The sequence below is a fragment of the Arvicanthis niloticus genome, chromosome 24 (genome assembly GCF_011762505.2).
Source record: "Arvicanthis niloticus isolate mArvNil1 chromosome 24, mArvNil1.pat.X, whole genome shotgun sequence".
NCBI lineage: Eukaryota > Metazoa > Chordata > Mammalia > Rodentia > Muridae > Arvicanthis > Arvicanthis niloticus.
Window position 1 is genome coordinate 36449520 of NC_133432.1, and position 72089 is coordinate 36521608.

A 72089-nucleotide genomic window follows, 5' to 3' on the forward strand; every position below is an offset into this window, starting at 1 on the left:
GGGCTGGTTGTGGAGGGACAACCAGGAAGGGGGATATCATTTGAAATGTAAATGAAGAAAATGATTAATTAAAAAAGAAAATCTCACATGGTCATCTCATTAGAAGGTAAATAAGCCTTCACAAAACCCAACATCCCTTCATGTTAAAAGTCTTGGAGAGGTCAGCAATTTAGGGGCATGCATAAAAACACTAAAGGTAATATACAGCAAACTAATAGCCAACATCAAACTAAATGGAGTGAAAATTAAAGCAATTCCACCAAAATCAAGGGCAGGGCAAGGCTGCCCACCATCTCCTTATCTATTCAATATAGTTCTTTGAATTCTGGTTAGAGCAATAAGACAAATAAAGAAGATCTAGGGGACATAAGGTGGAAAGGAAGAAGTCAAAGTATTGGTATTTGCAGAAGATTTGGTAATATACGTAAATGACTCCAAAAACTCTATCAGAGAACTCCTAGAGCTGATAATCACCTTCAACAATGTGGATGAAAACAAAATTAACTAAAAAAAATCAGTAGCCCTCTTTTATACAAACAATAAATGGGCTGAGTAAGAAATTAGGGAAACTCCACTCTTTATAATAGCCTCATAAAGCGTGTCTTGGTGTAATGCTAACAAAGCAAGTGAAAGATGTGTATGACAAAAACTTCAAGTCTCTGAAGAAGAATATAGAAAAACGGTCATGGATAGCTAGGATTAACATACTAAAAGTGACAATTTTAGCAAAATTAATCTACAGACTCAATGCAATTCTTATCAAAATTCCAACACAAGTCTTTACAGACCTTAAAACAGCAATTCTCAGCTTCAAATGAAAACAGTAAAAGGCCTGGATAGCTTAAACAATCCTGAAAAGTAAAGAATTTTGGTGTAATCACTATACCTGATTTCAAGCTGTAGTACACCTTAAAATACTTATTTTTGACAAAGAAGGCAAAAATCCTGTGATTGAAAAAAAGAAATCATCTTCAACGGATGGTGCTGGACTAACTGTGTTGCAGACCACACTCTCTACACTTGGTGGCCCCATGCTTTGGGAGCCAAAAATGTTGAGGCCTGAGCTGCCCCACTTTGGGTAGCCAAAAATGTTGCAGCCCTCTCCACTCCATGCTTGGTGGCCACTGTTTCCTGGCCCAAGCTGCTGCTCTGGTATGCAGGTCAGGGTTCTGCAAGAGAGAGAGTGAGGATGGACTCGAAGAATGGAGACAAGACATAGTGTGATTCAATCCCATTTATTCTTCAGTCTCTTTTCCTAGTCCAAGTCCCAAGTCTTGAGTTCCTATTTCCTAGTTCCTAGTTGTGCTCCTGTTGTTCTCTCCGAGTGTCCAATGTCTACTCCTGCTCCTCCTGTCTGAATCTCTGTTACTGCAAATTGTTCTCTCCTGTCTGCCTCTCGCCTTTTATATGTCTCACTTGTAAGCCATGTCTTTTGGTCACGCCTTTAATCATGCCCTTAGGTCTTGTCTCTAAATCTGATCTCTAAGTCACACCTTTAAGTCACACACCTTTAATCTCACACACCCAAAGAAAGTCCTGGGTATCTAAAGTAAGATGTTATCAGAGTGTGCTCAGCTGTTGTAGGCTACTGTAATCCAAGTCTCATGTCAGGGTATATGGTTCAAGATGGCTGCAAAGCTGATAGCTACTTTCTGCTAAAAGTCAGCTCCCAACATAACTGGATGTAGGCATATAGAAGAATGCAAAGAGAAACTTATCTTTCACCCTGCATAAAACTCAAGTCTAAGTGGATAAAAGACCTCAACAACAACAACAAAAAAAACCTTATGTACTAATCCTAATAGAAGAGAAATAGGGAAATAGCCTTGAACACATTGGTACAGGAGACAACTTCTTAAGAGAACAACAATGGCTAATGACACAGAGATCAAAAATTAATAAATGAAACTTCATAAAATGGAAAAGTTTCTGTAAGGCAAACGACACAGTCAATAAGACAAATGGCAGCCTATAGGTTGGGAAAGGATCTTCACCAGTCCTACATCGCACAAAAGGCTAATATGTAAAATACATAAAGAACTCAAGAAGTTAAACGCCAACAAACCAGATCTCCTAATCTATAAATGGTGTTGCAGAGCTAAACTCAGCAGAGAAATTTCGAATGGCTGAGAACCACTTAAAGAAATGTTCACCATCCTTAGTCATCTGGAAAACGCAAATCAAAACAACCCTGTGATTCAATCTTTTCTGCATAATAATGGCTAACTCAAGGGACATCCAGTAAGTACTGATAAGAATGTGGGGGAAAAGGGAACACTCCTCCATTGCTGGTGGGATTGCAAATTTGTACATCCACTGTGGAAACCAACTTTGCCTTTTCTCAGAACACTGGGAACAGTTTTACCTCAAAACCAAATGAAAGAATTCCTGGGCAAATATCCAAATGCTATCCCACAGGAATGCTTGATCAAGAATGTTCATCATGGTTTTATTTGTAATAGCTAGGAAATGGAAACAATGTAGATGTTCCTCAACTGAAGAATGGATACAGACAATGTGGTACGTTTGCACTATGGAATACTACTCAGCTATTCAAAGCAAAGGCATCATGAATTATGTAGGCAAATGGATGAAGTTGAGAATGTCATCCTGAGTGAGGTATCCCAGAGCCAGAAAAGACACATATGGTGTGTACTCACTTAAAATAGACATTAACCATAAAGTGCAGGATAAACATGCTATGATCCACAGACCCAAGAAACTAGGTAAGAAGGAGAACCTAAGGGAGGGTCTGTGAATATCACTCAGAAGAGAAAACAAAATTCAGCAAAAGGATAGAGAGGGAACTGGGTAAGAGAGGATGTGGGAAGGGGAATGGAAATGGTGATCAGGTCTAGGGAGAGTGGGTTGGGAGAGTGCTAAGAGAGAATATGGAAATTGTCATGGCAGGAGAGGACAGGTATCTAGAGACTATCTGGAAGCTTGGAATGGGAGAGGATATGGGGAGTCTATGGGTGTGACTCTAGCATAGATTCCTACCAGAAGGGGATATAGAGAATGAAATGGTCACCTCCTGTAGCCAGGCAGACTTCTAGAGGAGAAGGGCGACATCAATCCACCCACAAAACATTCAACTCAAAATCTGTCTTGCTTACAATATGTGCAGGGCTAAAGATTGAGCAGAGACTGAGGGAACAGCCAATCAATGACTGCCCCAACTTGAAAGCCATCTCATGTTACAGATCCAACCACTGACAGTATTAATGATACACTGCTATGTATGCATTCAGGAACTTAGCATAACTGTGTCCAGTGAGGCTTAATCCAGCAGCTGAAACCCACAGCCAAACATCAGGTGGAGCTCAGGGAGTCTTGGGGAAAAATGGGGGACAGTTGTGTTCAACCAGAGTGCTCAAAGACACTACAAGAAGACCCACAGAGTCAATTAACATGGGACCATGGAGTATCCTAGAGCCTGATCCACCAACAAGGGAGCATGATGTAGAAAATAAATGTGCAGCTTGGTCTCCTTGTGGATCACCTAACAAGTAGAGCCAGGGCTGTCTCAGTCTCTGTTGCCTGCCATTGGATGCCCTTCCCCCTACCTGGCTTCCTAATTGGGAATAAGTGGGACAGGATGTGCCTAGTCCTGCTGGTACTAGAAGTCCCAGGGTCTTCTAGTGGTACCCAAGGGGGGTTCTCCTTCCCATAAAAGAACTGGGGCTTAGTGGTGGAAGGGATTCATATGGGTGACTGGGAAGAGAGGAGAGAGGGTGGCTGGGATCAGGATGTAAACTGAATAAAAAATACATTTTTGGAAGAAAAAAAGTTAGCCTCATCTTAGTTTTATTGTAATCATTGAAATGTGCTGAGATTAAATTCAAATCCATGTCATAAACTGCTTGGACCTTTCAAATCTGCAGGAAACATCTTAAGGAAGAAGAAAAGAGGCTGGAGGAGGATGGTGAGGAGTCTGAGCCCTGCAATGCCTCAGTGTCCACTCACACAGCACTTGTCCTTGGCTGGCGATATCTTTCGCTCTTCCAGACTGTTGGACCAATCAGAATCCATGTGTTCTGTTTATGACCCTCTAAAGAGTACAGTTGCTGCTGGACCAATGTGGAGTTGCTAGGCCTCTCAGCAAGCTCATTGTTGACTTTTGAGGACCCTGGTGGATGAGCACACTGAGAAGGTACACAGCAGCCTCAAGTTGAGTCAGCCAGGCCCAGAGGGCTCCGAGGGCTCCCTCAAACTCTCAGAGCCCATCCTGAATTTGAACACTCTACACAGTGTAAGATGATTAGGGGCTTACCAGGAAATGTAGATGCTGAGGTGGCTGGCTCTGTTGGAGAGAAATAAATCAGAATGGGATGCATCAGGACAGTCAGGTGTCCTGAGCCCTCCACAGAGTCTAAGTCCAGCCTCACAAACCTTTATTCTATCCAGTTTCCCAACCCTAGGTTTTGTCTGACTTGCAGTGCAGACAGTTGTATTACACAGTGTTTCTTAGAGACAGGATAAATTTTCCAGGTAGGCATCTTCTGTGTCACACTAAAACTGTATGTTGGCACAACAGATGCTGATGGGAACTAGCCAAAATTGACACCCTATTAAATTAATTAATTAATTAATTAATCCATCTCACCCCCTACAATCTTCATTGTCACCACCAGAAAGCACTGCTGTGAATATCTTCTTACAAATAAATCTGACTTTCCTCATGATGATTAGATAGATAGATAGATAGATAGATAGATAGATAGATAGATAGACAGATAGGTAGATGGGTAGACAGATAGAGCCAGCAGTTACCTGATCTTCATTGGATGACCAGGCAGACATGAGATGAAAACTGCTTGTTTTCATCTCTACAAAGAAGTGACTTGCCTTTATCAGTTTCCTTCTGTTCTATTCTTGTGAACAAAGCACCTTTGAAATGGCTTGTCCAATTGCTTGTTCTACATTTCTGTTTTCTTTGGCTGTTCACTTAAGACAGCCCCTTTGGAATCTGCTCATCTCCATACAGGCCCATCTGTGGAATGTATACTTTCTCAGGAGCTATAGAGTTCTTTCAAGAAGCTCCCACCATCCCCTTTGGGGCAGTTGCCAGTGTTCTCTACTCATGAGAGCACTGCATGAAGCAAACACACAACTGGCTCATCATTCCAGCTTGGGTGCCTGCCTCGGTACCCCTCCCCCAGAGTCCTTGCCACTTACACCTACCCCAGGGTCTTTACCACAGGGTTCCTGCAACATTACTCTGCCCCATTGCACCAGCCCCAGGATCTCTGCCACACTGTACCTGTCCCTGGGTTCCTGCCCCTCTGCACCTGCCCCAGGGTCCCCACCCCTTTGTACCCACCCTGCTACACAATCCTGAGAGTACCTACTAACTGTGCTGAGGTGGCTTTTTAAAAATCTAACTTAAACATCAGGCCAGTCAGAATTTACAGTCTTTGGTGACACCAAGTAGATATTTGAAGGGTTTCATCTTCTTACCTCTCTCAATCCCTACTCCCAGTTGGCCATGTGGAAGCAAAGGACATTTACCTGGCAGCAGAAAATGGACTCTCCACCCATACTCCCCGAACCCTTAGAATTCTAATGAGATGTGCTTTTCTGAACCAGTTATATGATGCAGGGGTAGCAGATAGGCTTTGACATTGAAGAAGCCTGGGCTGGTTCATCTGCTAACATGTGTTCCCAATACCTTAGCATAACTCTAGATGGCCAACAAAATGAGAGGAAGAATGAGATCTTGTGGCCCCATGTACTTCCTACCCAGAGGAAGTAAACAGTCAAGGTAGAACATGACTCTAAGGACTACTGTCTGAACTCACAGGTCTACGATGAGTAGGCTTTGAATAGATTTCAGAACTCAGAATAGGTCTGCATAAGCAAGTGCAGGTAATCCTCAGGAACAACCAGTTCTTGAGGAGGTTCTGAGAGATGTTGGATCCACTCTTGGAGAAGACAGCCTTGTGTTCATGGGCTAACACAGCAGGTGCCTGCTGGTGCTATTCATACTATTGAAATAGAGGGGCAACCATTCCTTTAGTGACATGATGTCCTAGCACTCTGGAAACAGAATCTCTCAGATGAAGCAGACAGCCTAGAGGCTCCTGGCCCCATAGTCTCAATAGATTGCCCTCATGTGTGATGATTCTACAGTCTGGAAGCTGGGAAAGGGAATATGGATACTGTCTTAGTAAGGGTTTTGCTGCTGAGAAGAGACACATCATGAACAATGCAGCTCATCTAAGGACAACATTAGTTGAGGCTGCCTTAAGGTCTCATAAGTTCAGTCCATGATCACCAAGGTGGCAGCATAGAAGCATCCAGGCAGTCATGGTGCTGGAGGAGCTGGGAGTTCTACATCTTCATCTGAGGGCTTGTGTGAGGCTCCCTAAGCCATCCCTGGGCAGGTCCATGCCAGGATTCCCATAGGACCCTTTGTTTCTGTCCCCTATACTGTCCAAGAAGCAATTAACTGTCCTTGTGAACTCTGTTTATAAACCACCCTTTGCCTAAGCTCATTCTTACCTGGGAGCACAAGGGCCCTGGTGCATCAGCCACTATAAATTCATCAATAACCCTCATGTGATTGCAACTAGTCCCATCCATGAGTATCTCCGGGGGAGTGTGTCCTATGGATTTAGATCTTTAAAATCCAAGAAAATCCAGGAAATTATGAGAGAGGTATATTCCTATCATCCTCACAGGTGGTAATAAGCTGCTTTATTATATTCCATGAGCAGTGTTGGGGTCCAGGAATCACTCCACAAACCACTCAGACAGCCATCTCAGTCAAAGAAGGGTAGTTTATTGAACATATAACCTGGGACTGATTGATCAAGGATGCAGGTCAGACTCAGGAGTTGAGAAGGCAACGCTGTTTCCCAGGGGTGGCTTATAAAAAGCAAAAACCACATAGCAATAATGAAAGCTCACACACAGGTGCAGGAAGTCTTGCTAGGCAGTTGGATGGTTGGTTCAGGTCTGGGCTTATTGCTGCTAACTGTACAAAGCAATTCGACCTGACCTTAATTATGATTGGCCTTAAAGGAGGGCAAGGGTCAGGAGAATGTCCAAGACTACCAGAGCATAGAATTTAATGGGATTTGTGGTTAATGGTTAGCTGGGCATGAGAAGGGTATCTGTTATTAATGTAAGACAGCAGGCTACAGGTATAAAACAAATGGCTACAGTAATGTCAGAAAGACAGCAGCCACCCAGGTTTTAACAAGAACTTTTTTTTAAAAGTTAAGCTGTAGCATCATCTTGGACCCATCAGTTGGAATGCAAAAGTGACGTGCTGAGTGTAGACATGAGGGCTTTAAAGCAGGAGGCACAGCAAACATTCAAACCAGAGACCTGAGGATATCAACACATCCTACAGGTTTTGATTTCTGAAAGCCTAATGTCAGTCAGTCTCCATAGCCCACCTAGCCAGAGCCTTGGAGTCCCTCCCAGCCCTGGCAGGACAGGTCCTGCTATGACCTCATGAGGAACAACTGTGACATGGTCCAGCCAGCAGATGTTAAGCTGTGGTCACACCTGGATTTCTTTGAGTGCGTTGAGAGGAGTGGTGGTGTGGTGCCCTCTGCGATTTTGTTGTATCTAGTGAGCTGTTTGTGAATTTTGCTTTTGATTGGTTTGTGTTTGAGCTTGTGTGTGTCTAGATCAGTGTGTGTTTGGGGGAGGATTGCTTGTGTGTGTGTGTGTGTGTGTGTGTGTGTGTGTCTGTGTGTGTGTGTGTGTGTGTGTGTGTAGTATATGTGTTGTGTTTTCAGTTTACTTGCATGTGAGTACCTGATTGTGTGCATTGTGTTTTAAGATTACTTGTGTGTGAGTACCTGTTTGTGTGTGAGTGTGTGTGAGTGTGTGTGTTGTGTTTTAAGTTTCCTTGTGTGTGAGTACCTGTTGGTGTGTGTGTGTGTGTAGATATACCTGTGGGTGACTGTGTGTGAATCTGTGTGTTTGTGTCCTGTAAGTACACGTGTGGTAGGTGTGAGAACACCCGTGTGAGGGAAAGTTTTGAGGCCTTCAGTCAACTTGGCCATTGTTTCTAAGGTAAGCAATCTACTTTAAGTTTTTTAAAGAATTTTAAAAATTTATTCATGTTACATCCCAATCAGATCCCCTCACTCCCTCCACTCCTCCTAGGCCCACCTCATATGCCCTTCCTCCTATAACTCCATCCTGTTCTCAGAGAAGGGGAGGCCAACCCCTTGTGTACCAACCTGTTCTGGGACATCTACTTCTAGCAGAACTAAGCTTGTCCTCTCCCACAGAGAACAGAGAAGGCATCCCAGCTAGGGGAAAGGGATCCAAAGGCAGGCAACAGAGTAAGAGACAGCCTCAGCTTCAATTGTTAGGGGACCCACATGAAGACAAGCTGCACATCTGCTACAAATGTGTAAGGGGCCTATGTGTAGCTCCTGCATACTCTTTGATTGGTGGTTCAATCTTTGTGAGCCTCCATGGGCTCAACTTAGTTGACTCTGTGGTGTTTTTGACCCCTCTGGCTTGCTCACTCTTCCACAAGACTCCCCAAGCTCTGCCTAATGTTTGACTCAGGGTCTCTGTATCTGTTTCCATCAGCTGCTGATTGAAGCAGAAGACACTTACATTAGGTCCTGTCTGTAAGTCCTAGAATATCATTAATAGTGCTCTCTCTCTCTCTCTCATGGGGTGGGTCTCAAGTTGGGCTTGTCATTGGCTTGCAATTCTCTCAATCTCTACTCCATCTTTATCCCTGAACATCTTGTAGGTCAGACACATTTGGGGTTGAAGGTTTTGTGGGTTGGTTACTGTCCCCCTTCAACTACTGAAAATTTTACCTGGCTATAGGAGATGGCCACTTCAGTCTCTCCAACCCCAGCTGCTAGGAACCTCCCATACCCCATCCCCGCCAAGTCTCCCAACTCATCCCAGACATGCATCCCCCACACTCAGGCCTCTCCTGACCACTTGCCATGCTCTCCCCACACATATCTGGTCCCCTGGTCTCCTCTCAACCCCATTCTCCCCCTCAGTTCCATCCTTCCATCCTACTCTTTTGTTTCCTCTTTTGAATGAGATTCAAGCATCCTCCCTTGTGTCAACCTTGTTAATTAGCTTCTTCGGGTTTGTTGATTATAGCATGGTTATCCTATATTTTAGAGCTAATATCCACTTATAAGTGAATATATACCATGTTTGTCTTTCTGGGTCTGGGTTACCTCACACAGGATGATATTTTCAAGTTCCAATCATTGGCCTTCAATTTTCATGATACCTTTGTTTTTCAGTAGCTGACTAGTATTCCACTGTGATAACAAACTACATTATCCATTCTTCAATTGAGGGACATCTGGGTTGTTTCAAGTTTCGGGCTGTCATGAATAAGGCTGCTATGAATATGGTTGAGTAAGTCCCTTTGTGGTATGGTGGAACATCTTTTGGGTATATGCCTGAGAGTGGTATAGCTGGATCTTAGGGTACAACTATTCCTGATTTTCAAAGAAACTGCCAAATTGACTTTCAGAGTGGTTGTACATGTTTGCACTCCCACCAGCAATAGAGGAGTGTTGTTGCCCTTGCTTCACATCCTCACCAGCACATGACGATGTCACTTGAGACTTTGATCTTAGCCATTCTGATGAGTGTAAGATGGAATCTCAAAGTCATTTTGATTTGTATTTCCCTGATCTCTAACTACATTGAACATTTCCTTAAGGGCTTCTCAGACTTTAGAGATTCTTCTGTTGAGAATTCTGTTTAGCTCTGTACCCCTTTTCAATTGGGCTGTTTGGATTGTCAGTGTCTAGCTTCTTGGGTTCTTTATACATCTTGGATATTAGCCCTCTATCAGATGTAGAATAGTGAAGACCTTTTCTCAATCTGTAGGCTGTTGTTTTGTCCTAATGACAGTGTCCTTTTTCTTACAGAAGCTTCCAGTTTCATGAGGTTCTATTTATTAATTGTTGTTGTTAGTGCATGAGCCATTGATGTTCTCTTCAGGGAGTTGTCTCCTGGGCTGATGAGTTCAAGAGTATTTCCCACTTTCTGTTTTATTAGATTTAGTGTGTCTGGTTTTATGTTGGGGTCTTTGGTCCACTTTATAATCTAAAATTAAAATGACTTGGTAGACTATTTTTCATGGGGTTTCTAAAGATTGAAATTCAGTCCTTGTGTTTTGCTATTGAAGTACTGAACTATCACCCCAGCCTGTGGATAGTGGAGGGTTTGTTTTTGTTTTTTGTTAATTGTTTTTTTTTTTCCTGAGACAGAGTTTTTCTGTGTATATCTGACTGTCCTGGAACTTGCTCTGTCAACCAGGCTGGCCTCAAACTCAGAGATTTGCCTGCCTCTGCCTCCTGAGTGCTGGGACTATAGGTATGCACCACCACTGCCCAGAAGTTATCTTAGTTTTAATCTTTGATGCTATCGATTTTATTTTCTGGTTTCTTTGCTTGGCTGGTTTTTTGATTTCAGGATTTGTTGAGGTTTTTGTTTGATCTCTCTCTCTCTCTCTCTCTCTCTCTCTCTCTCTCTCTCTCCTGTTTCTATTTTGGGGGAATTTTGTGCCAGTTTTGGGTTACCAGTTTTTGGTCTTCTAGGTTTTCTTATTTGTTTTATTGTTGATTGTTTCTGCTTTGGCTTTCTTTGGGGTGTTAAGTTTTTGATTATTTGGGGTTTTTGAAAGTTATCCTATCTTTTGAGAATTTCAGACATCCATAAAATGAATTTGGATCCTATTCACTCCCTGTCCTTCCCCAGCAACTCCTAGATCCATCCCCACAGCCACTCCACACAACCCACGAATTCATGTGTTTTTTAATAGCCTGCTGTCATATATATTCATGAGTGTGGGAACATCCACTGGAGTGTGAATGATCTAGCAGGAGACACATTCTTAAGGAGGATTGACTCTCTTCCCTAAATGTCATCAACTGCCAATGTTCCCACTAGGGGTTGGTCATGTTGGACTGCTTGATTTTGTGTAGATCTCATGCTGGCAGCCAGAGCTGCTGTGAATTCATGAGTGCCATGGTCTTGTTGTGTCAAGAAGATGCTATTTTGTTCTAGCCTTTCCCAGTCCCTGGTTCTTACAATCTCTCTGCTTCCCTTTTCCGTGATAGTCCCTATGCCATGGAGGGAGGGAGGGAAGGTAGCAGGGAGCAAAGGAGGGAAGATAAAATGTACACAGCTCTGTTTTTGCCTGAGCACTTCGTTAACATTCATTCTCCAGTCTTTGACCAGTTTTGAGTTTCTGTGTCATTGCACAAAGAAATTTCTCTGAGATATAAGAGTTACACTAATAAATGTAATTTCTATGAGATACAAAAGTTGTACTAAGCAATCTGAAGATTTGATACAAGGATCTGCGGGTGTATGAGAGCAGCCATGTTTGTTCTTCTGAGTCTAGTTTCGCTCACTTAGTGTAATGTTGTCCAGTTCCATGCATTTCCTTGGAAACTTCATAATTTCAATTTTCTTTACAGCTGAATAACATTCCATTATATGTCGGTACCACCTTTTCATTAATCATTCGTCGGCCGAATGGATATCTAAGCTGTTTACATACCCTGCATTGTGAATAAATGGAACAATATTGGACATGGAGAAACAAGTGTCTCTGCAGTAGGAAATAGATATCCTTAAGGATCCTTGAGTAGGAAATAGATATCCTTGAGCTGGACCACGTAGCATATCAATTTCTAGTTCTTTGAGGGACACCCACACTTTTTTTATAGTGGCCTCACCAGCTTATATACTCACATGGACAGTATGCATAAGGATTTCCATCCCCCACATCCACACCAGTGTTGGTGCTTTAGCCATTCTGATTAGAATAAGATAAAATCTCAAACAAGTTTTAGTTTTCATCTCTCTGATGGCCAAGGATGGTGAACATTTATATATATATATATATATATATATATATATATATATATACAGATTAGAGATAGAGATAGAGATATATACATATATGTATATGTACATATATATATATATATATATATATATATATATATATATATATATACATACATACATATATATGTATACATATATTTCTTGGCCATTTACATGTCTTCTGTAAAAACTCTTTTCAGATCCCTATCCCAATATTCCCAATTATTCATTGGGTTGTTTTCTTGGTAATATTTTAAAGTTCTTTGCATAGTCTAGAACTTTTGATGAGTTTGTGGCATTTTGTTTTAATCTCTAAGTTTTTTGCCTTTTTACAGGTTTGCTTGTTTGGAGTTTAATTTTTTTTAATTTAATTTTACATTGCTTGGGTTTTCTAATCGTTAATTTTAAAAAATTTCTTTGATTGTTTATATATCTTCTTGTACATTTTTCTTCTTACACAATTAGTAATATTCCTTCTCACTGTTGCTGAGCTGTGCTCCTCCCTCCTAGTGACTTGCAGTTAGATATTTTAATTTGGATTTTCTTGGCTCTGTGCGTGGTTTTGCTTTTCTGGGTTTCTGCTGTGTTATTTTGTTTGCATTTTAGTTTTCTGTTTTGCTTATTTTTCATTATCTTAGTTTCTAATCTTAGCTTTCTTTCTTCCATTTCTTGATTTCTTTCTTTCTTTTCTTTTTCCTCTTAGGTAGCATTAATACTTTGTTACCTCAAATGAGCTCTGAGAGCGAACAAGAGTCAAAAAAGCTCAGATCGGAGCCCAGCCCCTCTGGCATGGAGAGTTTCCACTCTCAATATGTAGTTTTAAATACCATCGGCCAGGGAGGCTACGCCAAAGTCAAGCTGGCGAGGCACCGCCTCACTGGCAAGCTCGTTGCTGTCAAACTAATACGCAAGAGGGAGCACTGGTGCCATCCGGTCACCTCTGAGGTAGACATATTGAAGATGACCAACCATCCCAACATCATCTCTCTGTTTCAAGTCATTGAGACTAAGAAGAGAATATACCTCATCATGGAGTTGGCTACAGGTAAACTACTTTATGAACACATCCAAGAAGCTGGTTACCTGCAGGAGGATGAGGCACGGAGAATATTCAAACAAATATTAAGTGCTATGAGCTACTGCCATGACCACGGGATCATTCACAGAGATTTAAAACCTGATAATATTATGATAGACAATAATGGAAAAATAAAAATTCTTGATTTTGGGCTCGGCACCCAAGTGAAGTCTGGGCAAAAGCTGACCTTTCACTGCGGGACCTATCTATTTAGTGCTCCCGAAGTACTCCTCCGGAGACGATATGATGGCCCCAAAATCGACGTATGGACCCTAGGGGTTGTATTATTTTATATGACAACAGGAATGGTCCCGTTTGATGATGCCAGCACACCACAGTTGCAAAAGAAGATTGTGTTAGGAAACTATTCTATCCCCTGTTGCCTGTCAATAGAGCTCCAACACATGATTAGTTACCTACTGACAACGAATCCAATACACAGGCCCACCATCACTGAAGTAATGATGCATCCTTGGCTCAAAAAGGACTCAGGGGGGTTCCCAGATCCTTGTGAGAAACAGATCCCCCTCAGGCCAGACCCAGCCATTGTAAAAGCCATGGAATACCTTGGATTTCAAGCAGAAGACATTAAAGACTCACTATGCCATAAAAAATACAACCGGGCCATGGCTTCATATTGTTTTTTCAAAGAGCAGGCTCTTCAGGAGTGTGACAGCCCTACCAGGGCTCAACCCATGAATCCATCGAAAACACCATACCCTTCTTTTGATTATCCTGCTACTTTCCACCTGGAACTAAGGAGAAGAAGCGAGCCCATCTTGTTTTCTTCCTCCTCCAACAGTCAAATGACTCCCCATGGCCAGAAGGCTAAGCAGAGAGAAAACAGAAGAGTCAGTTGGCCTGGTGTTCTTCCCTGCAGGTCACTCCAGACTACACCAACAATGGGCCAAGCCCACATACGTTTTAGGAGTGTCCCCTTCGGGTACTCAATGTGTTTCAGACAGAGCAGCAGCACCAGTGCCTCAGCAGAGCACAAGCCCGTCCCCAGCAGGGGCCAGCCTACAGGTTTCAAGGGATGGTTTAAGAAGATAGGAAATACCCTAAGGAAGCTTTGTTGTTGTATACCAGCAAGAAACGAACGTCTCCTGGGGGAGAAAAGAGTCTCCCCACAGACATAAAACACCAGGAGGGCATCCAGAGAACAAACATCCAGCCTGGCCCAGGTACATTTCAGTATTTGAATGTATCTATTTTACTCCAGTCTGTGTCAACAGCAGATTATAAACATGGGTGTATGGTACCATGCATGGGGAACCTATGTGTAGACAGCATGAGATGATGGTTAAATGGAACCTACCAACAGATCTAGCATCCCACAATGTCACTCCCATGAGTATCCTGCGCGTGGGAAATTTAATAAACTTTGAACTAGGAGACAGCAGGAGGGCACTAACCATGCTAGGAGGAGGAAGTAGAAGGAAGAGGAAGATGCTGAGGGAAGAGAGGGTGGCGTGGAGTGGGAACTAGGAGATTGGGGGAGGAGGTTCAGACAGGAGGAGGCAGCTTGGGAGCAGTGTGGAACAGGGTGACCACAGCTGGAGAGATGTCCTGTGCAGCTGAGGTTCCCAGTGTCCCTCTCACGTGTGTTGTTGCCTTTTAGAAGATCACTAGAGGATGCTGGATGCTACAGTTCTACAATCACAATGTTGGAGAGGACCCAGGTGTAGACACTGACCTGCAGGAGGGAGCCTTGTGGAAAGCCATCATGTTCCAGGTCCATCACATATTGCCCAGAGCCCAGAGTCCAGCCAGGAGGAAGGGAGCAAATGATGAAACTCCAGTTGGTAGAAGGAATGAATTCCTACCTCAAAGGCATCACTATTCAGGGCAGTGGCTGAAAGCCTGTCCAAAGCTGGTAAAGACAGGAGCCCCTAAGCCTACCCAGGGTCACATCAGACCCTTCCTCTCGGTGCACGTTCCCACCTCACTCTTAGTAGAAGACTCAAGGCTTCTTGACATGTTTGTTATGATGCAGAGTATAAAATAGATGTTTGTGAATGATGACCTTGGAGATTTTTCTGCATCTTCTTGACATAGGACAATTGGCCCTGTGGTGTTCCAAAGCCCCAGGAAGAATAATATCATGCCCCAAACCACCAAATCATTCAAAGAGCCTTTGAAGGGACCAAGTCCTAAGGTATCTAAAGGGGGAAGTGTAGAAGCTGAGGGTGGACTTTGGGTCCTTCTGGAGCCAAAAGCATTATCAGAAGGACCAGGGAGAACATTAGATACCATCAGCTTGACCCACTTGCACTGAGGCAAGCATAGTAACTCTGTGAAGTGCTGCAGATGTGGCATGGGCTGGATCCCAGAGTTGTGAGGAGCCACAGGTCCATCCTAACCCCCAGGACAATAATTGTATCATATAAGGTGTTCACTCTTCCTGTTGTGACATTTTCCTCCTTAGATCTACGGGGCAATGTCATTCTTTTATATCTTATCTCAGGTAAGTGTCCTTCAGTGAACAAGTCAGATCTGGGGCAGAAGGGGGATGTTTGTTTGAAAAGAGAAGAAGAGATGTTTTCTGTGAGAGGACAAGTTCAACTGACACAGACCAGATGTGCTCTACCACAGGGACATCACCTCACAATGCCAACCCCAACCCCTATCATACCTGACAGATTACCAGTGCCTGGAGAACCCTAATCTCATAAGTACTGAAGCCGTTCATGTGTATACCCATCACTCTGATGGGAAGGTCTCAGATTCCTGAGCTACACTTACAACATCATTCCAGTTGTCCTTGTAGAAAGCTTTTGGCTTCTTTATGTCACCAGTCTCTTCAGGAAACACCCCTATCTAAACTGCACTCTATGGCTCATTCAGATTCAGCCTCAGGAACCCTGAGAGGACAGGTGTTTTAGGAGGCTCTTGCAGCCAATGAGTGGTATGGTTGGGAATGACTGCCCTCTGTATTATAGTCAACTGTGGTCAGGTCTTTTGGCCACTTACTTACAATGGGGCCAGTGCCAGTGTAGAAGGAACACCAAGTCTATATCTCAGGGAAGAGCACTGAGGACTCAGAACAGGTTCAGGCCCTGAGTTATGGAATGGCAGAGCATGGGATCCAGATGTAAACACTGTAAGGGCACCTTGGCTTCTCCACTCTAATAAATATGATGAGAGTAAGCACCAGGCCAATGGATGTCATATCTTCAGAAAGAACCCTCTGGATGCCATGTTAGTAACTTAGGGCGTTAGTGTACATTTCTGAAATGTATATTTCTTGCCCTAAGACTGTGTTTTTTGTTTCCATGCTGGGGCTCAAGAATCAGGAAGAGTGGGCTACAGAGGAGACTTGAGTACCTATTTGTGTTATGAACTTAGTGGTGAGGTGGGTTCATTTTCTGCCCTTGCAGCCCCTTTCAGCCTCCTGTGAGTGGCCTGTGCCAGTATGGCAGAATGAGGACCTCCCCAGCCCCACAAAAAACTGCCGGCTTGGAGACTGGGTATTTAGGCATTGACCTGGGCATCACACACCTTCCTGACCATTGGTATACTAAGTTAACCAGTGCTTGCAGAATAGTTGAAAGCATATCAATGTCTCTTTTCTAACTGGAAACAATGTACAAAATTTAGGCCTAATACAAGTCAGTAATGTGTCTCTGATTGTCCTCTGGCATTGGGTGAATTAATGACAGGATGGACAGTATGCAGAGAGGTCTCACTAGTTCCATCCGAATTTCCTTCCACATGCAGGACCCTATGACCCAGTATTCACCTGAACACAGGGATGCAGCTCTGGGAACCAGCAAGCACTGTTGCACTGGCCGTGCCAGGAAGTAACCACTACTGGTGTATGAGGAGAGAAATAACTCAAAGACAATGTCCCTGCAGGAGTACTCCTGGGTCACAGCCAACAGCAGATTGTCTGGATTCAATGATTCCATGTATCCCTTGCTGGTCTCTCTGGTCTCTCTCCTCTCTGAGCTCAATTGTAAGGTTTGCACAGTTGCCTCTTTCTCTATAGAGGGATCTGCTCAGCTTGTCTCTGGGCTCCCTATCCTGTCTGATGACTTCTGCATCTGAGGTGGCACCTGTGAGACAACAGCCTCAAGCCCTGTGATGGCTCCCTCCCACAGGGTGTAGCTGAAAGAAGAGTGTTCAGAAGATTCCCCAACAAGTTCTTAAGACATGTTGGTGACTCCTGCAATATGCAGAACCTTGTAGCAGGGAAGCACTCGTGTCTGAGGAAATTCTATAGCCTAAATTGTTGGTTAGAAATAACAATGCCTCAATATGGCCGTTTCTACCTCTAGAGTCTCTATCAGACTCTTGGGATGCAACAGAACAGAATTCAGATTCCCAGTTACTCATCTGGACATGGGTCCACAGGTGAAGGCAGAAGCAACAGAGTCCAATCTATGTCAAATAGCTGTCTCCAGCTCTCCAGCCAGTCACTCCAATCAGTCAATCCTGGTGGAGTCTGTGCAAATATGTGCCTACTGAATGGTCCTTCTCCATATTGAAATCTGTACCAACATTGTTGGGAATTCCTGTTTAAAAAAATCTATCTTTTCTGAGTGTTCCCCTCTCTAGCCAAGAACTGAAGCAGAGATCTTACCACCCAGGAGAGAGTCTCCTTGACTCCGATCCTGTCTCAGGTCATCTGTGATCTGCAGTCCCTGAAAAGACTCTAAATAAGGCTGAGATTTATGTGCATTGATTGTAGCTGCAGCTGCCGGGGTGAAGCCCTGGCATCATTGGCTCTCTATTCACAAGGGAATTAGAATAGTTTTTAAAGGTTCAGCTGCCTACAAACAAACATGCATTTGTTTCCTGCAGTTTTCCTCCAAGACCTTGGTCCTAGAGAGTTCAAAACATATCTTGCTAGCCTGCTGACCATTGTGAAAGTAGAAGTAGGATGCCCAAAGTTGCACAACCTGACATATTGGAGCTGAGCCCAATTCTCTCCACATGTCTCTGCCCCATCGCAGAGCCCAGTTATCAGACTTTCCCTTAAACTCCCTTGGGAGTGGGACTGGACATACTGGGTTCCCAAGGGAGCAGGATATAAAGTCTAAAGTATTGACATTCCCTACCTCTCCCTTTAACAGTCACATCAAGAATTCCATGACAATGTAAAGTGAAAAGATTCCATGAGCACCATGCTGGGCTCCTGTGCTGCCCTTCCCTGATGGTCAAGACAGGAAGCAGGAAGACAGAAGTAATGGGGTTGGGAACAGTGAGAGGCTGCAGAGAGGCTGGCAGCAAGGGTGGAAAAGAACTTGCTAGAAGGATGGCAAAGACCTTTCACAGCCTCTGTATCCCAGCCTGTGAAATGGACTTGGTGAAGTCTGCTCTGTCCACTGCAATGAGAATGGATGAGGTCCTGGGCAGCCAGTGCTCAAGCTCTGGTTCTGCTGACCCCGAGGTTGGAGATGAGGATGCAGATCCACTCCAGACCTGAAGAGGGTTCTGTGAGGCTTTCAGGATGCACATGTTAATATCCTTGCTCAATTAGTCTTGGCATGAAGGTCAATGGTACCTGGGAAATTCCAGGGCTCAGTGTTTCTGGGTGTTGATTGGCTCACTGAGTGATGCTATGATGTGTCCTTACTCCCTTGGTGACTCCATCCAGCTGAAATGCTAACCAGAGCTTGCTGGGACTCCCCTCTACAGGTTCACAATGAGCCTGAGTAGTAGTGTTTAGGTATTGTACCCTGCCCAGCATGGCTCCCTGGGAGGAGGCTGTCCCCTGTACTTCTCCCTTAGGTATGAGAAGGAGATCTGTGTTTGTGAATATGTGGAGTCTGGGAATCAGTCTTTGCTCCCACTGGGGAGTCAATCTCATACTCTGAAGAGACATGTACAGACTCCCAGAAGAGGCAGGAGGAAAGAGAAGGGTCCAGCAGATTTAGGGACCCTGAGTTAGCCCCTCTAACTTCCTTCTCCCCACTCTAATTTTTATCTTTACCTCCTTCTTCTTGTCACAAGTTGGTCCCCTTTCTCTGTAGAGCCCTAGTTAGCAATCCAGAACTCAAGGAACGATAAAAAAGTGGCACAGTTAGTAACATATTTGCCTTGCAAGCAGGACCTGAGTTCCACTCCAGAACTACTTAAAAATAAAAGAATTTTAAGAAGCTGGGTGTATATGGTAAGTACGTGAAACACCAGCTTTGGGATAGCAGAAACACCAACACTTTGAATGAAGTTCATTTCCTTAGCCCATAGGGCTCCTCACAGGATAATCAATTCCACCTGCAAATAAGATGAAGGAGCCTCTGCTTCAAAACCTTCAACCTCCAACCTCAGGGGCTGCTCTTGAATCTAGTTGTGCTGCACTGCTTTTTGTGGCCTGGCAGAAGCTCCACCCTGCCGGATCACCCTGAGGGTCTTGGCAGGACTCCCAGGCTCTTCTACCTGAATGCTAAGGCATAGCAGCAGAAAACTAGGCACTGCCAGCACTTGCACAGGACCCAGGCACATCCCCATCCTGATCCTCACTCTCAAGGTCTCCTCTCTCAGAAAGGGTCAGCCTCTGAAGGGGAAGAGTCCACATAGCCAGCTACCTGGGGATTTGGCATGGTAGAGGCTGTTGCAAGCATGACTTCTTCACAGTGAGCTGCATTCCCCCTGGTTGTTCAAAGGCATGAGCACCCATGGCATCGGACACACCTTTGAGAACCTCAAAGGTCAGTGGTTATGTGTCTGTGGAAGGCAGGGCTGAGAGAGGAACTGGACAACACAGGAAGGCAAGGGAGACCCTCCCTCATCTGGGAATCCAGCTAACCCTTCCACAAAAATTACATCCCAGTTAACACCTGCTTAAGACCTTGCTCCCTTCCCAGCAGCAAACATGTAATTGTTAAGACTGTCACTGTAAATTCCATTTATATGGAAAGGGCATCTGTGCACTAAACCCTTTCTGAAACTCTAGCATTCCCTGGATTCCCTTTGTTGGATTACAATTTCATCTAAGTCACCTCCTGAGCTATCCCATAATTACGCCCATCAAATGTGAGAAAAGGGGCACGGCTTAGCAACTGTATAGCTATAATTCGAGAGCCACCAAAATGGTACATTTGGTCAACACTAAGACACTTAGGTACAGTGTTTCATGGACAAGCCTGCATTCATGTGTGGATGTCTATTTCTCACATTAGGCTAGTCTTTCTCAGAGATGTTCATCCATGCCTTAATCATTCTCTTGTTCACCTTTCTAATATTTGTAATAAATCCCCGTCCTGCTTCAGTCTGGATACACCTGAATTTCATCTGCCCAGAAGTCACAGATCCCAGTCTGGCTTGTGTTGAGGACTAAAAAGATTATGGAAACTCTTCAGGCTGTTGTGGAAAGAGACAGCCTGGAGCTGAGTCTTTTTCCACTCATAACTGACACTTTGGCATCCTTGTTACCAACTGCAACACAGAACACAGGACATTCAGGGTGAGTATATATGGTTCAAAAGCTCTGGGCTGGAATGTAAAGCAACTGTGGAATGCTTGTCTAGTATCCATCAGGCTCAGAGTTGGATCTGTAACACCAGAACTCTCTGTCCACTACTTTTAAGTTACTCTGTAGATCTTATCTGTAAAGTCCACATTACCTATAGGGGCTTCTCTCCTTAGCCCTTGGGGAGACGGGGAACTTACTTAATAGCTGTTCTGTACAAGGTCCTCCAACTGCCCGTGGTAACACCAAGCATGTACACCAGAACGAGTACACCTAAGGAACATACTGAATTCTCCATGATTCTCCATGGTTCTAAGACACTCCCCCCACCTGAATGGAGGTTTGATCTAGGAGTATAAGTATGAAAGTTGCACAAGGACTGACAAGGTAGCCAGGGAAAAGTCTTAGATTAAGGGACTTTAATGCAGAAACAGCAGAACAAGTGCTGAGAGGGAGAGGAGAGAGAGAGAGAGAGAGAGAGAGAGAGAGAGAGAGAGAGAGAGAGAGAGAGAGAGAGAGAGAAACAGCATGGACAGAGAGAAACAGAGAGAGAGAAACAACACAGAGAGATGCTCCTTAACTAGCAGACATTCAGCACCTTAGTACTTTCATGTCCCCTCCTGTATCCTAATTAGCAAGGTCAATAAACTCAAGTGGCCTTCTGCAGCCTTCCTTTGTCTCTGAAACTCACCACCAGCAGAACACTTTGTCAACACCTCCCAGGCTGTGAGTCTTGGCTCAGAAATAACTTAAAGGAAGCTAAACTTGGAGACTGAGAATGGACTGAGTCCCAGGACTGTGAAGGGTGATCTCTTTCTGTTCAAGTCTGCAGTGTCACTGAGCATTATAAAGGACACCTTTCAAAAGAGCTGGCAAAAGGCAATTTACCTTCCCTTTCAGTGACACAACTATCTGAGGCAAGGCAGGGAGGTGTTGCAGAACCAAAATGTAGGATTAGAAGGATCAGAGAATCTGGGTTTGGGGGTTGGGGTTTAGCTCAAGGCTACAGGTCCCTGAGCAGTTTGGTTGGGGTAAAGGGTGACTTAATAGTCACTAACAGCTCAGTGCCCTTGCTTCCTCTTGGTATCAATAATATCCCTGAAATGCAGATAGCAAGGCCTACATGGTGTTCACAGCTCCCCTGACCTGAAACTGTCCTTTGATACTACAAACCAGGAAGCAGGGACTTGAACTTGAGATCACTGACCCAGGCTAGGGATGACTCCAGGGTCCTTGATCTCAATTGCAAAGTCAGAAGCTGAACCACAATGACCAGTGGTGGCAAGTTTCGTTGCTTTTCTGCTCTCAAGCCTGGCAGTGAACTCCACAGATGAGGATCTTCCTACCAGGCTTAGTGTCTGCATACATGAGGCTCCTCTACAGGAGACTCAAATCCCCAGAACAAAGTCTTCAAAAGGAAAGCACTACACACTGCACTGCCCATGGCACTGTGAAAAGTGAAGGCCCTTTCAGGTCTTGAGCCACTTACTGCTCAATAGTCAGGTTCCAGTTGCATTGGGTGCTCAGGAATAATACAGCAGCCTGGGTCCTGTGACCTGACTGCCACAGTCTGTGGTTCAGAGTCTATTTCATCTCTGTCAGCAAGCCACTCTGCTCCTTCTGGTCCCAAGGAGCACAGAGCTTCTGGTCCTCACACATGCCTGTTCCACCCTTGAACCTTAATGTCTGAATCGAGCTCTACACTCAGTATGGAATTGCTTTTCTAAACATCATGCCAACATCTGTGCATGACAGTGTTTTCATGTGTATACATACCCCCTTACAAGCCTAGGTGTACATACAACCCCTATACTTGTGTCCGAGGCCATCCTCCGGACAGGTCCTCACACTTTCACATCCAACCACTGGTTTGAGTTTCTGGGACTCTCCTGTCTCTTATTCCTATCCCCACCACCCACCCACGGATGCTGAGTTTATGGACTTTGCTGCTGCATCCAACTTTCAATTGGGTTCTGGGGATTTAAACTCAATTCCTCATCTTGGGAGGCAAAGTTCTGCCTGTTCCTGCAGCTCTGTCTCTGGGGTTTGATGAGAACTAGAGCCTTTCTGAGGAATTGTGAGAACAGCCTCTTCCTTGATGAGTCAGTTTAGAAACACAGCTTTGTCGTAAAAGTTAAACTGTAGCATCAGTTTGATGCCAGTCAGTCAGAATTCAAAAAAAAAAAAAGGTGACACAGGTGTGTAGACTTGAGGACTTTAGAGCAGGAGGAACAGTAAATATTCAAACCAAAGACCTAAGGACAGCAAAACCTCCTAGAGGCTTTGATTTCTGAAAGCCTAATGTCAGTCTCCATAGCCCACCTAAGCCAGAGCCTTGGAGTCTTTCCCAACCATGTCTGAACAGGTCCTGTTATGCCTCATGAGGAGAGAGTGTGATGTGCTCCAGCCAACAGATGTTAAGCTGTGGCCAGGCCTGGATTTCTTTGAATGCATTGAGAGGAGGTGTGGAGTGGAGGCCTCTGCGAGTTATTGTATCTTGTGAGCTGTGTGTGGTTGGATTGGTTTGTAGGTGTGCTGTATAGATGTGTATGTATCAGTGTGTGTAGGAGTGTGTGTCTGTTTACAGATGGGCTTGTGTGTGGGTAAGTTCCTGTGTGTGTGTCAGTGCATGTAGTAGTGTGTGAGTTTACAGGTTTGTGTGTGTGTGTGTGTTGTGTATAACTTCACTTTTTTATATTTGTGTGTGCATTCTCTCTCTCTCTCTCTCTCTCTCTCTCTCTCTCTGGGTGTGTGTGTGTGTGTGTGTGTGTGTGTGTGTGTGTGTGTGTGTGTGCAAGGATTTGATATGCCAACCCCATAATCTCACATTAAAGGCCAATGTAGTTGGCTGGCAGTTTATTTATTGATTGATTGATTTTGGTATGAGTTCAAGAGTTAGAATTAGGCCATATATTGGCAAGGTCACTGGCTCTTTGTTTCCTTATTGTTGGTGTTTTGGTTTTTATTTATGCTTTATTTGGATGTCTGCTTTTGTGTTATGGTTGTGTTTATTTTCTCACAGTGTATTTTATTGTTTGGATTATTTAATTTTGCATTTTATGGGGCTTCAGTCTATCTCCATTTTCAGTGTATTTTGGTTTCCCATTTTTACATTATCCTTGTTTCTCAATTTATTCATTACAAGTTATCATTGGAGTATAAATTGTACATATTTACACTTTGTGACACTTTGGTTTTCTTGCCTTGTTTTAGGTTTAAAATTCTCTGATATTTAACTGTTTTATTAGGTGTGGTTGCTTAATTTTCAGTATTTTGCTCTGGGGAGTTGTGGTTTTGTTGTGGATGACTAGGCCCTGAATTAGGAGTTTCCCTCAATTGCTGGGGTTTTATATTTCTTTGTTTTGTCTTATTCTAATTCATTCTCCTCATATTTATTTTGCATGCTTTTCTCTTCAATAAGCATCCATTCATAATATTGGTCAGCTGTGGTTCTCCACTCCCACTGTCTTCCGAGTAGGTTTTTTAGTTGCCTTGTCTGTGTTCAGAATGTGTGGGCTCTTGGGCTTTCTATTTAGGGGTTGGTTATTTGGTTGGATGTTGCTTAAGATTTTTGACTCTACGTTTCTTCCCCATATCTTTTTGTAAGTTTTATTCTGATTTTCTAGCTTTTACTTACCTTTATTCCATGCACATTTTCTTTGTTTATTTTTAGGTAACACAGGTAGTAATTTTAGTTTCTGTTTTCCTACATCCTTATCATTATTTTGATTCTATTCTTTCTAGGTTATTTTAGGTCACATAAGTAGTGATACAATGCCTACACATAGTGAGGACGAGTTACCACCCACCAGCCCCCAGCTTAATATCTCTGAGGAGGGAAGGTTCCAGCTCCAATACAAAGTCTTGAGGACCATTTGGCAGGGGAGTAACGGCAAGGTCCTCCTGGACCACCACCTGCTCACAGGTATACCCGTGGCCATCAAAGTTCTTGTGAAGAACAACCAGTTGTTCCCGAGAACCATAATGGAGACCAATATAATGAGAAAGATCAACCACCCCAACATCATCTCACTGCTCCAAGTGATTGAGACCAAAACAATTGTATACCTCATCATGGAGTTGGTTGAAGGCCAAGAACTTTACCAATGCACCAAAATTCTAACCACATAGAGGAGGATGAGGCCCTAGAAATTTTTAAAGAAATTATATCATCCGTGAACTACTGCCATGCACAGGTTCACAGGGACCTGAAGCCAGATAACATCCTGCTATATTACAAAGAAAAAGTCAAAATCACCAACTTTGGTCTTAGTACCCAAGTGGAACCTGGGCAAATGCTGGACTGGCCCTGTAGTGCTTACTCTTTTGGTGACCCTGAACTCTTCCTCGGCTAAATTTATGATGAAACAAAAAACGACATATGGACATTAGGAGTGGTATTAAATAATATGGTACTCTATATGGTAGTCAGTAAGGTGCCATTTAACTCTCTCATTATCCAAGAGTTCTTGGATAAGAAAGACAGGTTAGATAAGATAACAAAGACAGGTTGTGACAGGTGTGTATCCTGCCCCCTGTGGGGTGTCAGAAGAGCTGGAGGATCTGATTAGCCTCTTATTGACAGTCGACCCCAGCTATAGGCCAACAACAGTCGTGGACATGATGATACACCCCTTGTTCAAGGAAGACTGGAAGGCATACCCCAATCCCTATAAAGAACTGATACCCATCAGGCCAGACCGTGCAATTGTAGAAGCAATGCAGTCTATTGGGTTCCAAGCCAAAGATATCATAGTCATTAATTAAAAGAAAATATAACCGTGCCATGACTTCCTGTTTCTTGCTGCAAGGGCAGGCTCTCCAGGGGTGTGGCTGCTCAGCCCAGGCTCAGCCAGTGAGTCCAGTTACAGCCTCACTCCCTACCCTTGACAATGCTGCTGCATTCCATTTAGGACTAGGAGTGGAAGTGCTCCCATCCTTGGCACATTGACCTCATCATCCTGCAATGGTCAATAGTCTACCAATGCCCAGAAGGCTATTCAAAGAAGAGGCTGAAGATCCACTTGACCTGGTCTTCTCTTCAGATCACTTCAGAAGACATGATCACAGGACCAACACAACATACATTCCACGAGTATTTCCACATTCATTCAACAACATCAGTCAAAAGAGCAGCATCAATGAGAATAGAGAAGACAATCTCCCACCATTCCACAGCAGAGGACAAACCCATCCCCAGCAGGGGCAGGGCCAGATGCTTCCAAGGATGGACCAAGAGGATAGAAGATGCCATGAGGAAGCTGTGTTGTTGCTTTCAACCAAGAAAAACACCTCTCCTGGGGCAGAAGGGAGTCTCCCCCCAGACATTAGGCACAGGGAGAGAGTCCAGAGAAAAAGCAGCAGGCAGGGCTTAGGGCTTTTGTGCTTTGTTTTTCCCTGTTTGCTCTTTGTTGGTCACTCCTCTCAGGTTTCCCATTTCCCCACATTTCTTACCTTTTTGCCTTCTATAATACTTTACAAGTTTTCTTCAACCCCTAGACTTCTCCCTCTCCTGGACTTCTCCTCTTCCCAGCAGGGACTTAATATTATTGATGTGTACCCCACTCTATAGTGTTGTCTTGATGACCTCATCCAGTCTCCATCTCCCCCTAAAGTCAATAGCTCCCAAGGGTCAGGGCTAGAGGGCTATGTGCTCATGGACTCTTTCAGGAGCTCCAGGCCCCAACACATGTGCCCACCAATCACAAGCCCTGCAGAACAAATTCTTCCAGAAGTAACATCACATTCTAGTAAGCCCCAAAACTAATAACCAGCAATGTCACTGAATAAGTATCAACAGCATAGTTTGCTGGTTATTAAGGATGGTCAGATTCTTGCATGCATGCATAGTTTTGCATACTGATTATCCTTTTGTTCCTAAGACCTAGTGATGCACAGATTTTTACAGGAAACATTTCTAAATGATTTCTTTCAAAGATATTGACTGGGAAGTAGAAAAAGAGACACAAAATATTAAGAAAAGTCAAAGTGCCAGGTGGTCTTCTAAGAATTCTACCTCATCATTTCTTTTGACTAGAATAAATTATCTTGTCTCTTTCATAGTGTCATTTGGAAATTCTGTCATGTCCTGAATATACACAGGAGGTGTTTTAAACACATGTCCCAGGAAAAGAAACAGCAGCATAAGGTACAACAGTAACTGCAGCAGCAGCAAAAGCAACAGTAGAAGAAGGAGAAGAAGGAGGGAAGTAAGAGGAGGAGGAAGAGGAAGAAAAGGAGGAAGAGGGGGAGGAGCAGGAGGAACAGGTGGAGAAGCAGAAGCAAAGAAACTGAAGCAAAGAAAAAGAAGGAGGAAGAAGAGGAAGAGGAGGAGGAGGAGGAGGAGAAGGAAAAGGAAAAGGAGAAGAAGGAAGGAGTAGAGGAAGAAGGGGAAAAAGAAGGAAGAACCTAACACCCTGGCTTCCCTGTCCCTGTGAAAACTTCTGACTGAGTACTACTTCTGGAGCCAGCTATCATGGTGACACCTAATTATTAAAATGATTTAACTGAAAATTAACACTCATAGAAGACTTATCAATGTTCCTGAGGGATTTGTCCCCGGTTGATAGAACTACAAGGCAGAGGCAACACCATGGTATGTTCTTAATCAGGAACACCTTCTCTAAGCTGATAGTGTAATAGGTCTGAAGGAGCATTTCATAGGAGTCAGGGTCCCATCATCTTCCCCCAGGGCACAGAGTGCTCCTGGCCTTGCATGATGCCTGACACTGGTGGCATCCCTTGCCTGCATTCTAGCAGTCTCCACACACCTTCTATGACCCTGACACTATGACCCTGACAATTGCTGCCTTCTCAGCCACTGAGTTCCTGGTCTTTCCCAGCCTTTGTCTGGATAGAAAAAGCACAGACAGTGCAGCTCCATATGAGAGTACCTCCTCTGCACAGATAATCAGGAAGGACATCATACAATTAATACAGTGACACCCATGAGTGGGAGGCTCAGAAGTGTCCAGTCCTGATTTACTGTCTTCTGCACAACGCAGTAGACAAAACCTGGCTTTAGGACAGCACTTGTGTGGTGAACAACAGAAACAACAGACAGGACCATAAGATGAACTCAGGAATCAGGGACATCCTGGTGCTACTGACTACCTGGGAACAACTATGGGTGTTGGTGCAGGTAAGCAGGGTGACAGCCGGGGTTCTTCAATCAGAGGGACAGGGAGGGTACCTGGGGAGGTCAGGGAAAGGTGACAGCAGAAATGGTATTTGGAAGGCTCTTGATGCAGGGGTACATGGAGCCTCCACTTCTCTATGAATTACTCCAGACAGCATAGTATACACCAACCTTACAACTCACCTGGACTCTTGGCTTCCCTGGTCCGCAGAGGGTCCTGGATTGCTTCTTTCTCCCTCATTCATGGGTTTCCCTGTAGCTCGTGGTGCCTGGAGCTTCTATGGGCTGAATTTGCTACATGGGACCTGCATGATCTCTAAGAAATACCCTGTGCCTCCCATCATCCAGAGAATGATGTAGGTTAATATGTATTAATACTATTACTATATATATTGATACATATTACTATTAATATATATTAATAGGTTTAGAGAACACTGCCTGCGTTTGCTATGTGGGACCTGTGGTATCTCTAGGAAGAATGCCCTCCTCCCATTACCCAGACTGTGACTGTAGATGAGAGAATTTGGCTTCCCTAGAGGACTCCTTTTATCCTGTCTTTGCTCCTGACACATCCTGAACTCTGACAGATCTCTAGCTTCTAGCTTCCTGGTCTTCACTCTCTCTCATCTTCCTCACTGCCCCCTCCTCAAGTAAGCAACAGTCATGGGGCACATGCTTACTCAGGACACACATTCCTGTCCTACCTTCATTCTTAGCTTTGGATCTTCCTGTGTGATCCAGGAAACCTCTGTGACAGGGACTTGCTAGCTGCAGTAAGGACCTTTCACCTCTACTTGAAGCAAGAAAAGGCTATTCTGAGGTCACTAGTGTTGTGGGGTTCCTTCTAACATCTGGTGGCAGCACTGAGTAAGTACTGAGGGTTGTAATGACACCCCAGAAGGTGACCATAGACTACCAAGATGGATGGATGCCTCCTAGCTGCTGTGCTGTGCCCACAATCTGGACTCTACAGAACATATCCAATGGGAAGTTTTTAAAAGATCAAATGCAGCTGTGGAGGGAAATCCTCTAGGTCACAGGGAGCACTTAAGGAAAGGGGGCATCTCTTCTATGAGTTGGAACACATCCGTTACACTCCCAAGGCTGCTCTATTGGGGGAGTAATGTTTAAATTTGTGGTTTGGAAACAAGTTGGCTGCCTATGTCCTGGTCCCTTGTTCCAGCGCCTGCCTGAGCAGGTAACACTGCTCCCTTCCTGATCTAGTGTCCCTGCCAGGCCAGGGACTTATGGGGAAGTTCTGCATATTGCTAAATCCTTTCCTCTATTTCATGCATGGTGTGCTGTCTCCAAAATAGACTTCCCTAGTGTAGGGAATGAGGATACATAGAATTTAAATGTATCTTATCACAGACCCTGCCCACAGGTGAAACAGTAAGGCTAACTGGCAGTGATTCTTGCGAGCATTCATGCACACATACTCTTGTACACATGCACACACATTTGTACACACACGCCACAAAATAATCATAGTACTCACACAAGTACAGACTACTTATGAGACACCTCATGAGAAGGGTTCGATTCTTGTCATCCAGCTTTTTCACACATCTCCCTCCAATCCAGGGGTTTCAAAAACCCAGGGAACAAAATGGTCCAGATACATGCAAAGAAAGAACCCAAGGTTTCCTTCTGCCATGCAGAACTGAGGATTCTCTCTGAGCAAGGGTGACAGGCTCAGAGCTCACCTGGAGACCTGAAGAGAGCAGAAGGCTGCCAGCTAAGCCAAGAGTGCCAGGTCTTCCAGCTGAGCTCAGAATGGGTGGATACCCTTCAGATGTGCACCCAGAGCACTTCCTTTGGAGACCTAGACTCTTAGCATGACCTTGGGTTCCCTGATTTAGTTACATTGGGACCTATAGTTTCACATTTTGGAGACAGAGATCAGTGCCCAGCAAGAAAGTGTGACAGGCATGTTGGTATAGGCATGTGACTCCAGCACCTGAGGGGATGAAGCATAAAGGCCATGAGATTGGAGGTGTCCTCGATTCATAGTTGCCTACAGATGACCCTGAACTGTGATATCTAGCCTTGAAACAAACACACTCACATTCAAACGCACATGCACAAACACACAAGCAAGGTGTGAGCTGGCCCTCCAGTTTCAAGGGCTTGAGACAGAGTAAGCAGGAGAAAGATGGCCTGCAGGTGCATTCAACCTGTCAAAGATTTGTAGCACTTGGTACTTCTGAGATCAATCTCCTGTCTGGTTCTCCATCTACTTGGAGCTGGTCTTGAGATGTGCTTCCCTTCACTCAAAGTGTGGAGGCTGAGGAGAATGGAGGAGACCTGGACACTTTATCCAGTCAGTAGACCATTGTTGTGTGCCAAGGTACACCTGTTAAGGAAGCCCTGCTAGCAAGTGATCAGTTTTGTGACAGGCTATAGTAAACTCTGTCTATATGGTTAGTTCAGGGCTGAACCCTGTAGGCTAGGTCTGGAGACACTGTCAGCATGCTATCCATACAGTGAAAACCAGCCTGTGGTGCTCTACACTGGGAAGACAATTGCCACAGCAATAGTCTGAGATGACCATATCTTACCTGCAGTGTGTTTTCATGTGTGTGTGCCTGTGTGTGTGCCTGTGTGTGTTCCTCTGTGTGTGTGTGTGTGTGTGTGGTAGTGCTTGTCTACCAGCTCAACGTTTGCAGAGGCAGCTATGTCACAGGAGCTGATGCAGAGCTCTGTGTCATCAGATGGACTTCCTCTGGTCAGGCCCTTAGAACAATGACAGGATCTTCTCTGACTTGGCTCTCCCTTTTCTAGACAACGAGCATGTGTTTGAGGATTTGGTTTATGTAGGCAGGTACTTCAAGCCACATGCCTATTTCACACAGGGTGTAAGGCTGTGGGCCACATTCCTTGGGGGTGGGTCTGGGGACAGGGGTGTCTGATATGTGCTCACCAAGAGCAAACTCCAGAACCCATGAATAAGAGGAGGATGAAGACGTAGGGAGGCACCAAGACTTGAAGACAGAAGGACCCAAACCCAAGGTGCTCACCAACCCCCAACACCAATACTGCAAAGGCTGGCAGTATTGTGTAGGAGCTATGGCCAGGCGGCCATGGCTTCGGCTCCTATATAAACTCAGATAGCTTGACATCTGTGAGTACGTTGGCCTGCTCAGCTGCAGAGTCTTATCCTCCCAGCCTCGGTAAAGAAGAACAAACACTGGTACCTCAGGCTCTCTGGGCCTCCCTTGCCTCACCTGTACCAAGGAAAGATGGTGAGCAACAGCTAATTCTCCTTGCAGAATCCTTGCTTGCCTTCCATGCCAAGCAAACGTTTCTGGAGGTGGCTAGCCATGCCCACATTCTCCCTAACTGCCCCCCCAACCCACACTGCTAACCGTCCTCTTTACCTTAGGCCTCACACAGCTGCCTTGAGAGCTGGCAGCCAGCTTTTCTCAAGGCTTCCCTCAGTCCACATGCACACACTACTTAGCTGGGAAGATTTCCCAAGAACAGTGGCTGTGGGGTTGAAATGAGCTCCACAGACCTCTAAGGAGGGCTGCTTCTGTGGTCCCTATGGGCACCTGGGTGACATGACAGAGGAGAGGAACCAAAGATTTAGAAGCAACACATCCTCACATTTGGGTCTGAGGCTAAGGTAGAAGGCCTAACTCACTCTGCTGGACATAGTCTCTAGCTAGGGAGTTGGTTCTGACTCAAAAGGTCAGGGGAAGGGAGGTCATTATGGAGAAATGGCAGTGTGGGGTCTGAGCTAGCTGGTGGTTTTGTCCTCAGATTATCAACAACATAGGAGTTGTTTACATTCTAAGAAATGTGTCTGCCATGCACCATGAACTAACTGCAGGATTTGAATCCAAAGGTGGCAATTCTATGCTTCATCAGGGATGCCTCCCAACTTGAGGCTGTTCCTGTCCATTTCTTCAGGATGTACAAGGTTGACCCTGAGGTGCTGGAATGGGAGGAACTGAGGTCAAGTGTGGTTTTATAACACGTGTCTGAAAACATGACTAAGATTTCAGGGAAGGGTAGGCAGGACAGTCCTTAGGACCTGGTTGGCATGTGGTCAGGTGTTTTTCTGTTCTGGACGTGACATGCTGAGTTTCTCTGATGTCTGAGTTCTATCAAACTTTTGTTCAGCCTCTTCTGTAACTGGTTTGCTCTAAGATGTAGTGGACTGTTATGGCTGCCCTCTCTGGCTGCCTCACATTCAGTTCAGCAGCACTACATGGCTTCTGTTCCCAAGTAGCAGCCTCCTGCTAAAGGCACTAAGGGTAGACCTTTGGTCTACAAGATTCATTGAGCTCAAATATCTACAGAAGCCTACCACATACACATGTGCCCTGGGCATATGTAGAGCAACAAAAGGGACCTAGAAAGACCTCTTGGTTTGTGGGTGCTGTAGCCTGTTGGACAGACTTCCACTTGTTCCAGGGCAAAAGCCTAAACATCTGTCCTGTGTTCTTTTAGGAAAAGAAGGAGGATCACCCTACTATTCTCCTGGAACTCACTCTGAAGGGAGTGACCATCTATCAGGTGAGGACTCCTCCTATTTCTCTCCCAACTCCTGCTGCCCCAGATCATGCCCCATGTACTGGTTTCTGCATCTCACATTACCTCTGTCTTCAGGATGTAGACTACCCTCTATAGTTGCTCTGAGACTTCCTCTCATCACATATTTCGAATGTGACATTTCTGGTGGGTGTCTGAAGGGGGAATGCATCCATAGAGCTCAGGAATTCTAAGAACCTGGGACCTAACAACCTCATCCACAGGATGACATCAAGAGCTGCCTGAGGCTTCTCCACACCCTCAGGCATCTCTCAGTCCTGGTGGTCCTCACAGCCATATCTGGTAACACAGACATAGTGGTATTGAGCTCTATGAGAGATGTAGAGCTGTGATTGCCACCAATTTCCCAGGTCCCACTCAGCAACAAAGGGAAAAGACATGGTACCTTAGAGATACGCCTGTCAGCCTCTGTCCCCCTTCTTTATTCCCAAAGCCATGACAGTGAGGATTGCTGGACAGCAGGCTAGTTCCAGACACTGATTAGGGTTCACTGAAAATCTTGTATGCAAGGGTTGTAAACATAGCAGGGGTGTCCCTGTGAATCCACAGGGACAGGGAGGTTCTGTAGCAAGACATCTAGTAGTTCCTGGAGCAGCTGCAGCAGCCAGGATACATGGAACTACAGTGGAGGTGAGCTATAGGACCAGGTACCAAAAAGCCTGCCCTGGCCAAAGGTAATCTCAATCCCTGTGAGCAGACTGGAATGGTCACTCTGGCTACCCTGAAAGCCACTCAAGGACAGAAATGTGTCACTAACACTGTGTGTGGTCACATTCTCATAGTCTTGCCCAGGTAAAATGCAGCTGGCCTTGGCCCCTGACCTTGAGTCCACACTCTATGGGCTACAGAATAGCAGATCGGGCAGAGTATGAAATCACATGAGTGTGACCACTGGATGCTCCCTGGACTCAGTATAGATGGGAAGGGAGAAGGCACCATTCCTGGGTCTGCAGGAGTTTGCAAGAGCTCAGCTTTCATAAGTGGGTAACCTCTACCTCTCCTAACCCTGACTGGAGCCACTCTGAGGAGCCGATGGCATCACTTGTGAGATAGGCTCATCTGGGACCCTGAGCTCTGGTGTATGTCACAGACAGCTCCTGTCTTGCTTGCTGACAGTTCAGACCCCCAGCTGCCTCATCTCAGACAGTCCTATGAGGAGGGGTATTCCTACTTCAGAGTTGTGGCAGGAAAGAGGCCAGGACAGGATTGCCCACAGTCGTGTGTATGGGCAGTGCTCCTGTGTTGGCCCTGCTTACTCATCTCCTCCTCATCTTCCTCCACCTCTTTTCAGCAGCCACCCAGAGACCTTTGCAGGAGTGTGAATCATGCTAATCAGGATGCTGGGCTGGAGGTCATATCCGAGGTAAGGAATCCAAAGAGCCCTTGTGGCTTCCACACCGTGCCTACCTAAGATTTCCAAATTGGGTCCTCTGGGTCCTGAAGAATTCTCTACAGGCAACCCTGGAGGTACAACCAGGTTCTTGAGTACACTGGGCTTAGGAGTGGTTCTCTGTCTGATTCTGGCTCAGAGCCTTAGAAAGAGGGCTTCTTGAGTGGCACACCAGGTCCAGAACAATGTGGGGCCCTCAAATGATGAAATTGCAGAACTGCATGACATGAGTTTCACCTTTTTTTAAAACATTATCTAGTTCTAAGGGGCTGCTACAAGACCCCTGAGGACCTAAGAAAATTGAGTTTCCAACAAATGGGGCACCAGAGAGACTAAAATATTGGACCTGTGAAAACTAGGCAGAGGACATTGTGGACTCTGTGTTCCTGGGCTAGCTGTGGACAAGCATGAAGACTGATTGACCACCAGCAGGCATGATGCTGGACTCAGAAAGTGTTAGAAACTCATAGAGACTGTGTAGAGAGAGCATGCGAGGCAGTCACATCAGAGCCCAGGCCTGGAATGGAGCCATCTCATTTAATAGAGGAGCACATGCCCTCCCAAAAGGCTCTCAGCTCAAGGCACTAATCTGAAAAACTAACCGAATAGCATGCCCCATGTGTGGCTCTCCTACCTGAGGTATGTGTAGTGTAGTCAGGGCAGATCCTAAAGTTGTCATGGCTGAAAAGCAAGGGTTTGCTCATCAATGTGGAGGCTACTCTAAGTTTATGGGACCCACCTAGTCTGTAGACAATTTTGCTTAAGTGAAAGGTGGCTGTCCTTGAACTCTAAGATGCTTCCAGGGCAGTGTGTGGTAACCATATCCAGAGCCATTCCTGAAAGAAATAAGTAAAAGTAATCAATGGGGGAGAATCTTGGGGTGGACAGCATTCCTTGCATCATTGTGGGCCCCAGGTGGTCCTGTGTCATGGCATGGAGGCTCCCAAAATCTTCTAGGATGCATCTGAGCCACACAAGAGCCCACAACCCAGCTTGGGCAAACACTAAAGTATCTGGGATTATCAGGGAACCTAAGGTACAGTGAGATATGGAGCTGACGTATGCCAGAATGATTGGAGGAAACAGCATGGGGCAACCTCGAGGGAAGTGTGTCATGAGAGCTAAGACAGAGCATAGTGACAGGATGGCCTACGAGAGCCATGACTGACAGTCTATGCCAGAATTAGAATGGTCTGAGTAGAGCTAGAGTCCTGGGATTGTAGATACGCAAAAAGGACCAACATTCCAAGTGAGAAATTCTACCTCACTGCTGTATCTCTCTGCAGGTTGGGGACGCAGAGGCTGACCAAAAGGGTGACCAATAAATACTCAGACTGGATAACGTGTATGTTCTCATTCATCCAAACAGCTAATGGCTAGCTCACCCAGTGACACCTGAGACTGCACACTGGTGGAGCTGCTAGTTCCTTAGGAGGTCAGCTCCTCTCAAAGGCATGAAGTTCATGAGCTGACTTTCCTTGTACTGGCCTGGAGAAGACCCATCCCTGCAGGACACTGGGGTGTACACAAGAACCATACAGCAGCCCTGCCTGTGCCAGCCAGCCTTGAAGGTGGCTAGGTACTATTCCAACAGCACCAGCCTTTGGCTAGGTCTGGGCAAGGCAGTGCTTGGCCCTCAAACCTTCTGCCCACCACATCAGTCTCCTTGGCCTGCACACTTGTAGGAGATAAGGAGCCAGCACTGACATTAGCCTTGCATGGGTCTAGCTCCTGTGCCTGGCTCTAAGCTCCTGGTATTCTCAGGAACATAAGTGTCTGAGAGAAATAAGTCAATTTAAGCCTTGGAGCAGCTCGGACTCTTAGCTGCAAGAATAGGTGTCATGGTGGGATTTGGGCATTAGAGGGAGCCCTATGACTGCAAAGCCAGACTAGGCTCCAAACACCCAGAGCTGGCTGCTGCAGGATCTCCTAGATCACAACTCCTTACTTCCTCTTCTCATGTCTTGATGTACTGCACTGTACTGTACTGTACTGTAACCAACACAAAGGCCTCCCTAGCAGTATGTCTCAGTTCCACACAAACCCTGTCACTGGCTATTCAAACAAGACACCACTGGATGCAATGGGAAAGAACCCTTAGTTACCTCCTCAGACTTTGGAGCCTGCCTCCACCTGGCATGACAGTGTTGCTGGGCAGTGGTATAGCCCTATATGGGGTCTCCTCTCCTCACCTTAGCCGAGGATGTCCAAGCGCCATTAAGCAGGTGCAGTTCATGGGCTCTGGGAAGGTATAGGGTGTGTTATCTACCTATGGAGACCTTAGGATTCCTTTACTGGCCAAGGTCCAAATAGGTATTTAATGTCCCTTTGCTTCGACAAATGGAAACTTGTATGTCACTGCTGGTCACAGGTACTTGACAGTTGTGCCCAAGAGTGGAAACATGGGTGTGAGAGCCACATCTGGACCCCCTTGTAACATTTGTCAGAGTGTAGCTCAAGTCTGCATGGCTGGGTGGGAAAGCCCTTCCTCATCTAGGCCTTCTTCTGTGTATCTTGAGCTCAGTCAGAACATGTGGAGTTGGGACAGCCAGCTAGGATGTCAGCGGGTGCAATGACTCACCTGTACTGAGGGTTCCATTCCCTGGACAGTGTCATATAGAACAGACTGGGAAATGGAGCAGGAGGAGGGCCCACGAGGGTGGTTCAGGATGCAATCCCAAAAGATCAGTGTTCCGCATTGGTACAAAATGGGGTTAACTAGCCCTGACTGAGAGGCATACTATATTCCAATAGAAAACCTTTGGGAACAAACCCCAAGTATTAAGTGGAGCCTGTGCCAACTGTGGGCACCCAGCATGGAGCAGAACTGCTGTCAGGACATGCCCCCCAACACACAAACAGGCACAAATGCAGGTACATACACAGGCACACACAGGCATGTGAGCATGTGCACAGTAACACACATATACACACACACCACATTTATGTAAACGAATGTAGCTAGTGATTATTATTTTGGAAGGCTACCATGGTGATGTGTCCAGCCTGCCATGCCTTAGCTTCCCCTCACCACATATGTCCCTGAAGAGTATGAGCCTGGGTAGTCCCTCTCCTCTCTAGGGTCCCTATACCTCAAGCTCAGGTGAGGTCACTCTGCTCCTCTTTGTCCTGGCCTGCCCTCAAGCATGTCACCTGGCCATGGGATTCACAATTGCTTCCAAGGAAGAAAGTAGTCCATGTCCCCATTTTTACATTGCTGTCCATAAGACTGGCTCCCAGTAGGAGTCAAGTGTGGACAGGTACTTGGCAGGGTCTATGTCCATAGCTTTGTCAGTGTCTTCACCAACATAGTCATCCTGCAGGACCAAATCACTCCAGACGGATGAGCCTGAATATGCCTCTCTGCCCTTCCCACCAGAGCATGGCCTGCTCTTACAGCTGCTCTTAATTATCTTTGGAAATAAAGCAGTGAGAACCCAGCTGGGTCTTCTGGTCCTCAGAAAGCAGGCAGGGGCCTTGTGCTCAGTTGTCCCCAGCTAGTCCCCTAGGACCAGGGATTGTGGTTTTTAACTCCCAGCAGCAGCAGAGGCCAGCTCAGCCCATCCTTCAAGTGTTTGCAGCAGCAAGAATTGCATGGAGGTCAGGACCTGTGCCCTGTGTCTTCACAGACAAGGAGCCAAGACCATTGGCTGACCCTGAGAAGCCACATGGGTCCCAGAAAGATTCTATTTTTGTCCTTCCTCTGGGCCTGTGGAGAGGCATGGGGAACTATGGCAAGTTTCTCTGGCTGTTAGGCTGTACAGAGCTGCAGAGTGTGGTCATGAACCTTAGGGAATGGAGAGGGCAATTAAAGAGCCAGGCACTCCCCATGCCTCTGCCCAAGACAGTGCAATGGGGTCAAGGTGTGGGCATAAGGAGGGGCCCAGGCAGAGTCCCAAAGTCTCCTCCCTACATTCCTCTATGAGGCTGGGGAAAGAAAGCCACCACTCTCAGTCTCTCTGTCCCTGAAGAGAGGCTGGAACTCTGTTAGGAGTTCTCTCATGCAGAGTGGGCTGCTGGCCCTGTGGCAGAATCAGGCTGAAGGTACAGCTAGGTGTCCACAGCAAACACAGGCCCCCTGGGAGCACATTCGGCCAGCTACAGCTATCCAGGTGTATTTCTGCAGTGCTCACTGGAACTAGATCCCAAAAGCCTGCTGTTAGGCCCTGGTACCCTCTAGGGGATGAACAACTCTGGATGAATTGTGAAGGCAATGATGGCTGTTTGTGTGACATGGCCATCAGAGAAGAGTGACTACACAGACGCTCTGACTCCCCTCCCTAGTCGGTGGAATCCAGAACACTGCTCCACATTCCACTTCTAATGGGAGAGTGCCTTCTCTTCATGAATGTTTCTGACCTGGGGTCTCCTATAGGTGGCAAAGGCTATGTGGCAGGGGACAGACAGACCAAATATTCCAGTACCATTTTCCTTGAATCAAAACACTTAATATAGACCATTGGAAATGACCTTGAAATCACAGTTTCCCTCAGCAACCATGTGCTAGACTGAAAATATGTACTTATGGTTAATCAAGTTGGAAGATATTTCAGAACTTTATATTATCCATCGCACAGATTTATTTTTTATAGATCTACTTAATTCCACAACTCAGCTTTTAGATCATTCAGTTCTCCCAGTGAACACCATGATACAACTATGATGCTCTAATCTCTTCGGATATGTGCAGCTTCCCTGAGATAGCCCAACAGCTGCATCCTCTCTTCTCTCCATCTAGAGAGATGCATGACTGATTCCCTTCTGGCTGGGATACTAAGTGTCCCCTGCATTCAGTCAACAAGCAGCTTCAGTGAGAAGAAGCAATGAGAACACAGATGACAACCTACTCTCAATCTATGCCTCAGTAGATGGTAAGACTGTCTAAAGCAGAGGCTGGCCCAGAGGCTTTAAGGGATGGACAATGAAATTAGGAAATACCCTGATGGATCTGTGCTGCTTCTTTTTATCAAGAATGCAAGCTTGCCTAGGGCACGTTACAGTTTTTCCACAAAAATGAGCTACAGGGAGAGCATCCAGAACCCAAGCAGTAGGCACAACCCAGGTACATTTATCCTATGTCCTACCCAGCTTGCTCTGTGCTCGTTCCTCCTCTGAATCTGGTTTACATTTCCCCAAAATTGTTACCTTCTTACCTTCTGTAAGTACTTTATGATTCTTCCTCCACCCCAAGCCTTCTCCCTCTTCTGGATCTTCTGGATTTCCCCTCTGCCCCACAGGGACTCAATATGACTGATGTGTACCCAACTCTACAGAGTTGTCTTTCTGACTCCATTCCTACAACTACTCCCTAAAGACAAAAGCTTTCACAAGGTGAGGACTAGAAGGCTATTGGCTCATGAAATCTTCCTAGAACATATAGCCGTCGATCACAAGAGATGAAGAACGAATTATGTTTCCTAAAGTAACATCACATTCCATTAAGCCTCGAGATTCATAACAAGCAGTGTCATCAAATAAGTGACAATATGAGTTGCTGTGACAGTGCAGGTGCCTGGACAGTATAGATCCTGAAACAGTAGAGGCACTGAAATAGTGGAGGTCCTGAGACAATAGAGTTCCTGCAACCTTGAGGTCCTGAGACAGTGGAATTGCTATGACAATGGAGTTGCTGCAGCAGTGGAGTTGCTGGGATAGTACACGTGCAGGGACAGTGGAGGTCCTGTAACAGCTGAGGTCCTGCAACAGTGGAGGTGCAAGGACTGTGAAGGTGATGTGACTGGAGGTCATGCATTAGTGAAGGTGTTGCAACATTGAAGGTCCTGTTATCATGAACTTTCTGTGCCAGTAGATAGCCTGCAAAAGTGGAATTGCTGAGACACTGAACGTTCTGCTACAGTGGAGGTCTTAAAACAGTCAAGGCCCTTGTAACAGGTGAGGTGTTGACATTGGACATCCTTGGCCAGTAGAGGTCTTGCAAATTGGAGCTGCTGAGACAATGGTGGTCCGGGGACAGTGGAGGTGCTGTGACAGTGCAGATTTGTGACAGTGAAGGCCCTGCAACACTGGAGGGCCTGGGAAAAGGGAGCTGCTGCCACATTGGAGGTCCCATGACCATGGAGGTGATGCAAGAGTGGAGACCGTTCAACAGTGAAAGTCTTGCAAAAGTGTAGGTCCTGACACAGTAAGAGTGCCTGCAACAGTAGAGTTGCTGAGACAGTGGAGGTGCTGGGACACTAGACGTCCTTCCTCCATGGAATTGCTGCCACAGTACATGTTCTGTGACAGTGGAAGCTCTGTGAGAGTGGAGATGCTGGGACAGTTAAGGTGCTGAGACAGCGGTGGTCCTGCAACAGTGGAGGTGATGGCCAGTGGAGATTCTGCAACAGTGGCATTCCTGTGAAAGTTGAGGTGCAGAGACATTGAATGACCTGCAACATTGCAACAATGGGGGTCCTGTGACATTGTATGTGAAAGTTGAGACATTGGATTTGCTGTGAAAGTACAGGTTCTGCAACAATGGAGGACCTGTGACAGTGTAGGTGCTGGCACAGTGTAGGTGCTGGCACAGTGGAAGTCCTACAACAATGGACATCTTTCGACATTGGAGGTCCTGCAACAGTGAAGGTCATGACACAGTGCGTTTGCAGCAACGATGGAGGTCCTGCAATAGTAGAGGTGCTGAGGCATTGGAGGTTCTGAGACTGTGGAGGTCCTTAGACAGTTGAGATGCTATAACAATGGATGTTCTCTGACACTGAAAGTCCTGATACATTTGAGGTACTAAGACAGAGTACCTAAGGCTTATGACATGGGAGGTGCTGGGAAAGTAGAGGTCCTGCCTCACTGGTGGTAGTGGGAGGTGCTGAGACAATAAAGGTCCTGCGACACTGGAGTTCCTACAGTAGTAGAAATCCAGAGACAGTGAAGATGAGGCTGGGATAGTAGATGTCCTGCGACTATGGAAGCACTGCAGCAGTGGAGATCCTGAAACAGTGGAGGTCCTGAGTGAGACAATGAAGTCCCTGCTGTAGTAGAGGTGATTGGACAGTGGAGGTCCTTAAAAAGTGGAGGTCCTGTGACAATGGAAATGAGACTGGGACAGTGAAGGTCCTGTGACAATGGAGGTACACCAACAGCAGAGGCCTAGCAACAGTGAAAGTCCTGCACCAATAAAGGTCCTGCAACACTGGTGGTCCTGCAATACTGGAGGTCCTTAGACACTGGAGATGAGGCTGGGACAGTGGAGGTACTGCAACAATGGAGGAGTTATAACAGTGGACGTACTGCAACAGTGGAGGTCCTACAATTGTTGAGGTCCTGTGCATTGAAGATGAGGCTATGACAGTGGAAGACCTCTGCCAATGAAGGTGCTGCAACAGTCAAGGTACTGCAACAAATGGAGTTTCTGAGACCATGGAGGTATCTAAGTAGTGGAAGTGCTTGAACAGTAAAGGTCCTGCAACAGTTGAGATCCTGCAACATTGGAGGTCCTACAACAGTGTAGGTCATGAGAGAGTGCAGTTGCCCTGACATTGGTGGTCCTGCTATATTGGGGGTCCTGCAACAAAGGAGGAGATAGGCATTGAAAGTGATGACCATTGGAAGTCCTGCAACTGTAGAGGTTCTGCAACATTGGAGGTCCCATATCGGTGGAAGTCCTGCAACAGCAGAGGTCCTACAACATTGGAGTTCCTGCAATAGTGAATGAAGGTCTTGAGACAGAGGAGATGGGACTGGGATAGTAGAGGTCCTATGCCAATTGAGGGGTTGCAACAGTAGAGGTACTAAAGAGTGCAAGTCCTGAGACAGTGGAGGTAATGCCATAGTGGAGGTGCTTGAACAAGAGAGGTCTTTGAAGGTTGGATGTTTTTTGAAGGTGGCTGTCCTGAGAGAGTGGAGGCCTTCAAATGTTAAGGTCCTGAGACAGTGCAGTTCCTCTGAAATTGGAGGTCCTGCAACAGTGAAGGTCCTTGGGACGGTTGAGGTGCTTTGAGAGTGGATGTCCAGCGACAGTGGACGTCTTATGCCAATAGAGTATCACAAATTGGAGGTTCAGAGACAGCAGAGTTGCTGAAACAAAGATAGTCCTAAGCAGTGGAGATCCTGTGATTGTGGAGGTGCTAGGACAGGGGAAGGTGCTGGAAGAGTGAATGTCCTGACACAGGTGCCATCAAAGTGCTTGTAAAGATAAAGCAATGTGGCCAGCCAGTAATGAGCATGGCAGATACAATGAGGATGACCAACAACACAAAAGTCATCTAGCCTCTCCAAAATATTGAGTCTTAGACAAATCTTTACCTTGAGATGGAGCCTGTTGAAGGTCAAAAGCTTTACAAGCACATATGAATGTCTGGAAAAGTAGAGGAGGACTACAACAGGGAAATATCTAGAAAAATAAGAGCAGCATTGAGCTACTGTGATGGGCAGAGTATAATTCACTGGAAACTGACCTGGGTATTTTCTTGGACAACAATGGAAAAGTCAAAATCATGGACTTTGTCTTTAGTGCCCAAGTTGAACCAGAACAAATGCTAAACTAGCACTGTGGTGCTTACCCTTTTGATTATCCTGAACTCTTTCCAGGCAAATTTTCTGATGGTCTAAAGAATGACATATGGACCTTAGGATAAGGCTTATGTTTTATTATAGTGGGAAATATCCCATTTGACTCTGTCATCATACAAGAGCTGAGAAGAGAAGCTGTGGCACGTGTGTATCCTGCCCAATGTGGAGTGTCAGAAGAGATGAAGGAACTGCTTAGCCTCTTGATGACAGTCAACCCCAGATATTTTCTGAAAGTCACAGACATGATGATGCAACCATCATCATGGTTCAAGACATACTAAAAAGGAGTTCTAAAATCCCTATGAGGAACTGATCTCTCTTAGGCCAGACCTTGAAATCGTAGAAGCAATGGCATATATTGGGTTTCCAGCCCAAAATATTTATACTTATTATGGCAATGAAAGTATAACCAGAAAATGGCATCCTATTGCTTACTGCCAAGGCAGACTCTCCATTGGCTTGGCTGCACAACCCATGCTCAGTCAGTGAGTACATTTATGGCCTTATTCCTTAACCTTGTTGCTGCTGCTGTTTTCCCTCTCAAACTAAAGAGGAGAGAAAGCAAGCCCTAGGCATATTAGATGAGCCATCCTGCAATATTCTAGTGTCTGCTTGTGGCCTTAAGGCTAGTCAAAGAAAAGACAGAAGAGCCACTGTGCCTGTCCTCCTTCTCTTCAGGCCATTCCAGATGACACTCACACTAGACAAAGCACACATACTTTCCAGGAGTGCATGCTGCATTTACTCAACAAGCAGCCAAGGTGAGAAGAGAAGCAGCAATGAGAACACAGATGACAATCTACTGTCTTGTTGTACCTTAGCACAGAACAAGATTATCCCTTCAGAGATGGGGACCAAATGCTTTAAGGGATGGACCAGGAAGTAAGGAAATGCTCTGATGTAGCAGTGTTGCTGCTTTCCAACAAGAATGGACCTCTCATAGGGCAGAAAAGAGTCTCCATCAGAAATGAGATACAGGGAGAGTCCAGAGAACAAGGAGCAGGTGCAGCCCAGGTTCATTTCTGCTTTGTCTTACCCAGTTTGCTCTGTCCTGGTTCCTCCTCTGTCTCTGGTTTGCATTTCTCCAAAATTATTACATTCTTACCTTCTGTAAGTAATTTATGATGCCTCCTCCACCCCAATTCTTCTCCCTCTTTTGGAGTCTCCACTTCCTGGCAGAGACTCAATATCACTGATATGTAGCTCACTCTACAGAGCTGTCTAGCCGACCGCATTCCTTCTCCTAGACTGTATCACACCCTAAAGACTGATGTGCTGAGACTATGGAGTTGCCATGACAGTAGAGGCCCTACCCCAGTGCAGGTCCTGAAATAATGGAGGGGCTGAGACACTGGAGTTCCTGCTACAGTGGAGCTCCTTGTAACAGTTGAGATTCTGTGACAGTTGAAGTCCAGCAACACTGGATGCCCTGGCCATCAGAGGTCCTGCAACTTGGAGGTCCTGAGAAAGTGGAGTTGCCTTGACAGTGGAGGTCCTACCTCAGTGGAAGTCCTACAACAGTGGACATGTTGGGACAGTGCAGGTGTTGAGACAGTGGAGGTCCTGCTACAGTAGCCAACAGAGTTTTTGTAAAGAAGCAGCAATGGTGCCAGCCGGTCACAACTGAAGTAGAAATAATTGTTGCCCACCCCAATATCATGTCACTTCTCTAAAACAAGATTTGAGACCAAAACAAGAGTATAAATTGTCATGAAGCTGGCTGAAAGTCAACATCTTTACAAATATATCCCAGAGTATGGCTACCTCCAGCAGCACAAGACCAGAGAAATATTTATGCAAATAGTAGCAACAATGGGCTACAGCCATGGGCACAGAATAGTTCACAGGGAGCTGAAACCAGACAACATAATATTGGATAAGAAAGGAAAAGAAAAAAAACATCAACTTAGCTTTAGTACCAAGGTCCAACCAGGGCAAATGCTGAAGAGGCAGTGTGGTGCTTCCCCTTTTGGTGCCCCTAAACTGTTCCATGGAAAACTGAATGACAGTTCAGAAGAACAACATATAACATGGTTATATGATAACCAGAAAAATTCCATTTGACTCGTGTCATACAAGAGCTGAGGAGCCAGGTTGTGGTATATGTGTATCCTGCCCACTGTGTGGTGTCAGAAGAGCTAGAGGACCTGCTCAGCCTCTTAATGACAGTCAATTCAAGATAGAGGCCAACACTCATGGATGTGATGATGCAAACCTGGTTCAAGAAAGACTAGAAGTGGCTTCCAAATCTCTATGAGGAACTTATCCTCATCAGATCAGGCCCTGCAAATGTAATATTTTGTGTTCCAAGCCTAAGATAAAAATGATTTCTTATACTAAACAGAAACTATACACAGACCACGGCATCCTATTGCTTTTTGCAAGGGCAGGCACTCCAGGCGCATGGCTGCACAACCCAGGCTCAGCCAATGAGTCTAGTTATAACTCTATTCCCTTCCATTGATAGTGATGATAATGAGTTCCCTCTAAGAATAAAGAGGAGTGGAAACGAGCCCACCCAAGGCACATCGGTCTTGTCATCTTCCAATGGTCAAATGCCTACCTATAGACATAAGGCTAGTAAAGAGGAGACTAAAGACTGTAATTGCCCTTCTTCTATTCAGGCAACTCCATATGACATTCATCTGTGACAAAGCATGCATAGGTGCCAGGAGTTTCTCCTGCTTTCACACAACAAGCAGCCTCAGTGAGAAGAGCAGCAGCAATGAGAACCCAGAAGACAACCTACTCTCCCGGTGTGCCTCAGCAGAAGGCAAGACTGTATCCAGCAGGAGCCCGGCCCAGAAGCTTTAAGAGATGAACCAAGAAATTATGAAATGTCCTAATGAAGCTGTGTTGCTTTCCATCAAGAAGGAAACCTCGTCAGGGACAGAACAGTCTCTACCCAGAAATGAGGTACAGGAAGAGCATCCTGAGAAAAAGCAGCAGGCCCATCCCAGGTACCTTTGTGCTTTGTCCTACCCAGTTTGCTCTACCCTGGTTCCTCCTATTTCTCTGGTTTCCATTTCCCCCAAATTGTTTCCTTCTTACATTCTGTAAGTACTTTATGATCCTTCCTCCACTTCAAGCCTCCCTTCTCTTCTGGATTTCTTCTCTTCCCAGCAGGGACTCAATATCACTGATGTGTACCCGACTAGAGTTGACTTGTTGACCACACCATTCACCTGGACTGTATCACACCCAAAAGGCAACCTGTCCCACTAGGTGAGGACTAGAGGGCTATAAGTTCATGGAATCTTCCAGACGCTACTGGTCCTTGCACATATGGCCATCAATCACAAGAGCTGCAGAACAAATTCTTATGCTTTCAAACATAACATTCCATTATGCCTCAAAACTAATAACCAGCAATGTCACCTAATAAGTGACAGTGGAGTTGCTGTGAAAGTGCAGGTCCTGCGACAATGTAGGTCTTGCAGCAGTGGAGGCACTGAGATAGTGAAGGTTCTGCGACAGTGGAGGTCCTGCAACGTTGCAGGTCCAGCAAGAGTGAAAGTCATGCAACAGTGGAGGTCCAGAGACAGTGCTAGCCCTGCAATAGTGGAGGTGCTTGGACAGTGGAGGACCTGCAACAATGGAAGTCATATGTCAATAGAGTTCCCATAAAAGTCTAGTTGCTGAGATAGTGGGTGTCCTGCAACAGTGGACTTCCTGCAGTATTGGAGGTCCTGCAACGTTTGAGGTCCTGTGACAGTGGAGGTGCTGAGACACTGGATGTCCTGTGACACTGGGGGTGCTGGTACACTGAAGGTGATGGGACAGTGGTGGTCCTGTGTCAATTAAGATCCTGCGACATTGGAGTTCCTGCAATAGCTGAGATCCTGAGACAGTGGAGATGAGCCTGGGACAGTGGAGGTCCTGCAAATACGGAGATGCTGCAAGACTGGAGGAACCTGCAACAGCAAATGTCCTGAGACACTGGAGGTCCTGCAATAGCGAAGGTACTGGGGCAGTGGAGGTCCTCATAGAGTGGGGGTCCTGTGAAAATGTAGGCCCTGTGACGGCATAGGTGCTGAGACCGTGGTGGTCTAGAGACAATGGACTGCAGAGACAGTAGAAATCCTGTAACAGTGGACATCCTTCAACATCGGAGGTCTGGCAACAGTGGAGGTCCTAAGACAGTGGATTTGCAGTGACAGTGGAGGTCCTGCAATAGTAGACTTTTTGTGCCAGCACAGGTGCGGCAAAAGTCTAAGTGCTGAGAGACTGGATGTCCTAAGACAGTGGTGTTGAAGCTGGGACAGTGGATGTCCTATGACAGTGGAGGTGCTCCAGCAGTGGAGGTCCCACGACTGTAGAGGTACTACAAGTCTGGAGGTGCTGCGACAGTGGAGGTACTGCAACAGTGGAGGTCCTGTGACAATGGCGGTCCTGTGAGATTGGAGTTAATGATACAGGGGAGATACTGCAACAATGGATGTCCTGCAATAGTTGAGGTACTTCAAGAGCTGAGGCCCTATAACTGTGGAGGTTCTGAGACCACTGAGTTGAACCTAGGACAGTGTGGGTCCTGTGGCAGGGGAGCTGCTGAGACTGTAGAGATCTTCAGGCAGGGAAGGTCACAAGATTGTAGAGGTGCCTGAATATTGAGATCCTGCTACACTGGAGGTCGTGGGATATTGGAGGTTGTGAGATTGTAGAGTTGATGCTGGGACAGTATAGGTCCTTTAACAGTGGAGGTCCTGAGACAATGGAGGTGCTTGGACAGTGGAGGTCCTGTGAGACTGGATATCCTGAGACAGTGGAGTTGCTCTATAAAGGAAGTCTAGTGAGACTGAATGTCCAGTGGACAGTGGAGGTTTCAGACAGGGGTTTGCTGAGACTCCATCCAGATGCCACTGTGCCACAACCTGAGAGAGGAGAGCAAGAGAGAGAACATACAAGCCCATCAATCTCCAGTCCAGTTCTGCAGACCCCTGTGCCTGCAGATGCCAACACATGGGACGTATGCCATCACCAAGGAATTGGAGGAACCTGGGCAGCATTTTCAGGGACTCCATCACAGAGCCAAGCATGGCTGACTAATATGCTCAGAGGCCCTATGACTATAAATCATAACTGAGTTTCAGAGGCTTCAATTGGTTCACAATCCATTTTATTCAAAGAAAACTAAATCAGACCAAGAGTAGCTTCAACCAGACAATGCCCCTGCCCCAGTGAATGCATATCAGAGACCTAGAGGAAACCTCCTCTGTGTGAACTCTTCATGATCCCCCATTGGGTTCCTTTACTTGTTCAAAATACCTTCCTCCAACAGAAAAGCAGTGGTTAGTGTAAGTGAAGGCAGTTTGCTTATACCACAAGACAATGCATGTGTTAGGGGGGCATCATGTGGGTGAACCTGGGTAGCCTGTGACCCAATACAGGCAGAATGAAGGCAAGAATATGTCACCATGACAGGGATGGGAAAAGTATAAAATGAGAAGAGGTCCTGCATTTCAGGACCCCTAGGGGACCATCTTCCTTGCCTGGAGTCTATACTGAGAGTGTGGCTACAAAGGTCCCTGATGCTGAGCTGAGGACAAAAGGTAAATCCCAGTGGAGGCCCACACATCTGAACGATGGTCCTAGTGACCACACTTATCTTCAAGGCTAGAAAGGAAGCTATGGTAAGGGTCAGCTCAATCTGGTCCTGATTCACAGGACTGTGGAGTAAAGAAGGTTTGGACTCCACAGGATCTAACCATTAGAGGGTAGGGCACAGAGAGCCACACACTGCTCTGTGGAAAAGGAAGATAGAATGCTTACTGTCAGGATTGCCTACCCTTCCCATAAAGTCCCATGCTCACACCCACAGTACCTAACAGTATAAACCAGGGGCATTTGTCATCCAATCCATCCCCAGATTGACTTACTGTACACAGGATAATAACAAATGTCCTTCACATTCTTATAACTTATAAAAATTATCCTAATACTACAATATGTTTGGCAAATTATTAATAGCTAAAGGATTTCATGGACAACAGGAAACCCAGCTTTTGGAATTCCATTCCTGGGCATAATTGTGTGTTTAACAAAAGCATGTTCCTTTTTACATAAGGTGTATGAACTTTCTTCCCTGTCATCTGAGCAGCCCAGGATGAGGAGAGGCACAGGACCTGGACCAGGTCTGGAGCTTAATCCATTAGAGCAAACAGTTGTTGGAATCTGTTCACAGCCCTGTGTAGTGGTAAATGGCTCACACTCCAGCAGTCAGATGGGAAGATGAGGCCTGGACAAGCTCGCACCTGTGGAATTGTTCATTTGTAGTGGCTGCATTTTATAAAGTGGCCTGACCAAGCATCAAATGAGACTTTAGCATGTCCTCAGGTGATATACATGGCTAGACTCTCCTGTATCTCTGCCCATAAAATGTTCATCAATCCATCAGGACAAAGCATATCCTGTTTGTGTTTCTTTTTACAATCCTGGTGGTGAGCATTACTGATATGATACCATGCTTATAGGCAAAAGCAGTAAACCCAGGCCTGGATAAGACCTTTACAACATGAGTGTTTTATCCATGTGTGCACTTCTATGCACACTTGGGAACATGGGACCAGGTTTCAGCACAGCCTAGGCCTATTCTAAACAGCACCAGGAAGATAACCACAACAGTAAACATTCAAGAATGTGACACTAAATAGAACTGGTCCTCTTCCTCCTGGTTTGGAGAGCCTTTTTGAAGGGACACCCATCAGTGCTCTGCACACATGCCCACCCTTAACAGGAAGTTCAGTGATTGCCAGTTCATGGTCACAAACACATCAGGGCAAGTACTTAAATTGTAAGATGTGACACCCACAAACACATGGATTGGTTATGCTTGCTGAGAGAAAGGGTGGACACAGCTCTGCCCTAGTGTGCTGCTGCTACTGATGCTCTCCTCCTGTGTTTGTGTGTGTATCAGAGTATCTACATTGGCATGTGTCTGTGTGTATCTGCATGTGTGTTTCTGTGCACGTGTGTGTGCATGTATCTACGTGTCTGTATAGACATGCTTTTATGTGTCTGTGTGGGTATGTATGCCCATGTGTCTATGTATCTGCATGGGTTGGAATGGGTGTGTTTGTGTGTGTGTATGGGTGTGGAAGGCAGTGGGTGTGTTACATTGGCCTGTATGTGTGTTGCATTGGTGTGTGTGTGTATGTCTGAGTGTGTTTGTATTAAATGGGCCTGTATGTGTGTTGCATTAGAGTGTGTGCATTATATGGGCCTGAATGTTTATTGCATGTCTGTGTCTGTGTGTGTTTGTGTGTGTGTGATTGTGTGTCTGTAAATGTGAAAAAAAAGACAGAAAAAGCAGCCTCTGAGGCAACTGTGAAGATAAGAGACCCTCATTCCCAGAAACAAGTTAGATATCTGTCGCCTGTCGGTCTCTGGAAATGGTATGCTGTTATCCTCCTACCTGAGGCCATAAAGTGCACTGACCTCTAATCATATTGAGCATAGGTAAGTTCAGAGATGGCAGGTTAATTTTTTCCTCTCAAAATGTCTAGTACTGAACCACGTCCACTAGGCATGCCTCTAGCTTAAGACAGGATCCACTGCTCATAGATGCTAGGCCTTTTCTTTACACTTAATCCAATGCAACAGGAAGGTCTCTGTGCCAGGGCTACAGCTGCCAGGTCAAAAGGCAAATGTGGTATAAGTTTAGCATCGACTGGCAAGTAGTGAGCCAGCTCTCTGACTCTGTGACAGACACCTGAGAGGATCAACTCCAGGAAGGAGGGGCTATCTTGCTTTGTGATTTAAGCCCCATGTGAGACAGATGCATTTCTGTGTGCCTGAGGCAAGGTGGGATTTAAGGCAGTGGGGAATCAAACTGCTCATGCCAGCGTGGTGAAGAAATGGGGTAAGGCCAGGCAAGAGAGAGACTTTAAGGTTAAGCTTCTAGCCACCCACTTCTTCCACCAGGACACCCCTCTCAAGAGTCCATTAAAATCTGAATTCATCAGTGGATCTAGGCACAGTCAATATTTTGACATGGTGACATGACATCCTCATATACACAAGTCATAATCAAGAACAGGACAATCAGGTTATTCAAAAAATCAAAATATTTTTATATCATTGTCAAGAAGGTTTTGTTTTTCTGGATCCCATTTATAGCTATTCTCAGCCAGAGGTGGCTTGTGGGCTACCAGGTAGATATGCCTGGTATGATCGGTAAAGTCATCACTCTTAGGATCTAGTCTCTGGAAACGCCCTCAAATACAGACTCAGAGGTGCATTTCATTAGTTTCCTAGGCTCTTCTTCCTCTATCCATGCTGACAGTCAGCAATAGCTGTTGTATTGACTGATCCTCAAAAACAGGAAACTCCTTCTTCCCAGAAGACTACAGGTACAGCATCTATACCTGCACTTGTGATACATGGCAGACCGCAACAATTGTGAACTGCTGGGTGGCCATGGATAGCATGGAAAAGAGGTCCTAACATAGTGAGTCTAAGGACACTCCCACGTTCAGTACCCATTGGCTGTCCTCATTGTGATGTCTAGTGGCCACTGGCTAAATGTCCAGTTATAGCTGGCAGACCTCATCTAGGTGTTCAGGGGCCTCTGGCTGACCACACCTAGATGTCTAGTATTTGTTGCTTTATTCTTTGTAGAAATATCCCTTTGCATTTCTCTCCCATTTTTGTCCCATCTTCCCGGTTGACTGCAATATCAAAGCTGCAGTCATTGTTATGTGTATTATAAACACTTCTTGCTAGTCTGATGTGCATGGTTGACATTTTCCTTGCCTGGATATACTTCTACTGGTATAATACATATTAATGACCCCTCACCCTTTATTTGCTTTGGGATTATGTTCATGTCTTCTCTATTCAAAATCATTAATATCTTCTAGTATTTCGTGGTTTTACAGCCTAAAGTTAACCTGTTACGCTGCTGGTCTTAGTGCAAGGAATGGCATATGCTGAGACTAAATTCAAATCTGTTATGTACTTCCCATATCTGTTAGACAATTGTACTTCTAAAGAATAAAGTATAGGGATGAAGTTGGATGGGGAAGAAAAGCTATCAGGAGGAGAGAAGGTATGCTTGGGAGGACATGACATAGAAGGAAAAAGGCCTGTTAGCTACTGTGGTGGACTTTTCTGTAATTCGGAAGATCAGCAAGCATGCCACCCTGCTGAAGACTCCCACTGGGGCCATGTCCTGACAACTGCATTTTTCCTGGAGTCCTCTGTGAGAGGATGCTTAGCAACTGTGAGTATATTGGAAGATGTACAGTGCCCCCTGCCAGACATATGGACAGAAGGGCAACAGAACAATTGCACTTGTTTCTCTGCCAGCATCTTTACTGGGAGAAACTGTCAGCACTTTGGGGCATTTACTTGTGCTGCAGGAACACACAGTGAGCCTGGCATCATGTAAGGTATAAGATAGTGTCTTCTTCTAATTCCTGAATCTTTTCTTTGAACAACAGCTTCTCTTCCTCTGCAGGCTCCAAAATCTTACTTCTGCTTCCCTCTAGTATTTATGGGTTTAGTTAAAAGTTAACCTGGTCCATTCCCCTTCCTTCCTAGTCTTCTGTGACACACCCAGTTGCCCAGAATGTCCTGTTGTTCCACCTAGACCACCATTTCATGGCCAAGTCTCTGCCCACTTTCATCAGACCTGAAGTTCTGGAAGCATACAGGATAGATTCCCTCCCTTCACCCATTCACTCCCCCTCAATTACTCTGGGACTAGAGGCATATATATCCCTTCCCCAGTGCTACTGTCCTGCCACCTCTCCTTCTGCCTTCCCTACCTTCCAAATCCCCTACCAATCACATCCATCACACAATGTTCCTTCACATAGGGGCACTCTGAACTATTGGGAGACTTACACTTTCAACTAAGTTTGATGGTCCAGCCCAAAGCTTCTCACCAGAGACCAGCTGCACCAGGAACAATGAGGTCAGCACTGCCTCCTCCCAATACCTGCTACATCAGGAAAATCCAGAAACAACAAGTTGACTATAAAGGCCATTGTTACAAACACAATCAACAAAGTTAGGGCAACAAAACACCTCCATAACATAGCTAGCTACTAGAGCAAGCACGTGGTGTTCAAACACAAACAAAACACAAAAAAATTGTTTGGCCCCATTTTGTCCCTGGTTTGGGCCTTGAGGACAAACCCAAGCCTGGCTCAAGTTTTGAGATCTGTCTCAGTCATTTCCTTACTGGGGAGACTCAACAAGACCCATTGGGCCCTGCCTCTGCCCCTCTGCTGATGATGTAGAGCTTTGCCATTGGCCCTGTAAGTCGCCCCATATCCTCAGTCATGCTTCTCTGCCCCTTATGTTATCTCACCCCACCAAAACTCCTCCTCCCTATGCTCTGAGTTTATATAAACGAGATGCTGTTACATTAACATTGAGTTCCTACTTTGACAGGACTCCTGGCTAGGTGTGGTTGTTTACAGGCTGCCAACACTCACCATCCTGCTCAGCCCCAGAGAGAGACCTGGCTGGACCAGGACCTCTCTCCTCTTGCCTGGAACTGCCATCAAGGAGCCAACAAAAAATGGCCTTAAATCCAAACTTATAAAAATGATAGAGGACTTGAAAGAGGATAAAAATAAATGCATTAATGAAATATTGGGAAATACAATTAAACAGTTGAAGGAAATAAATAAAACTCTTCAAGACTTGAAGGTAGAAATATAAACAATAAATAAAACACATACTGAGGGAATCCTGGAAATAGGAAACCTAGGAAAGAGAACAGGAACTACAGACACAACCATCACCAACAGAATGCAGTAGATGAAAGAGAGTATCTCAGGTGTAGAAGATAAAAAAATTCTAAATCTATAAACTTCCTGACACAATACATGTAGTTAACTGGGATACTATTTTTTTAAAGACAAAACTGAAGAATGATAAGAATATAAGAAGATAAAGAATCCCAACTCCAAGGATCATAAAATATTTTCAACAATCTCATAGAGGAAAATTTTTCCTCATCCAAAGAAAGAGATGCCTATGAACATACAAGAGGCTTACAGAACACTATATTGATTGAATCAGAAAAGAAAACCCTCCTGACACATAATAATCTCATAATAATCAAATACTCTGAATAATAATCAAAACACTAAGTGAACAGAACAAAGACAAATATTAAAAAGCTATGAGGGGGGAAATGTTTGGTAGCACAGAAAGGCAGACCTATCAGAATTACACGCAACTTCTCAACAGAGACATTGATTCTAGGAGGGCCTAATATATGTCTTGCAGCCTCTATAAAACCACAGATGCCAACTTAGACTACTAAACTCATGTCAGAAGTCATCTAGGAGAGGCTAAGGCTACCAGGTGACTTTCCTTGAAATGTTTCACCATTTTTCATGGCCTACAATGGAAGAATTGTTGAGAGCTGAAGTCTCAAGAGACTTTGACCCAGGATTGCTTCTCACCGAGGGTATGTCTTTTTCTGTCACTATTACATAGCCTAATGATTTCTGGGCATCAGTCGCCGTTTTGAGCAAATTTCATACAGGTCAGCATAAAGATGAACTTTCATGAATTAATGCTGTTTAGATGATTTAATAATTTTGCAAAATTCCTGATTTGATTCAATAATTTTAGGAAGAATGTTTGAAAAGATGTTTTTTTTTTTTTCAGGAAAATGTAATAAGATTAGAATCAAGAATAGAACACACAATAGTAAGTAAAAGCTGCATAATAAGGAATAAAATGATCTTTCACAATTACACTAAAAAGATAAATAGGCTTGGGACAAATTTGTGATCAAGAAAAAACATTTATTCTAGGTCAGGTCTAAGGATAAGGCTGCAGGTGTGCACTATAATTCAGCAAGGCCATGTGAAACTGTTGCTTTGAACTTATAATGAGCTTTTAGAATGAACCAGTGCTCTGAAATCAGTGTCAACATCTTTCTATAACTCCCCATTTGTGCAATGTCTTATCTATGAGATAATTTTATAAAGAACATTTGTCTAAGAAGGTATAAGGGTGAGAAGAAAAATGAAATGTGGCTTGGAAGGCTCAGCCACATCCACCTAATGTATATATCTGCTTGTATGTATGTATGTATGTATATATGTATGTATGTATGTATGTTTGTATGTATGTATGTATGTTTGTATAAACATGTGAAAATTATGTGTATATATGTAAGTATGCATGAACACTTGTGGTCTTGATGAGACAGGCAGCCAGGCCCAACCAGACTGTGTGTGTGTGTGTGTGTGTGTGTGTGTGTGTGTGTGTGTGTGTGTGTCTGTGTCTGTGTGTCTGTGTTAGCGTATGTATGTGTTTATGCATATTGCTTGTATAAAAGATTTTCCTTCTTTTTAATTTCTCTCTGGTTCACAAAGAGTTAACAAGTTCCAAGCCTCTTACCTGTTCACTAAGAAGTCCTTGACCCAGGGAGAAAAGAGACAAGTACTTATTAGCACAAAATAGTAAGACCACAAGGCCAGAGATCACCAGTCTTTGATTTTTGTCTGTTGCTGTGTTCCACACCAGCTCTTTCCCCTAAAGGTCAGGCAGACACCCAGAAACCCAGGAAAACTCTCAATCATCATAGATATTTCAAGACCAAAAAAATTCAAACAATATCTATCCACAAATCAAGCCCTACAGAATATACAAAAAGGAAAACTCCAAACCAAGGAGGATAACTACACCCAAGAAATCACAGCAAATAAGTAATTCCATCACAGCAAGAGACCAAACACAAACACTTGCACACTAATACACATATTATTACCACCCACATCAAAATAACAGGCATTAACAATCACTGGTCATTAATATCTCTCAACATTGATAGACTCAATTCCCCAATAAAATGACAAAGGCTAACAGAATGGATATGTAAACAGAATCCATCATTATGCTGTATACAAGAAACACATCTTAGTAATAAAGATAGAAATTACCTTCAGAATAAAAGGCTGGAAAAGAGTTTCTCAGACAAACAAACAGAAGCAACCAGCTGGAGTAGGTATTCTAATATCTAATAAAATAGACTTTTAACAAAAATTAATCAAAAGATATGGGGAAGTACACTTCATACTCGTTAAAGCAAATATCCACCAAGATGATGTCTCAATTCAGAACATCTATGCCTCAAATAGAAAGGCATTTGTAAAAGAAATAATGCTAAAGCTTAAATCACACATTGATCCACACAAATTAATAGTAGGAGACTTCAACACCATAGTCCCACTAACTGACAGGTCATGCAGACATAAAATAAACAGAGAAATAATGAAACTAACTGACATTGTGAATCAAAAGGATCTAACAGAAAACTACAAAATGTTTCACCGAAGCACAAAAGAATATATGTTCTTCTCAGAACCTCATGGAACCTTCTCCACAATGGACCATATACTTGGTCACAAAGCAAGCCTTGACAAATCCAAGAAAATTAAAATAACCCCTTGCATCTTATCAAACAATAAAGGACTAAGGCAGGACTTCAATAACAGCAAAACCCTCAGAAAACATAAACACTCATGGAAACTGAACACCTCTCTATTCAATGACCTCGGGGTCATAAAAGAAGTAAAGAAAGAAAGAAATGACTATCTAGAATTCAATGAAAATGAAAGCACAACATAACCCAAACTTGTTGGGCACAAGGAAAGCAGTGCTAAGAGGAACATTAATAGCACTATGTGCCTCCATAATGAAATTAGAGAGTTCTCATATCAGCCATTTAAAAGCCCATCTGAAAGCTCAGGAAGAAAAAGGAACAATCAAGCCAAAGAGGGATAGAAGAAAGGGAAAATTAAAGTCAAGGCTAAAATCAATCAATTAGAAACAAAGAAAACAATAAAAAGAATCAATTAAACAAAGAGCTAATTCTTTGAGAAAAATAACAGGATAGACACATGCTTCTCCAATCTATCTAAAAGACAGTGAGACAGTATCCAAAATTTAAAAAGAAATCAGAAATGAAAATGGAGACAGAACAACAGAAACTGAAAAAAAAATCATTAGGTGTTTCTTTAAAAGTGAATACGCCACAAAATTAGAAAATGTAAGTCAAATATATGTTTTCTAGACAGATACAACTTATCAAAGTTAAATCAAGGTAAATTATTTTAACAGATTTATAATCCTTAAGAAAATAGAAGTAATTATTAAAAGTCTTCCAACCAAAATAAGCCAAGGGCCACATGGTTTTACCACAGAATTCAACCAAATTTTCAAAGAATACCTAATATCAATAATCCTCACATTATTAAATAGAAACAGAAAGAACACAGCCAAAATCATTCTATGAGGCCACAGTCACCCTCTTACCTAAACCACTCAACAAAAAAGGGTATTTCAAACTGGTTTCTCTTATAATCATTGATGTAAAAGAACTCAATAAAATACTTACAAGCTGAATCCAAGAACACATTAAAAACATCATGCACCAGAATCAAGTAGGTTCCATCCCAGAGATAAAGGGATGGTTCAATATACAAAAATCCATCTATGTAATCCACCATATAAAGAGTGTAAATGAAAATATAACAGGTTTGCATCTGAGCTGAGGAATGGAGACTGTGCTCTGGATCCCCACCCTCTCAGCCCACACCCAGTCTCAGCTTGACCCCAAGTGTTCTGACACATGCAGGATCATAAGTGAAGCCCGAACACCTGCCCCAACAGCTGGAGTAACTAGAACCCTATGGGACCCAAGGGATGTAAGAAACCCACCCAGCCAGAGACATAGGTTTCTTCCAGTTTGCACCTGTGCCTGACAGTTGGGCCTTTGCTTTGGATCCCCACCCACTCAGGCCACACTCAGATGCAGCTTGACCCAAGGAGTTCTGACACATCCAGCATCATAGGCTCAGAGGTTCACAGAAGGGCAGGTTTCAGTCAGAGATAGCAAGGCCAGTTTTCACCAGAGATAGCCAGTTGGTGAGAGACAAGCACAAGAATATAAGCAACAGAGAGCAATACTACTTTTCAACATCAGAACCCAGTTCTCCTACCACAGCAAGCCCTGGATACCTCAACACACCTGAAAAGCAAGATTCAAATATAAAATCCCACCTTATGAGGATGATAGAGGACTTTCAGAGGGACATAAATAACTTCCTTAAAAAAGGGCAGGAGAACACAGGAAAACAGGTAGAAGTCCTTTAAAAAGAAACATGTAAATCTCTTAAAGAAATATAGGAAAACACAGCCAAACAGGTGAGGCATTGAACAAAACCATCCAGAACCTAAAAATGGAAATAGAAATCATTAAAAAAAAAAAAACCACAGATGAGACAACCCTGGAGATGGAATACCTAGGATGGGGCACAGGAGTCACATCACCAACCCAATATATAAGATAGAAGAGAGAATCTCAGGCACACAAGATACCATAGAAGACATTGATACAATACTCAAAAAGCTAAAAGCTCCCAGCTCAAAATATTCAAGAAATCTGGAACAAAATGAAAATATCAAACCTAAGTATAATAAGTATAAAAGAGTGAAGATTCCCAGCTCCAAGGGCCAATAAACATCTTCAACAAAATTATATAAGAAAACTTCCCAAACCTATAGAAAGAGATGCCCATAAACATAGAAGAAGCCTGCAGAACACCAAAAAGTTTGGACCAGAAAACAAATTCCTCCTGTCACATAATAATCAAAACACCAAATGCACAGAACAAAGAAAGAATATTGAAAGTGGTAATGGAAAAGGGTCAAGTAAAATATAAAGAAAGACCTATCAAAATTACACCAGACTTCTCAATAGACAATCTAAAAGCCAGAAGATCTTGGAAGATGTCATATGGACTATAAGTGACAAAAAATGCCTGCCAAAGCTACTATACCCAGCAAAACTCTAAATTGCCATAGATGGAGAAACAAAGATATTCAATGACAAAACCAAATTTAAATCCTATCTTTCCACTAATCCAGCCTCACAAAGGATACTTGAATGAAAACTCCATACAGGAGGGAAACTATAACCAACAAAAATCAAGAAATGAATCTTCTCAGAACAAACCCAAAAGATGAGAACCACACAAACATAATTCCGCCTCCAACAACAAAAATAACAGTAAGCAACAATTTTTGGTCCTTAATATCTCTCAAGATCAATGGACTGAATTTCCTAATAAAAAGATATAGGTCAACAGACTGAATACACAAACAGGACCCAACATTTTGCTTTATTAAAAAAAAAACACATCTCAGTGATAAAAACATATACTACCTCAAAGTAAAAAGCTGAAAAAAAATGTTTCCAGCCAAATTATCCCAAGAAACAAGCATCAATAGCCATTGAAATATCCAATAAAATACTTTCAACCAAAGTTGAAGCAAAAAAGATGGGGAAGGACACTACATACTCATCAATGAAAAAAAATCCACCAAAATGTGCTCTCAATTCTGAACATCTAGTTTCAGAGGCAAGGCTGCCCTCATTTGTAAAAGAAACATTACTGGAGTTTAAAGCATACATTAAGCTTCAAACAATAATAGTAGGACAATTCAACACCCTATTCTCACAAATGGACTGATCATGGAAACAAATGAAATAGAGACACAGTGAAACTAACAGAAGTTTTGAACCAAAAGATTTTAACAGTTATCTATAGAACATTTCACCCTAAAACAAAAGAATATACCTTCTCCTCAGCACCTCATAGTACCTGCCCGCCAAATGAACAAATAATCAGAAACAAAACAAACCTCAACAGATAGAATAATATTGAATTAATCCCTGTATTCTATCACACCACCACAGACTATTGAAGGCTTGTCTTCAATACATTAAAAACAAAAGAAACCCTACATATACATGGAAGCTGAACAACTCTCTACTCAATAATAACTTGGTCAGGGAAGAAATAAAGAAATAAGTTAAAGACACTTTAGAATTTAAAATGAAGAAACAACAGACTCAAACTTATGGGACACAATGAAAGCAGTACTTCGAGGAAAACTCATAAAGAAATTGAAGAGATTCTCATGAGCAGCTTAAGAGCACAACTAAAAGCTCAAGAAGAAAAGACGCAAATACACCCGAGAGGAGTAGATAGCAGGAAATGCTCAAACTGTGTCTGAAATCAAACAAGTAGAAACAAAGAGAACTATACAAAGAATCAACAAGACTAGGAGCTGGGTCTTTGAGAAAATCAACATGATTGATAGACCATTAGAAAACTAACTAGAGGGCACAGTGACAGTATCCCAATTAACAAAGTCAAAACTGAAAAGTGAGACATAACAACAGAAACTGAGGAAATCCAAGAACCATTAGGTCTTACTTCAAAAGCCTGTACTCAACAAAACTCAAAAAAAAAAAAATAGATGAAATAGATGATTTTCTAGAAAGATATCAGGTACCAAAGCCAAATCACGATCATATAAGCCACAGAACAGTCCCATAACCCCTAAGGAAACAGCAGAAGTCATTGAAAGCCCCCCCCCCCCCCCCCAAAGCCTAAGACCAGATGGTTTTAGAGCAAAATTCTATCAGACCTTCAAAGATCTACTACCAACACTTCTCAAATTATCCACAAAACAGAAGCAGAAGGAACACTACCCTAGTCGTTCTATGAAGTCACAGATGTGCTGATACCTACACCACACAAAGACTCAACAAAGAAAGAGTACTTCAGACCAATTTCCCTTATGAATATCGGTGCAAAACTACTAAACAATTTTCCTGAAAACTGAATGCAAGAACACATAAAAAAGATCATTCACCATGATAAAGTAGGCTTAATCCTAGGAATTCAGGGATGATTCAATACATGGAAATCCATCAATGAAATTCACTATATAAACAAACAGAAGTAAACCACATGATCGTCCCATTAGATGCTGTAAAAGACTTTGACAATATACACAACTCTTCATGCTAAAAGTCTTAGAGAGGTCAGTAATTCAAGATCCATACCTATACATAGTAAAAGCAATATAGAGCAAACCAATAGCCAACATCAAAGTAAATGGAGAGAAACTTGAAGCAGTCCCACTAAATGAGGGATAAGACAAGGCTGCCTACTCTCTCCCTATCTTTTTTCCAAACACTACTCAAAGTTCTAGCTAGAGCAATTAGACAACAAAAATGAGATCAAAGGGATACAAATGGGGAAGGAGGAAGTCAAGATATCACTATTTATAGATGCTATGATAATGAGCACAAGTGACCCAAAAAATTCTACCAGAGAACTACACTTGATAAACAACTTCTGCAAAGTGGCTGGATACAAAATTGACTCTAACAAATCAGTAGCCTTCCTCTACTAGAAGGATAAATGGGCTGAGAAAGAAAGTAGGGGTATCACACCCTTCACAATAGTTGCAAATAATATAAAGTATCTTGGTATTACTCTAACCAATCAAGTGAAAGATCTGTACAACAAGAACTTCCAGTCTCTGGCCTTCTTGTTCCCACACTGTCTTCTCTCCCCTACCCCTCTCTCTCCACATGGTCATGGTCTGAATCTGTGCCTCTAGTCTCTAGCTCTCCACCTTTCTATGTCTTTATTACCCTCTCAGCTTCTTTCCCCATGACCTAAATAAACTCTATTGTATACTAAAAATAAATAATAAACAAAGAAAGAAAAAGAAAAGAGGAAACACACCATGGAAGACATTAGACACATGTTGCTTAAATCTCCCTTTTCACTTGATACCATCACCTGTCTGGATATCAGAGTCACTAGGGAACCACAGCAGATGGGAACTATCCCAGGTCCCCTGATGGAGATGTCTTTAGCTCAGAGATGTGAGAGATGGTCACCAGCTGAATATATTATGGCTTACTGTAGGGCAAAAGGCTTTCTGGAACTTGGCATCTCGGGCTCACTCCGTTCTGAAACGGATAACAGATTGAAAACAGCATGTCATGATGGCAATGTGTCAACCCCTCAGTCAGAGCATATGGTATTTTGGCTATAAATGGTCAAGACAGAAAAGAAACAGGCTTCAAATATTACAGCTCATTTCAAAAACGTGAAGATCGCCTGTGCCCCTAGTAACAAGCTGCGGGTGAAAGGCACCTTTAAAACACTCCAGAAACAAAGTACATTTGCAACACCAGGAAGAAGCTGAGTATCACAGTCACATGAGTGGGTGATGGCCTAGGACCCAGCAGGCAACACAGAAAGGGACCATAAATTAAGCCATTGCCTGGTAGCTGCTGGCAATCATAAGTGTGAGGTCAAGCTTGGTGAGCAGCTCAGTGGCACTACATGCTCGGCACACGTCTGGTCCTCCATTTGAACCCCAGCTCAGAGACACAGAAGACAGGGGCACTCTGAGTCTGGTGACCATTTGGATACTTTTTAAAGCCTGGGGCTTGGTGTTATCTAATCTTGCCTTAATTTATTCTCAGAAAGATGTCTGTAAGCATTAGTCTTGTTAATTCTTTCTTCCTAAAATAGCACCATTACCATGGGACCACCTACGAAGGTTTCAGGCCTCAAAATCAGGTTGAAGATGAAACACAAATTTGGGGGCCTCAAGTGCCATGTGAGCAAGGACCCTGCACCATTTTATCGGCTCAAATCTGCAACCAGCATAGAGAGGCAGATTCTGGCTACCAGGAACAAGGCTGTGGGCTAATGGCTCTTCCTTGCTCCTCACCTGCTCACCCTCCATTTGGGTCACTCTGACACTCTTGGCCTTGGCTCCAAGGCTCTGTCCTAAGATATTCTTGGTGACTACACCTATGGAACTCCATAGTCTCCTGCTAAGCTGGGCAAAGCTATGCCCCATTGGTCCCTTCCTATAGTCAACAAGCAGACTGTAGGTTTGGAGTAGGCCAATGGTTCAAGCCTCTAAGCAGAAATAAGAAGTCAAGGGTAAAAAGTGTCCAAGGCCTGCTGACTACAATTTGTTCCAATGGGATTCCTTTGTCCTCTAGGTGTCAGGGCTTCCAAGGCCCAGCCTGTGGGCAGGGTGGGGGGCTGTGGACAGGGTCTGGGGCAGTATGACCAAGGTAGGAAGAAGACATCCCTTCAGCAGAATGTGAACGTCAGTGGGAAGTGAGTTCAACTGCTCACTAGCAAAACCACTATATTTTTACAAGAGGATCAAGCCTGGGGTTCACTGAAGGCAACATGACTCCTCTGATATAGCTAAACCCCAGAAAAGGACACAGAAAGTTGTGGGCAGAGGATAAGAAAGAGGAGATGTGTTTAGGGTTAAGGGCACTCAGCCTGGTAGAAGTTTAGGGCCTGGGGCACACTGCTCTATCATCTGACAGCCCACTGGTCAGGGAGGTGTGGAGGGTTTCAGAGCAGCAGACCTACAGTCCATGTCTGTCTCCTCTCACTACTCAGGCTGTTGAGCACCTGCCCTGTGGATGTGAGGGCACACTGATGCAGAAGACCTCACAGAAAGAGCCAAAGTGTCTAAGAGTTATATACTGCCTATATTTTGATTGTCTATTTAAGCTATAATGTATTGATATGTGAGGTTAGATCATATCCACTTATTGAACAGACTATTAGCTGTGTAACAACTGTAATGTAGAAAATACAGATCCAATGAGCCTTTCGTCTGTTGTCTGTCTATGATCTGGCTGCTTTATTATCACTTACTGATTCACTTATTTGTTGTTTGTCTATGCATATCTACCATCTGCCACTTTCATCTTGGGATCCTGCAGGCACCAGTTAGGAGCAAAGATCCAATGTCACATAGTCACACACCTCCCCTGATACACACATGGGACACAGGCTTGTACTAATTTCTTGAATGCATATCTCCTCTCTCTGGAACAGAACAGGAAGCCAGAAGCATTTTCCTGCCATTCACACCAAATGTCCCCCAAAGCCAGGAGCTGTGACTCCTGTCAGAACACTGCTCCTCTCTCTCAGTTTCCCAAACCAACTCCTTTCCTGAAGTCCTCAATTCACTTTTCCTCTGACCTACCTCTGAGGTACAGGGAAGGCACAGCAATGTAAGCAAGGAGCACCCAGGTAGCCCTGCTCTAGCCAGAGGACATGGTGAACTGTCCTCACCATGCACATTCATGCATGCAGACTCTATGATAGGCTTGCTATTTAGAGTTTATGCCCTGTCTGGTTTAGAGCATATTAGGACCAGATGCTTGTTATGTAAGCTTCTATCACCTAGCCAAGGATTGTTCCCAAGACACAGAAACATATACCACTCTGTTTGCAGACCACCACTTGAATGCTGCTTCCTCTCCTGGTGATATGCAGGAACACAGCTGTGCCATACATTGGGAGCAGAACTGGGAGACACAGTCAAACTCTGGTGTGCCTTGCTGTTCCAGACACTGGGGCTCTTTTCTGGACATAAGGCACCATGGTAGAGACCCAAGCTCTGCCTTACCTGCCCTGCGGTCAGTGTCTGACCTTCAATAATAATAAAGGGATAGTGCACTGTCCTAAGTTAACACATGGATCTTTTCACAGATTAAGTCCTGGGGGCTTCCTTTTGGCCATAGTTGAGGCCTATCTGTGCCCAGAGACAATAGATGGATGACCAGGGAGCCACCCTGTCTCCGGTCATATTTTATGATTAGATAAGCCAGTAGTCAGACAAAAAGCTCAGACTCTGGTGATGGCCAAGAGTATCCTGGTTTCCTCCATGAGGGAACTTGGGGTCCTAAGCAGAATCTCTAAGCCTGATCTTTTAACAGCCCCTATACTCTCTGCCACGGAGCATATTCCTGGTCAGATGGCAGACTTCCTGAATGTTCTGGTAGTCCTATCAGCCCCTCATCCAGGTAGTGCCATTCCAGATTCCCCTCTTGTCTCAGGTTCCATACCACTGATTCCCATCCTGTAGAGATTATCCTGCGAGATGGGGTACAGGAAAGATCAAACCATCATCTGATGATAGGCAGTCAGGCCACTGGGATCCCCACACGTCGGCAGGTTGTGTATTTGGGCTTCTAGATACTACAGCCCAGGCCATCCGAGAACCAGAACTGGAATTATGGTGCTAAAACTGTTTCCTGGTCATGTGGCCTCTTCAGCTACACAAAATACCAACAGCAAATAGATCTAATGGACCTCTTCCATGCCTGTCACAATGAGGCTGGCCTGAACTGCCCTGGCATCCATGTTGGAAATGGACACAGGCTGGAAACTGAGACAGGTGAAATAGATTGCCCTCCTTTTGGTCTAGGTTCCCAGAGCTATAACAGCTACTTGCAGTTCTACAGAGAGGAGTCTGAGGACTTGCCATGTTTTTTTTCTGGGATGTGGGTTTTCCTGTCCCTTATGCCCAGCCTGGAACACCAGCTCCCTAAAGAGGATTAGAACTATAAACACACATGTCCTTGGTGCCTATGAGCCTGGCACCATGTTGACTCTTGCAAGCTTCCCAGGACTGTGATAACCCTATGGCCTCCATCTCCATCACAGTTGGAATAATAGGAATGTGGCTTTAACTTGTCTGGGACATAGAACTGGGAACAGACAGAACTTGTATATGGCTCTCAAAAAATGTACAGATCCTAAAACTTATTCTGTCTCCTGAGGTGACAAGCTCAGGACTGTCCCTCCCCATCATGTGACCAATAATCCAGCTCCTTTTCCAGCAGTGGGCCTAGCCATGCTCCTTATCCAAGAGGAGTGCCAAAACCAGCAAGCTTCCCCTGCATCAGGCTAGATCAGGTGTTCTGAAGCAAAGCTGTGCTAGGGCCTCATGCAGATTTACCACCAACCGCAGTCCTCAAACAGCCTCCTCAGGGGCAAGAGAAACCTGTTGATTTCTGTAACACACACACACACACACACACACACACACACACACACACACACTCATTTAACAGACCAGGTCCATTCTTGGCTTCCGAACCTGCAGCTGGGAGGTCTCATTCTAGATGGTCGTTGCTCAACTTGCTGATCTTGAGTCCCAGATTTTAGGACTCATAGAGTCTCAGCCATGTGCTTCTGCCCAGGGGATACACACAGAATCATCAGTCACGCTCCATCACCACCTTCTAAAAATATAAAGATGCCAGGAGTAAAGCATGAATATGTCATTTGTGAGTGCTAGATACTTGTTGGCATGGAGAGTCTGCCCATACTCCATTCAGAAACTACAGGCATGGAGAGTGTCTACTTACACTTTGCCTGTGGATTATATGCTACCAAACAAATGGTTTAAAGCCATCATGCACAGGCCCTGGGTCTGTTAGTGACTAAAACCCACTTATCACTCAGTGGGGTCCTATGTCCAACAGCTTAGAGATTCATCCACACACTGAGCCTGCCAGAATGAAGACAGACATTGCAGTCTCCCACAAGAAATTTTATAGTCTGGCTGGAAAGGCAAGAGGAAAGCCGACCATCTAGGACAACCTGCAGCACAGTTAATGCATAGTGTAAGTTGCAGTGACTCACAAAGACGCTGAGGACAGAACATAGCAGGGACCTGGCAGAGCTGTAACATTGCCAAAGCTTTTATGGCTTGGGCAAAAGAACAAGCATGGCTGTGGTAGCTTCCTAAAGCCTGGCTCTCTGTCCCCTCTCCTTGAGGTCTCTTAGGAAGACAAACTGAGGCAATCCTGGAGCAGATGAGTGAGCTTGCTCTTCTGATATGGGATGTGGTCACAGTGCTCTGACAATGACTCAAGGACATCTGTGAAGGCAACCAGACTCCAATTGATGAAAGAGGTCTCCTTCAGTGCCAATCCAGTGGCCTCAGAAACAGTTGGAATATATGGAGACCAGCTACTTGTGAGCATGCCATTGGGAAAGGAACCAGGCAGGCAGAGATGCTTCTTGAGAGGGACCATGTGACCCGCCCAGTTTCCCGGGAGGTTTCATGGCCTAGTAGTCATTAGGATCCCTGGTTTGTTAACACAGGCCTTTTAACTGTGGATAGCCATTCCTCTACTCAGCGGCCCACGCATGAAGGAAAATCAGAGGGTAGCAGGTCTAACATGGCCTTCTATGACAGCTCAGATTCTGCCTCTAGTGTGTTGCCCCTTGCTGATGCTGGCACTCACATCATGGCAGATCTAGACCCCTGCTCACATGTACACACACTGTGGGCCAAATCCAGGAGCTGCAACCTGGCCAGGAGCTGTTCAGCATGGTCTTCAGAGTCTACTGTAATGGTCTGCACAGATGAAACCAAGAGAGGGTCATCCACCAATTACCCACCCCTGCTTTCTCATGGAGGAAGCATGGCTGGACTGTAGGGCTGGGGTCAGGAGAGTAGAAATCAGAAGAGTCACAAAGGTCTGCCCAGCTTCACACAAGCTCAAAATCTGTGCACCCTTGGGCCCCCACTTCACATTTCACTCATAAACACAGAGAGCTAAAAACTGCAATAGCAGTCCTTGCCCCTCTGGGGGAAAACAAAGCTGGTTACCCTAAAGATGGTTGAGCCAGTGTCTGAAAAGTACCCACCAAACAAAATGATGCTGTTGGAAAGTGCTGGCAGTGGTTTGAACTAAACACAAGAGTTGTCTTTCCTGTTGGAAGCAAACCTGCTGTCCTTGCTCAATAAGCTGTCAGAAACTCTGCATGGGCTCTTCAGGTAGAAGTGTAAATCTGTCCATCTTGCTGCATGCTGTTCACAATCTTACCTCTTAGTAACACTTTTCCAAGACTAACCAATCTACTCTCATTGTGAAAAACAAAAAGAAAACTCACAGGTAGTTTCACTACACAAAGGAGAGCCTTCTGCACTGTGTCTGGGAATCCCTTGGCAGACAACTGGGGCTCCCTAAGCACCATGCAGCAGGTGTTGCTCAAGCCCTGCCTACAGTGGGCAAGTCCTAGAGACAGATCTGGCTAGTTAATAGACTATGCTGCCATAACAAGCCTCTTCCTTGCAGAAGTGTCATTGTGTCACGATGGAGAACGTCCATAAATACTGGCTTTCCAAGAGCATGAGGACTAGCCTGAGGTGTGACCTGGTGCACCCAGGGCTCTGCTCTGCTGCAGAATGATGTGGAGGCCAAGGGCTGCAGCTGTCCAGCATAGCCTGTGAGGCATGAACTTTCTGCATTTAAGTCCTGGGTTGAGTTTCATAAGGTCAAATTCTGCCTGATTCATGTGGCAGTGAGTCATGTGAGTATCAGCTTAATTTGTGCTCTGGGCAGTGATATATCTAGACACTTGGCAGCTAGAGTGTGTGTTTCTTTTAGGATGAATATCTGTTTTCCCAAAGTATAAGTGCACTGTCCTTTCCTGCCTCCTTCCCTCCCTCCCCAATTCCAAAGCCTGGTATCCCAAGGGCCTCCTTGATTGGGGCTATAGACCACCAATGCTCACTGCAATGCTCACTTGGATTCTAGAGGAATGGACTTCTGTACCAGGAACTGACTTTGCACAGGTGTCAGCATACCTTCCTTGCTGCCCAAGGAGATGGCTGTGGTCAGAGTTGCCTTGATAATCAAGTGTGACCTGGGAGAGTTCTTGGGCACTGAAGTGGAGTGCTGCTCTCTGAGCTGCATACCTCTATGGATGAGCCCCACAAACTCCATGGTACTGGTTACAGGCCTGGCAAATGACAACATGAGTCTCAGGAAACACCCAGGTTGATCTTGCAAGGGACAACATCTCTGTGCTCAAGCTAACCTAAACTTACTCAGCTGGCAGACAACTCTCATGTGAACCAAGTGTGCTAAGTTCAAGAAAGTAGGCTGGGGCTAGAGAGAAGGCTCAGTGGTTGAGAGCCTGGCTGCTCTTCCAGAGGTCCTGAGTTCAATTCCAGCCACAACATCATGGCTACTTACCATCTATAATCAGATCTGATGCCCTCTTCTGGCATGTACATGCAAACAGAGCACTCATATCCATAAAGTAAATATATCAATATGTAAATAAATAAATAAAGCTTGAAAGAAAGAGAAAAGAAAGGAAGGAAGAAAGGAAGGAAAGAGAGAGAGAAAGAGAGAAAGAGAGAGAGAGAGAGAGAGAGAGAGAGAGAGAGAGAGAGAGAGAGAGAGAGAATATGAAACAAAGAAACAAAGAAACAAAGAAACAAAGAAACAAAGAAAGCTGGCCAGGCCAAGAGAAACAGTATCACAGACACTTAAGAAGCACAATGAGGGGGGCAGTTACAAGTTCAAGGCTAGCCTGATCTACAGAATGAGTTCAAGGCCAGCTCAGACATCTTAATGACACCCTTTATCTAAAAGTGAGCAAGGCCGAGGCTATTAGCTCACTGATAGAGTGTGGGAATCCGGCTCTGACTATTGATACCTTGTTCGCTCAGCAATACACAGTGGTGTTAGAATCCACTACTCTATTTGCTATGCCATTACGTCTCCAGTTTTTAAGATGTCTTGGGTAGCAGATCAAATCTATGAAACAAAATTAAGCTACACTCTCATCGCTGTCAGACTGTCAGGTGGATGATGAATGCTTGCCTTAGCAGAGCTACATGTTAACCAGGGCCATCCGTAAAAAGCTGGTTCCTAGGACTTCTGCCAATGCATCACAGCTAACAGTGTGCCTTCCTGTAGGCTTTTCCAGCACTGTACATAGCTTGGAAACCTTCCCTGCTATGAACTCTGAAGTGGGCATCCTGCCTCTCCTACTCAGAATGGAGCAAGGATCTCCTAATCGGCTCTAGGCTTGAAGGTCAGGTGCCACTTGCATCCCATGGTGAGCAGGACTGGCACTTTCTCATGTGTGTGTGTGAAATTAGATATAAACCTCAGTCAGTACATGCTACCATTGAGCTCCACCAACCCTTTTTAGCTTTATTTTTTAAACAGGTTTATTATGATATCTTTGATATATAAAGCCTACATATGTTTGAGGTGAGCATCTTGATGTGTGATAGACATGTACATTGTGAGATACAGCATTCCAGATGGCTAGGATCCCTGTTCTTCTGCAGAGTAGCCTTCTCATACACTGAGCCTATGGGGCACACACTAAGCACACTCCACATTCCAAGATTGGCTTCATAGGTTGGTAGCACAGGCTCCATCCCTGGCACATCTGGAGTGGGCCTTCAGGACACTGGGCCCCAGGAGCACCTCAACTGCAGATCAGTTTAGGTACCACTGAATATCCCTCCTGAATTGTCACCAACTGGCCCTTAACCCCAGACATCACTGTACAATTGTGTGGCCAAAAAGTCAAAAACATTGCTTTTATAAATTTCTAGTATTGCCAGGCAGTGATGGTGCACACCTTTAATCCCAGCACTTGGGAGGCAGAGGCAAGCTGATTTCTGAATTCGAGGCCAGCCTGGTCTACAAAGTGTGTTCGAGGACAACCAGAGCTATACAGAGAAACCCTGTCTCAAAAAAACAAAACAAAACAAAACAAAACAAAACAAAAAAAACCAAATAAATTTCCACTATGAAAACACCAACCTTTGGGCTTCTTGAAGGGTTTTCTGAAATGAGCCTGGAGAAACACAAGACATAAGGCATAAAGAAAATCCAGAGCCCCTCACAAGAAGCTCCTTAGGAATAGATTTTGAGGGCAGAAGGTTGCAGCCCCAGGAAGCACAATGCATTTGACCTAGAAAATAGGATGGCCCCAGTGGCAGCATGGTCACTGGAGAGAAGAAATCTGGAACCCTGTGAGTGGAAGCTGTGTTGAGAACAAGGCTACCTCATATGAGCTGTCTGTCACCTGCTACCATAGTAACAGGTGCATTTGGTATTCTGACTCACTATATGAGGTTATAAAGAATACAGCATAGACCCAGAAGCCTACATCTACTCTTTGCCCTTCACAGGTGCCCCCAGCAGGCAAGTTGGCTTCTTGGCAGTTCTCCCATCCCAGGGTAAGTTTATTTGAAAGTCGATTTGTTGAGGAGAAGCCTGGGACCAGAGCTCCTTCTTTATACCCATTTCATCCACTTGGGCTCCTAGCCTATGCCTCCAGGAGGCTGCCTAAGGACACCTCAAGCTCACAGACAGTAACTTCATGTTTTGGAGGGAAAACAACAAAACCCAACATGGTAAAAGTGGCCACCAATACTTGCCTTTCTTCTTCCCTCTCCTGTGTCTCCCAGCCCCACTTCAAGCTGAAATGGAATATCACTGGGCCACAAGCTACACTGGTCTCTAATTCTGGGTTTGGTTTTGATGACAGAAATCTTTACCTCACAGATCTACATTTTTCTCTATTTCTGATCAATGCCTGGCACATAGAAAAATATAATCTGCTTTAGTTAATAAAGATGATAGGGAAGATTAATCCAGAAGGATTATTAGTTAGAGGGATAGAGAAGAATAAAGAATAGAAAGACACCTACCCCCAACACACACACACACACACACACACACACACACACACACACACACGCACGCAACCTTTGGAGACGTGAATGAAACAGTGGGACACTGGCCCAAAGATATAAGAACCTTTGCGATGGCTGAAGTTCAGGCTCCCTAGAAACATCGGGAACAGAGGTGCATCTGCTCTGCCCTCCCTCTCCAAACTCAACCCTACCCACCCCCTCTCCTGTGAACAGTTTTACTTGGAGCTCTCTCAGGAACTCCTCCCATGTAAACCCATGGGGAGACTGTGCAGTGTCAACAACACCCAGAAGCAAGATGCTGCTGCTAGGGTTGGATGAGTGGCCAATGACAGGAGCAGCAGCTCTGTCCAGCTTCCAGCCCAGGCTTGTTTTCTAGGGACTCACTCTGCCTGACTCACATCTTTGCACAGTACACTTCTGCTGCCCTGAGTCCTCACCACAGGGTATACCTGAAGAGTTCCTCAGCTGCCCTGGGGATGATCCAGGAATCTTCATCAACACCTGAGAGCAATGTAGACTCATCCTCAGAGTGTGGCCCCAGTAGGTGTATTCTGTCCAGTCTGTCCATACGCCATAATGCACACATTGTACCTGAAATTCAAAAACTATTTAGGATACCAAAATGCAGATGGAGTCTGGGGCAACTGACTCCAGAGGGCTTTACCTGGTTACAGAATGTCAATGCTCCCCTGCATCTCTGTTCCTTGTAAATCAGGTTTTCATTTGCCCACACTGCCATTTCTGAACTCTAGACCCTGGACCTCCTATGACCTCTCACTACCCTAAGCTCACCCAACACACTCCTCCACTGCTTCTCATTACCACCTCAGATGGTCTTCCCCCAGGCTCACTCCGCAGTGCCTCTGCAGGTCTGTGGGTTAGTGCCAGTTGTCACGTTGTTAGCTTTCAGTGTGGTTGCAGAGGCATCTTATATGGATTTGTTTTCTGAAGTCAGGCTTGGTCCATCTGATTGGTGTCAAGCTTGCAAGGTGTCCTTAGAAGGGATGCACAACAGACCCAACACAGTGGCTATGGTTGTGCTCACAGCAGCCATGATTTCAGTGGTTTCCTTTTTAACATTTATCTGATCATTTATTTTGTGTACTGTGTGTCACAGCATACATGGAGAGGTCAGAGGACACCTTGCAGAAGTTAGTTCTCTCTCTCCACCATGTGGGTTCCAGAAATCAAACTTAGGTCCTATATTGGAAATGCCAGTACCATGGGATGATCACCAAGAACAGCAGCATGGGTGGACTAGATCAACCTGAACTTAGAGTGCTACAGAGGGCAGGGCAGAGCTGGAGAAATGACAGCAGCCCTTTGGAGGAGCACAGAAGATCATGAGTGGTTGCCAGTTTTGGGGCAGTTAGAGTTCAAGTTTGCTTTTGATTGTGTCTGTGCCATGATATTTTTTTCCTTCAATCTTGAAGTAAGAAAGCATTTTAGTGGAGCCCACAGTTAAGAGTCATTGAATTTACAAGATTTTGAATTTTAAGATAGTGGCTATTTTAAAGGTATTGGAATCTTAACATGTAAGAATTTGTAAAGACTGTGGATCTTTTAAAGTTATTTAGATCTTGGGGATGAATAAGAAAGCAAGAACTGAGGCTTACTAGTGATGTGTTTGTGTGTCAATTTGACAAGGGGTCAACTGTACTGGCTGATTTTATGTGTCAACTTGACACAAACTGGAGTTATCACAGAGAAAGGAGCCTCCACTAGAAATTTCCTCCATGAGATCCAACTGTAAGGCATTTTTGCAATTAGTGATGAAGTGTGGGAGGGCCCATTGTGGGAGGTGCCAGTCCTGGGCTGGTAGTCCTAGGTTCTATAAGAAAGCAGGCTGAGAAAGCCATGGGATGCAAGCCGGTAAGAAACATCCCTCCATGGAATATGCATCAGCTTCTGACCTGCTTGAGTTCAAGTCCTGACTTCC

At 44.7% G+C, this 72089-nt stretch overlaps 2 protein-coding genes across 2 annotated transcripts; one reads left to right on the forward strand and one right to left on the reverse strand.

The window, feature by feature from the left end:
• The first annotated feature begins 7530 nt into the window (after positions 1-7530).
• Positions 7531-14974, forward strand: LOC143438121 (sperm motility kinase 2A-like). Its single transcript, XM_076923705.1, has 3 exons — positions 7531-8034; positions 12569-14127; positions 14565-14974. Exon 2 carries the CDS (start codon positions 12595-12597, stop codon positions 14080-14082), a length of 1488 nt encoding a protein of 495 aa, XP_076779820.1. The 5' UTR covers positions 7531-8034; positions 12569-12594; the 3' UTR covers positions 14083-14127; positions 14565-14974.
• A 49856-nt stretch (positions 14975-64830) lies between these two features.
• Kif25 (kinesin family member 25) lies at positions 64831-70718 on the reverse strand. The gene is given in 5 exon segments (XM_076923955.1): positions 64831-64901; positions 65944-66028; positions 67233-67481; positions 69222-69285; positions 70600-70718. Coding segments are annotated over 5 exon segments (588 nt in total).
• Between the last annotated feature and the right edge of the window lie 1371 nt (positions 70719-72089).

Bases quoted from the DNA above. Each gene is read 5' to 3' on its own strand.
- LOC143438121 (XM_076923705.1), top strand. From the start codon at position 12,595: ATGAGCTCTGAGAGCGAACAAGAGTCAAAAAAGCTCAGATCGGAGCCC.